General features: G+C 42.1%; 1 long non-coding RNA gene across 2 annotated transcripts; it reads right to left on the bottom strand.

The window, feature by feature from the left end:
• Positions 1-1,122: 1,122 nt before the first annotated feature.
• On the bottom strand, positions 1,123-29,922 carry LOC134358521 (uncharacterized). 2 transcript variants are annotated; one of them, XR_010020887.1, is made up of 3 exons: positions 29,764-29,922; positions 6,922-7,056; positions 1,123-1,582 (listed from the first exon to the last, which is right to left on the bottom strand). It is a non-coding gene; the product is annotated as an uncharacterized LOC134358521 (long non-coding RNA). The 2 variants fall into 2 exon arrangements; XR_010020886.1 differs by having other exon boundaries at positions 6,914-7,056.
• Positions 29,923-72,089: the final 42,167 nt, after the last annotated feature.

Raw genomic sequence — 72,089 nt, forward strand, 5'->3', positions numbered from 1 at the left:
CAACCAATTAACACTACAACCTCTCTGACTCAGTCTGGCAAGATGTGGTTTTCCGCAGCATCCTCCCAACCTGATAGGCCCTTGCACTGTCAGTCAGACAGCTGTAGGCGGGTATCCAGATAGAGTACTGCAGTTAAATTCTATTAAAGTCTCAAAAGAGCATCTTCTGAACAAAACGTGTCTCCACACTAAAATCAGACGTATGTTTTTGAATGGGTTAATTTGTGGACACATAGAAATGGGTGCTAAGCAGTATGTAAGATGGCGGCAGGTTTAGACTCTTTTTTTGTTAAATGGGTATTTTACAATCGCAAGGCAATACTGGACTCCAAGAACTTCAGGTAAGGCAGGTCTAACCCACCAGTGAGCTGCTTGTTGATTGGAATAGATGGACTGGGTGTCAGAGGAACCAGCCTGGGTGTCAGACTGTGTTCGGAGCTGGCCTGGGTGCAGACCGTGTTGCTGCCTACTAATTGAAGACATCGGAGTTAGTGCGCAAAGGCAATGTGCAGTGTCTCCACGGGTGATTGTCTTGGACATTTCTCTTGCGATTGCAAGACTCTGTTGGACATTGACAATGTAAGATGCTGCAGGCCTGTTTCCCTTGCTTAGTGGCATGACAGGCTGTAGGGGAGCTGTGTAGCCTCGTTTGTAGCGAGGACTAAGCCTCAAGCTGCGGGATGTAAGGAGTCTGCTGCTTCTGTCCAGGAGAGGAGACGCCGGAGGTGATGCAATATGGCGTCCATGCTCATTTGGAGACTGGCCTCTCCTGTCAGTGCTGCCCTCCAGTGTTCGAATAGTGGAATGACAGGCTGGATTGCATGCGTATGTTTGACTGTGCACTGCAGAGAATTACACCATCAAATTTCAGCACATGTTACGGAGGGTCCTGAGCTGTATAGGTGTTTTTTGCATGACTATGTTTTTTATCCTTGCTATTTTGAATGTGCTGTGTATGTTTTGCATCTTGGTCCCAGAGGAATGCTGTTTCATTCGGCTGTATGCAAAGGTTAAAAGGTTCATTTATTATTATCATACAACTCAGAAATTCTTCTTCTCCAGATAGCCACAAGACCAATAAAGAAAAGAATGGCAGCACAATTATCAAACCCCAAATCTCTCTTCCCTGCACAAAAAAAACAAACAAAAAAATGCGACAGGCACATTGACCCCCAAATCCCCCTCCCATGCACACACACAAAAAAAACGAGAAAGATTGGGTGAAAAACTTAGAAAACAAAAACAAAACCGTAAGACTGAAAAAAGTGCAAGTCCACATCCAAAATGCAAAAAAAACTTGGGCAATATTCTCCCCTCTCCATGGCAAAGTGATCTCACCAGCAATAAAAAGGCAGTCTCCCTCTTTGGCAGGAGAGTGAACCCCCAGCGATAAAAAGGCAGGCAGCCGGCGTTTCAATCTCCCTCGACACTTTAGTTGGCAAACAACGGAAGCTTTAATCAGCGAAATGGATTTGACCATCAGCTCGCAACCTTCTTGCCTCGAGGTTCTCGCACGTTGCTTCTGACTCCTGGAATCACCTGGGAGACTGCAGAGCGCCGCAACCACCAAACAATCTCCAAGCTGCAAATCACAGGCGCCGACAGTTCCAGAATCACATTCAAGATGTAAAGCAAATGTAAGAGACGTAAAACATGTGAAATATATGGTTTCATGACCTATCCCCAAGATGTTGATCAAAGGAGTGTGGCATGCAGGCACCATCTTGACCAGGAATATGGTTGAATGATAATAAAACTTGAATTTGATTTGATTTAGCTTTAAAACTATGATTTCTACATATATCATTCGTCTTTGCTTTTCATATTATTACCATTGTAAAAGTAAGAAGCTAATTTATTTTAAACATTAAAATGTTTCCAGATGTAAAAAAGATCATTTACTATTCCAGAGAGAAAATTTACGGAGTTTTGTAAAATTTCTTAAAAATAGATAAGCACGAACATATAGTTTGGTTAAATTGGTTGAACGATGTTCTAGCGTGACAGAAAATGTATTATTATATCAAGTTAATTAAAGTAAAAGGCACATTTTCCTTCCTGTACCAAAAGATAACACAGGCTGCCAGATTTCAAAGCAGGATGTTTTCACTTTTCCGCAAAATTTTCCTAGTTTCAAGGGAAAAGCTAGACAGCAGAGCAACCTCTCTATTTTTGTTACGGTTCTGCAACAATGATGTCTTTACTGTTTACAAACATAAAAATGAAGATTGTGCAGATTGAATTAAAATCATGTTTATAATTTGAAAATCAAATTTGGCTGATCCATGTGGAAAATTATCAAAATAAATAATCCATGAAAATGGGAGATCGATGTTATGAATACATTCAATCAAAAAGAAATGTTAGATTATTAATTTTTGATTCATAAGCAAGATTTCATTTTAATGGTACATTAGGCTGGTAAACCAAATTTTGGAAATATATTTCAAAATATTTCATAGCACATTGAAGAATAATAATGGAAATAGATTTATAATAGAATCTCCATTAGATTCCATACTTTGCACTAGAAATCAGAATTTGAAATGATTCTACAAAGAGCAATAAATGAAGAAAGTGTATTTTACAGGTGCTTTAGGCATAAGACTGGTGGGTAATAGATAATTAGTAGCTGGTTCAATATTGGCACATGTACCAAGATACAGTAAAAAACATTGATTTGCATGCCATCCATGCAGATCATTTCACAACATAAGTTCATTAAGGTAGTACAAAGGGAAAAACAATGACTTAATACTATAATAAACAATGACTATAGTGTTATGGTTGCAGAGAAAATGCAGTGTAGGTAGATAATGAGGTGCAATGCCATGCCAAGGTATCACTTTCTGTCAAATAATGGACCAAGCAAAACTGGTAGAACAGGAGAGGGAATGGGAGGTCAAGACTTCATTTTTATGGCGTCAGTGTGGTCAAGAGGATTTTCGGCTCAGGTGCTGCTCTGAGGACAGATAGGACAGTTGTTAAATATTGAAAGGCATAGAGAGAGTGGGTGGAGAGAGGATGTTTCCTATAGTGGAGAAATCTAAGACCAGAGGGCACCGTGTCAGAAAGAGGTTCCTTTAAAACAGAGATGGGAATCTGTGGAATCTGTGGAATTCATTGCTACAGGCGGCTGCAGAGGCTAAGTCATTGCGTATATTTAAAGTGGGGGCTGATAGGTTTTTGATTAGTAAGGGCATCAAAGGTTATAGGGAGAAGGCAGGAGAATGGGAATGAAAGGGATAATAAATCAGCCAAGATGGTGCAGACTTGATGGGTCGAATGGTGTAATTCTGCCCTATGGTCAAAGTTCAAACTATATGTATTATCAAAGCACGTATGTGTCACAATATACAACCCTGAGATTGATTTTCTTGCATTCCTGTAGCCCCATTACCCTTTCCCTTCTCGTCCCTCACCCTCACGACCTACTCATTACCTCCCTCTGGTTCTTCACCTCCTTCCATTTACTCCTTGTTCGACTCTCCTCTCCTGTCAGATTGTTTCTTCTTTAGGCCTTTGCCTCTTCTACCTATCAACTCCCAGCTTCTCACATCATTGTCCATTCCCCCCGCCCCACCTCTCTCCCAGCCACCTACCCCTCTCGGCTGGGCTCATTTATTTCCTGCCATCTTGTGCTGCTCCTCCTCCTCCTTTTATACTGGCTTCTGCCCTCTTCCTTTCCAGTTCTGATCAAGAGTTTCAGCTCAAAACATCTATTGATTTGCCTCCATACACAAAGTGGTGACTTCATTTAGTAACACACATCAAAGTTGCAGGCGAACGCAGCAGGCCAGGCAGCATCTCTAGGAAGAGGTGCAATTGACGTTTCAGGCCGAGACCCTTCATCCTGCATTTGGAGGTGTTCTGCACACCACAGTTGGGGTACTGTCAGCTTCTACCAGTCTGGCCATTCCCTTCTCATTAACAAGGTGTTACTGAGAACTCCCACAGAACTGCTGCACGCTGGATTTTTTTTGTTGTTTTTTTGCACACAGTTCTCTGTAAACACTAGAGACTGTTGTGCATGAAAATCCCAGGAGATCAGCAGTTACCGAGATACCCAAACCACTCGTCTGGCACCAACAATCATTCCATAGTTAAAGTCACTTAGATCACATTTCTTCCACATTCTGATGTTTGGTCTGAACAACTGAACCTACTTTCCCATGTTTGCATTCTTTTATGCATTGATTTGCTGCCACATTATTGGTCGATTTGATATTTGCATTAATGAGCAGGTGTACAAAGAGGAATTGTCTACAGAGTCACTGTGGTGGAAGTTAGGTACAGGAAAGGGTCAATAACTTTACTGGGTGTTTATTATAAGACCGCCCAATAGCAACAGTGACATTGAGGAGCAGATAGAGAGACAGATTCTGGAAGGGTGTAATAATAACAGGGTTGTCATTGTGGGAGATTTTAATTTCCCAAATATCGATTGGCATCTCCCTAGAGCAAGGGGTTTAGATGGGGTGGAGTTTGTTAGGTGTGTTCAGGAAGTTTTCTTGACACAATATATAGATAAGCCTACAAGAGGAGAGATGGTACTTGATCTGGTATTGTGAAATGAACCTGGACAGGTGTCAGATCTCTCAGTGGGAGAGCATTTTGGAGATAGTGATCACAATTCCAAATCCTTTACCAAAGCATTAAAAAGGAATAGGAACAGACAAGTTAGGAAAGCATTTAATTGGAGTAAGGGGAAATATGAGGCTATCAAGCAGGAGCTTGGAAGGATAAATTGGGAACAGATGTTCTCAGGGAAATGTATGGAAGAAATGTGGCAAATGTTCAGGGGATATTTGTGTGGATTTCTGCATAGGTATGTTCCAATGAGACAGGGAAAGGATGGTAGGGTACAGGAACCGTGGTGCACAAAGGCTGTTGTAAATCTAGCCAAGAAGAAAAGAAGAGTTTATGAAAGGTTCAAAGAGCTAGGTAATGATAGAGATCTAGAAGATTATAAGGCTAGCAGGAAGGAGTTTAAGAAAGAAATTAGGAGAGCCGGAAGGGGCCATGAGAAGGCCTAGGTGGACAGGATTAGGGAAAACCTCAAGGCATTCTACAAGTATGTGAAGAGCAAGAGGATAAGATGTGAGAGAATAGGAACAATCAAGCGTAACAGTGGAAAAGTGTGTATGGAACCGGAGGAGATAGCTGAGGTACATAATGAATACTTTGCTTCAGTATTCACTATGGAAAAGGATCTTGGTGATTGTAGAGATGACTTACAGTGGACTGAAAAGCTCAAGCATATAGATATTAAGAAAGAGGATGTCATGGAGCTTTTGGAAAGCATCAAGTTGGGTAAGTCACTGGGACTGGACGAGACGTATCCCAGGATACTGTGGGAGGTGAGGGAGGAGATTGCTGAGCTTCTGGTGATGATCCTTGCATCATTAATTGGGGCGGGAGAGGTTCCAGAGGATTGGAGGGTTACGGATGTTGTTCCCTTATTCAAGAAAGGGAGTAGAGTTAGCTCAAGAAATTATAGACCAATTAGTCTTATTTCAGTGATTGGTAAGTTGATGGAAAAGATCCTGAGAAGCAGGATTTTTGAACAATTGGAGAGGCATAATATGATTAGGAATAGTCAGCATGGCTTTGTCAATGTCAGGTCGTGCCTTATGAGCCTGATTGAATTTTTTGACGATGTGACTAAACACATTGATGAAGGTAGAGCAGTAGATGTATATGGATTTCAGAAAGGCATTTGATAAGGTACCCCATGGCAGGCTTATTGAGAAAGTAAGGAGGCATAGGATCCAAGGGGACTTTGCTTTGTGGATCCAGAACTGGCTTGCCCACAGAAGGCAAACAGTAGTTGTAGATGGGTCATATTCTGCATGGAGGTCGGTCACTAGTGGAGTGCCTCAGGGATCTGTTCTGGGACCCTTACTCTTCGTGATTTTTATAAATGACCTGGATGAGGAAATGGAGGGATAGGTTAGTAAATTTGCTGATGATACAAAGGTTGGAAGTGTTGTGGATAGTGTGAAGGGCTGTCAGAGGTTTACAACGGGACATTGATTGGATGCAGAACTGGGCTGAGATGTGGCAGATGGAGTTCAACCCAGGTAAGTGTGAAGTGGTTCATTTTGGTAGGTCAAATATGATGGCATAATATAGTATTAATGGTAAGACTCTTGGTAGTGTGGACGATCAGAGGGATCTTGGGGTCCGAGTCCATAGGACACTCAAAGCAGCTGTGCAGGTTGACTCTGTGGTTAAGAAGGCATACGATGCATTGGCCTTCATGAATTGTGGGATTGCGTTTAGGAGCCGAGAGGTAATGAGGGTGTTTGGGATTGAGTTTAGAAGCCGAGAGATAATGTTGCAGCTATATAGGACCCTGGTCAGACCCCACTTGGAGTATTGTGTTCAGTTCTGGTTTCCTCACTACAGGAAGGATGTGGAAACCATAGAAAGGGTGTAGAGGAGATTTAGAAGGATGCTGCCTGGATTGGGGAGCATGCCTTATGAGAATAGGTTGAGTAAACTCAGCCTTTTCTCCTTGGAGCGACGGAAGATAAGAGATGACCTGACAGAGGTGTATAAGATGATGAGAGGCATTGATTGTGTCGATAGTCAGAGGCTTTTTCCCAGGGCTGAAATGGCTAACATGAGAGGGCACAGTTTTAAGGTGCTTGGAAGTAGGTACAGAGGAGATGTCAGGGGCAAGTTTTTACACAGAGAGTGGTGAGTGCATGGAATGGGCTGCCAGCGACGGTGGTGGAGGCGGATACGATAGGGTCTTCTAAGAGACTCCTGGATAGGTACATGGAGCTTAGAAAAATAGAGGGCTATGGGTAACCCTAGGTAATTTCTCAGGTAAAGTCATGGTCGGCACAGCTTTGTGGGCCGAAGGGCCTGTATTGTGCTGTAGGTTTTCTATGTTTCTATGTACCGGTGCACCTAATAAAGTGGTCAGCAAGTGTAGATGCTGCCTGACTTGCTGTGTTCTTCCAGCATTTTCTGTGTTGCTCCAGATTTCCAGCACCTGTAGAATCTTGAATTTCCGAGTTTGATTACCACTCTTTCAGCACTTTCCTAAAAACAAGGAGACAACAAAGAAGACAATTCTTACTAAAGGAGACAGTTCCAAAAAAGGAGTTTTTATTAATGCACCACACCAACCATCCTATCTGCATATCTGCTTGATATGGACATTGCTCTGCCCATGACGGCATGAAACTGCAGAGATGTGGACATGGTCCAGCACATCATGGCCACCAACCCTCACTTTGTGGCCTCCGTCTACACTTCGCACTGCCTCGGTGAAACAGCCAGCAGAATCAAAGACCCCACCCACAGCACATGTGCTCTCTTCTTTCCCCTCCCATTGGGCAGGCGTAGAAAAGCCTGAAAACACCTAGACTCAAAATCCAGTTTCTGTCCTGTTGTTACAATTCTACTGAATGGACTCCTTATACGATAAAACACACTCTTGAGCTCACAGTCTACCTTGTTATGGCTTTACTCCTTACCATCTGCCTGCACTGCTCTTTCCCTGACACTGTAACACTTCATTCTGCATTCTGCTATTGCTTTCCCTTGTACTGCCTGAATATACCAATGAGATGAATTGATTTGTAAGGACAGAATGCAAATCAAATTTTTTCCACTGTACTTTGGTGCATGCGACACTAATAAACCATTTTATTAAATATAATCTTGAGATTGTATGCCTAATTTGCTGCTCTGTCTGTATGCCCCATTTATAACTAAGATCAGATGCGTTTAGTACTGTTGCTAAGCAACCTCAGAATCTGGAAGAATCAATAATCGCTCCTTGGGATGACCTTTGAAGAAGAATGACACATCAAAGGTGGTGTTTACAAAAGTCCCTCTATAATCTCTATCAGGATTAATATAATCAATATTTATATTCCTATTTTCACCATCAGTATTCTTAAAACAGAGTGGTGATTGATCAACATTGAGAGCTAAAATCTTTTAATTAAAATCAAACCATCTTCAGAGGTTTGTGTAAGTGAGATCGAGATCAGTCTAGCTGGGCAGAGGAGGGTCAGTCCATAGTAAGCTTTTATTTGGTATTGACTTTAAGCTTATAATTTTAGAAAAAACCCACAAACATTAACAATATAAGGGCTATTAATAATAATTGGGATTTAGTTTCTGAAAGGTCATACATTTTAAAAATTAACGCTCTCATATACAACTGTAGGTGACACTGGATATTAATCACACCAAGGTAATGTAATCATTATTCATTGCAAAGTGTTCAGATATTTAAAGAATGCTCATCGAGCTCTGCAATAAATGGCATGTGCTAGTGCAAAGAACCATTTCTCAGCACCTCCTATCATTGTTGAATATACCCAGAATGAAGTCAAGCCTTATATACTCTTAATAAAGATCCAATATGAAATCTTCTGGGAAATTTTAGCTTGGACTATGCTGTCTATGTGCAGTTATTTTAAAAAAGAATGCTTTTGGATCCCTTGTCTCCGGGGAGGATTTACCATCTACCTTATCTCAGCCTCTCATGAGTTTAAACAGCTTTATAAGGTTGCCCCTCATTCTCCTACACTGGTGGGTAAGATCTGTGTAAAACTTTTCTGCCCTCTTTCCAGTTTAACCACATTACTCCTCTAACAGGGTGACAAAAATTGTTCACAATACTCCAAGCACAGGCACAGTCTTTCCGCCAAGTTATAAAAAAAAGGCATCAGTTAGTCTTGCGAGACCGTGGATCTGCGCCTGGAAAGTCTTCACTCTCCAGGGTGCAGGCCTGGGCAAGGTTGTATGGAAGACCAACAGTTGCCCATGCTGTAAGTCTCCCCTCTCCACGACACCAATGTTGTCCAAGGAAAGGGCATTAGGACCCATACAGCTTGGCACCAGTGTCGTCGCTCAAGGACACAACACATTCCTTCGGCTGGGGCTCGAACTCACGACCTTCTGGTCGCTAGTCCAATGCCTTAACCACTTGGCCACATGCCGACAAGTTATACAATTGCAACATCATGTTCCAACTCCCATACTCATTGTCTGAACATTTTTTCACAGCTCTGTCTACCTATGATTCTTCTTTAATTGAACCACACACTTGTACTCCCAGGTCCCTCTGTTTCATTACAATCTTTCATGCCGTATCATTCATAGTACAAGTCCTGTGCCAATCTGATTTTCTAAAATGCATCACCTCACACTTATCCATAATAAAATCAATTAGTTGTTCCTTAACTGATCATGATGCACCTGTAGTCAACAATAATCTTCCTCTCTAGCAAAAACTAACTTCCTATCATCCACAAACTTACTGATCAAGGCTTGTGCATTTGCATCCAAGTAATTTATATAAATAACAAGTATTACGACCCACCACCGGACGCTGGTGTACATTCTGAGAAACAACCTACAGCCACTACCCTCTGCTTCCAAATCAATTTTGAATCCACCTAAATAGTTCTCTCTAGGTTCTATGGGATGTAACGTGTCAGACCAACCTACCAGAGGGAACTTTGCTAAAGTCCAAATACAGAATATCTACTGCCCTATCCTCATCAACTATATTTTTTACCTATACAAAAAAGACTCAAAAATCATCAAGCACAACTTCCTATGCACAAAGTCATGCTGACACCCCCTAATCAGACTCTGTCTATCTGAATGCAGTAGATCTTGTTCCCCAGAATTCCCTCAAATAACTTCAGATCTGTAGCTTCCTGGCTTGTCCTCATTACCCTTCTAAAACAACAAAACAACATCAGCCATTTTCCTGTCTTCAGAACTTCGCTGGTGGATCGCAATGATGCAAATATCTCCACAGGGGCCTCTGCGATTTCTTCTCTTGCCTCCCACAAAGTCCAAGGATGCACTTAGTCTGGCCCCAGTGATATATCCACCTTAATGCACTGTAAGGCTGCAAATACTTCCTTCTGGGTAATATGAATTTCCTCTAAAACATCTTCACTGGTTTCCCTTATCCCTTTAGCAGCCACGGTTTTCTCCTCAGTAAATACCAAAGAGGAATATCCCCCACATCTCCTACAACTTGAGGGACTGAGGAAACCTAAGGGCAGTGGACACATTGGAAATTATATACTTTGATGTGCTGGTTTAATTCTCACCATGCCTAATTTTCCACTTGCCATTTTTAAGAACTACAGAGAATACATTGAAGTGCATAAAGAGTTAGAGTCTGTTACCATATAAAATTTGTGAATGTTCAACATGTGCTCACAGTAAAATTCTTAATCAGAAATAAGAGGAATCATACTCCGAATCTTAGGAGACCTCTGCTTATTTTGACACATATTCCAGACACAAGCAAATAACTTGGACTGGTATTCCAAAGGTGTGCTGAGCGAGTGTTTGAAGTGCTGTCTTTTATGTGAAGAAATGCGAAGAAATTTTTTTAGCCAGAGGGTGGTGAATCTATGGAATTTGTTGCCCCGGGCGGCAGTGGAGGCCAAGTCATTGGGTGTATTTAAGGGAGAGATTGATAGGTATCTGAGTAGCCAGGGCATCAAAGGTGATGGTGAGAAGGCGGGGGAGTGGGACTAAATGGGAGAATGGATCAGCTCATGATAAAATGGCAGAGCAGACTCGATGGGCCGAATGGCCGACTTCTCCTTTGTCTTATGGTCTTTATGGTCTTTTAGACAAGATTAATAGAACATAGAATAGTACAGCACATTACAGGCCCTTCAGCCCACAATGTTGTGCCGACCCTCAAACCCTACCACCCATATAACCCCCCCACCTTAAATTCTTCCATATACCTGTCTAATAGTCTCTTAAACTTCACTAGTGTATCTGCCTCCACCACTAACTCAGGCAGTGCATTCCACGCACCAACCACTCTCTGAGTAAAAAACCTTCCTTTAATATCCCCCTTGAACTTCCTTAAAGCCATGTCCTCTTGTGTTGAGCAGTGGTGCTCTGGGGAAGAGGCGCTGGCTATCCACTCTATCTATTCCTCTTATTATCTTGTACACCTCTATCATGTCTCCTCTCATCCTCCTTCTCTCCAAAGAGTAAAACCCTAGCTCCCTTAATCTCTGATCATATTCCATACTCTCTAAACCAGGCAGCATCCTGGTAAATCTCCTCTGTACCCTTTCCAAAGCTTCCACATCCTTCCTATAGTGAGACAACCAGAACTGGACACAGTACTCCAAGTGTGGCCTAAACAGAGTTTTATAGAGCTGCATCATTATATCGTGACTCTTAAACTCTGTCCTTCGACTTATGAAAGCTAACACCCCATAAGCTTTCTTAACTACCCTATCTACCTGTGAGGCAACTTTCAGGGATCTGTGGACATGTACCCCCAGATCCCTCTGCTCCTACACACTACCAAGTATCCTACCATTTACTTTGTACTCTGCCTTGGAGTTTGTCCTTCCAAAGTGTACCACCTCACACTTCTCCGGGTTGAACTCCATCTGCTACTTCTCAGCCCACTGCTGCATCCTATCAATGTCTCTCTGCAATCTTCGACAATCCTTTACACTATCTACAACACCACCAACCTTTGTATCGTCTGCAAACTTGCCAACCCACCCTTCTACCCCCTCATCCAGGTTGTTAATAAAAATCACAAAAAGTAGAAGTCCCAGAACAGATCCTTGTGGGACACCACCAGTCACAATCCACCGATCTGAATGTACTCCCTCCACCACCACCCTCTGCCTTCTGCAGGCAAGCCAGTTCTGAATCCACCTGGCCAAACTTCCCTGGATTCCATGCCTTCTGACTTTCTGAATAAGCCTACCGTGTGGAACCTTGTCAAATGCCTTACTAAGATCTATATAGATCACATCCACTGCACTACCTTCATCTATATGCCTGGTCACCTCCTCAAAGAACTCTATCGGACTTGTTAGACACGATCTGCCCTTCACAAAGCCATGTTGACTGTCCCTGATCAGACCATGATTCACTAAATGCCTAGAGATCCTATCTCTAAGAACCTTTTCCAACAGCTTTCCCACCACAGACGTAAGGCTCACTGGTCTATAATTACCCAGACTATCCCTACTTCCTTTTTTGAACAAGGGGACAACATTCGCCTCCCTCCAATCCTCCAGTACCATTCCCGTGGACAACGAGGACATAAAGATCCTAGCCAGAGGCTCAGCAATCTCTTCCCTCGCCTCATGGAGCAGCCTGGGGAATATTCCGTCAGGCCCCAGGGACTTATCCATTCTAATGTATTTTAACAACTCCAACACCTCCTCTCCCTTAATATCAACATGCTCCAGAACATTAACCTCACTCATATTGTCCTCACCATCATCAAGTTCCCTCTCATTGGTGAATACTGAAGAGAAGTATTCACTGAGGACCTCGCTCACTTCCGCAGCCTCCAGGCACATCTTCCCACTTTTATCTCTAATCGGTCCTACCTTTACTCCTGTCATCCTTTTGTTCTTCACATAATTGAAGAATGCCTTGGGGTTTTCCCTTACCCTACTCGCCAAGGCCTTCTCATGCCCCCTTCTTGCTCTTCTCAGCCCCTTCTTAAGCTCCTTTCTTGCTTCCCTATATTCCTCAATAGACCCATCTGATCCTTGCTTCCTAAACCTCATGTATGCTGCCTTCTTCCACCTGACTAGATTTTCCACCTCACTTGTCACCCATGGTTCCTTCACCCTACCATTCTTTCTCTTCCTCACCGGGACAAATTTATCCCTAACATCCCGCAGGAGATCTCTAAACATCGACCACATGTCCATAGTACATTTCCCTGCAAAAACATCATCCCAATTCACATCTGCAAGTTCTAGCCTTATAACCTCATAATTTGCCCTTCCCCAATTAAAAATTTTCCTGTCCTCTCTGATTCTATCCTTTTCCATGATAATGCTAAAGGCCAGGGAATGGTGGTCACTGTCCCCCAGATGCTCACCCACTGAGAGATCTGTGACCTGACCCGGTTCATTGCCTAGTACTAGATCTAGTATGGCATTCCCCCCAGTTGGCCTGTCCACATACTGTGACAGGAATCCATCCTGGACACACTTAACAAACTCTGCCCCATCTAAACCCTTGGAACTAATCAGGTGCCAATCAATATTAGGGAAGTTAAAGTCACCCATGATAACAACCCTGTTATTTTGGCACCTTTCCAAAATCTGCCTCCTAATCTGCTCCTCTGTATCTCTGCTGCTACCAGGGGGCCTATACAATACCCCCAATAGAGCAACTGTTTCCTTCCTGTTCCTGACTTCCACCCATACTGACTCAAAAGAGGATCCTGCTACCCACCCCTCCTCCCCTTTCCCCCCCTCTCTATCCCTTTTAAAGCACTGAAATCCAGGAACATTGAGAATCCACTCCTGCCCTGGTGCCAGCCAAGTCTCTGTAATGGCCATTACATCATAATTCCATTTATGTATCCAAGCTCTCGGTTCATCACCTTTGTTCCTGATGCTTCTTGCATTGAGGTACACACACTTAGCCCTTCTGCCTTACTACCTTTACACCGTTTATTCTGCTTCTCTTTCCTCAAAGCCTCTCTGTATGTTAGATCTGGCTTTACTCCATGCACTTCTTTCACTGCTCTATTGCTCCGGGTCCCATCCCCCTTGCAAATTAGTTTAAACCCTCCCTATCCATGCTAGCAAACCTGCCTGCAAGGATATTGCTCCCCCTCAAGTTCAGGTGCAACCCATCCAATCTGTACAGGTCCCACATTCCCCAGAAGAGATCCCAATGATCCAAAAATCTAAAACCCTGCTCCCTGCACCAACTCCTCAGCCACACATTCAACTGCCATCTCCTCCAGTTCTTACCATCACTGTCACGTAGCACTGGCAGCAATCCTGAGAACGCCACTCTTGAGGTCCTGTTCTTCAGCCTTCTGCCTAGTTCCTGAAACTCACACTTCAGGACCTCATCCCTCTTCCTGCCTATGTTGTTGGTCCCAACATGTATCACGACTTCTGGTTGCTTTCCCTCTCGTACCAGGATGTTGTGCACCCGGTCAGAGACATCCCGGACCCTGGCACCCAGGAGGCAACAAACCATGCGGGTGTCCTTCTCACGTCCACAAAATCTCCTGTCTGCTCTCCCTGACTATAGAGTCTCCAATGGCGACAGCTCTCCTCTTCTCCGTCCCACCCTTCTACACCACCAGGTCAGACTCAGTGCTGGAGGCCCTGCCACCGTGGCTCACACCTGGTCGGTCGTCCCCACCAACAGTATCCAGGACGGTAAACTTATTATTCAGAGGAATGGCTACAGGGGTGTTCTGCACTACCTGTCTGCTCACCTTCGCTTTCCCCCCTCTGACTGTCACCCAACGACCTGCTTCTGACAGCCTGTTCTGTGACTACCTCCCTGTAGCTCTCATCTATGACTGCCTCATTCTCCCTTATGAGTCGAAGGTCATCCAGCTGCTGCTTCAGATTCCTTACATGGTCCTCCAGATCGCCCAGCCGTATGCACTTCTGGCAGACCCTCTTAAGTTAATACTCTCACGTGGAAATGAAAAATTCATTGTACTATTGTGACTAGGTTAAAGGAATTCTGTAAGGTGTCTCAGCAAGTAGTTTTCACAAAAACAACTTCTCTAAAACAAGCAACACACATCAAAGTTGCTGGTGAATGCAACAGGCCAGGCAGCATCTCTAGGAAGAGGTACAGTCGACGTTTTGGGCCGGAACCCTTCGTCAGGACTGTAGAGGGAAGGGGCAGAGGCCCTATAAAGAAGGTGGGGGGAGGGTGGGAAGGAGAAGGCTGGTAGGTGCCAGGTGAAAAACCAGTAAGGGGAAAGATAAAGGGGTGGGGGGAAGGGAAACAGGGAGGTGATAGGCAGGAAAGGTGAAGAAGGAATAGGGGAAAACACAATGGGTAGTAGAAGGAGACGGACTCATGAGGGAGGTGGTAGGCAGCTGGGGGAGGGGGCAGAGTGACATAGGGATAGAGGAAGGGAGGGAGAGGGAATTACCGGAAGTTGGAGAAATCTATGTTCATACCAAGGGGCTGGAGACTACCTAGACGGTATATGAGGTGTTGCTCCTCCAACCTGAGTTTAGCCTCGTCATGGCAGTAGAGGAGGCCATGTATGGACATATCTGAATGGGAATGGGAAGCAGTGTTGAAATGGGTGGCTACCAGGAGATCCTGTCTGTTGTGGCGGACGGAGCAGAGGTGCTTGACGAAGCGGTTCCCCAATCAGCGGAGGCTGAACTCATGTTGGAGGAGCAACACCTCATATACCGTCTAGGTAGTCTCCGGCCGCTTGGTATGAACATAGAATTCTCCAACTTCAGGTAATTCCCTCCCCCTCCCTTCCTCTATCCCTGTCACTCTGCCCCCTCCCTCAGCTGCCTACCACCTCCCTCATGGGTCCGCCTCCTTCTACTACCCATTGTGCTTTCCTCTTTTCCTCTTTCACCTTTCCTGCCTATCCCCTCCCTGCTTCCCCTCCCCCACCCCTTTGTCTTTCCCCTTACTGGTTTTTCACCTGGAACCTACCAGCCTTCTCCTTCCCACCCTCCCCCCACCTTCTTTATAGAGCCTCTGCTCCTTCCTTCTGCAGTACTGACAAAGGGTTCCGGACCGAAACGTCGACTGTACCTCTTCCTAGAGATGCTGCTTGGCCTGCTGTGTTCACCAGCAACTTTGATGTGTGTGTTGCTTGAATTTCCAGCATCTGCAGAATTCCTCGTGTTCACTAAAACAAATTATCTGGTCATTATTGTCTGCTGTGTTTTAATATCTTGGCATGTCCAATTTGTCTGTCGCATTTCCTAGATTATTAGAGTGACAATGCTTCAGAGATCGTTACAACCTGTTTTGAAGCATCTTATGATATTAAAAAGTTCAGTATGAATGGATCCTTCTTTGAGAGTGTGCTTCAAATTAAAACTTTCGATTGGACACTTTACTCAAATTACGCATAATTTTTTTGTGAAGTTGTTTTGTGTTTTCTGGTGCTGCTTTTAAGCACAATTATTGTGATAAAGTGTATTTAAATATACTTCCTGATGCAACAATCCAAGTGTGTGTGTGTTTTGGGAAGATAAAATATCCTGTATTATTTCCCAAAGCCAGTCGAAAATCTCCCGACACGGTTGTTGTGTTGGAAGCTACACGGGCTATTACGTAATTCTTGACTGAGACTATCGATGGCTATGAATATCAGTGCTCAAACAAGCTTATAGGCATCACAACAATCTACCTCGCATCTTGCTGAGGCACCACTTCAACAGAGTGACAATGGGGCAATGGAGTGGTAATCTGCTCTCGCTTCACAGAGTTGTGATCCCAGTCACCAATGCCCATTCTCTGAATGGCCGCTTTGTCAGACCAGAGTGTCCTTCACGAGAAACCTCACCATCCAGGCCATGCCCTCTTCTCATTGATACCATCAGGGAAGCTTGAACAGCATCTGACAGTGTGTTGGGAATAGCTCCTTCCCCTCTGCCATCAGATTTCTGAACAGACCCATGAACAGTGCCTCCCTTTTTGTTCTCTTTTTGCACGTTTTTAAAGTTTCTTATTGTAATTTAGAGTAAATTTGCATATTTTGTACTGTACTCCAGCCACAAAATAACATGACAAATGTTAGTGACATTCAACCTGATTCTGATTGCTGTTTATGCTGAAATAGTGCAGTGAAAAGCTGGATCTTCTCAGCTCAAAACTATTTGACACCTTCCTAGCCCATCTTGGGTCTCTTCCCACTAAGTATGCATCTTATTGATGCATTTAGTCTATAAAGCATATTCTGTGTAGAAGAGCTGGAAGATGAATGTCTAGTCTTCTTGACCAATGCAGAAGAGTTATCTGAGCTTTAGAAATTCCATTTGATCATTGGAAAATAGACTGTCTCATTGAAAATATTTCCCCTGATCAGCATCCAACATGCTTTCCCTTTATTCAGCGACTGTGGCCCAGTTTCTAGATTGCTTATTGTGAGGAAACGTTCTCCTTGTTTCCATTCCACGAGCACTGTAAGAATTTTGTAAATTTCTATATTCAGTTTGCTCAGTCTCTGCTTATAGAGTAAATTTCTATCCCTGGAATCAATTTAGTGTACCTCCATTACATTCCCATTTCCTGAAGGGAAATAGATACCCTAATGCTGTCACATAATCTATTTGCCTTATCATCTGCCTAATTTCTAAGGTAAAGACATGGTCGGCACAGCTTTGTGGGCCGAAGGGCCTGTATTGTGCTGGAGGTTTTCTATGTTTCTCTGTTTCTATGGAGTGGGCACGTAGTCAAATGGTTAAGGCATTCGACTAGCGACCTGAAGGTCGTGAGCTCTAGGCCAGCCGAGGCAGCGTGTTGTGTCCTTGAGCAAGGCACTTAACCACACATTGCTCAGCTTGACACTGGAGTCAAGCTGTATCGGCCCTTGCCCTTCCCTTGGACAACATTGGTGTCATAGAGAGGGGAGACTTGCAGCACGGGCAACTGCCAGTCTTCCATACAACCTTGCCCAGGCCTGCGTCCTGGAGAGTGAAGACTTTCCAGGCGCAGATCCATGGTCTCGCAAGACTAACGGATGCCTTAATGTTAACACCCAGCCAACACACTTCTTTTCATCCCTCTTCCATCCAGGAGAAGGCTCAGGAGCTTGAAGACCCGTACGACCAGATTTGGGAACAGCTTCTTTCCAACTGTGATAAGACTGCTGAACGGATCCTGACCCAGATCTGGGCCAAATATCCGGACCTGCCTCTCGGTTTTTTTGCACTACCTTACTTTCCATTTTTCTATTTTCTATTTATGACTTATAATTTAAATATTAATATTTACTAATTTTTACTATTTTTAATATTTTATATATTTAATATTTGTAAACCAGGGAGTGGGAAGTGCAGAATCAAATATCACTGTGATGATTGTACATTCTAGTATCAATTGTTTGGCGACAATAAAGTATAAAGTATAAAGTATGTTTCTATGCCTGTCCTTCCTCACAGTTTCACAACACACTAGATTTTACAGAACACTTCAATTATAATTTAATGTTTTCTAATGCATCCGTGTGTTACAAAATAAATCATATAGAGTAGTTACATGAAGTGGTGTACTTACGGAACTTAGTGATATTGGACCCACTTTTATCAGCAATTTCTTTAGCATTTCTACGGAGAAAACCTATATTCGATATTTCCTGTTCCAGATCCTGTAGTTTTTGCATTATTGTCCTAGTGCTTCCGTTGACACAGTTTGAGGCTTTTTAAATCCTTTGTCACCTTCCATTATTTTGGAGCACAAAGAACTGAATTCCTTGCACAGTATGATTCATGTTATTGTTTAATCAGATTCTGCCTCTATAGTATTGCAGGTAGTTAATAACATGATAAATTACTGCATAGGCAATGCCCTGTATGCGTGGCCATAATCCTACAGAATGAACAGTACAGTTCGATGCTGTTCCCTAAACTCTGTACTGTTATGTTGAAGTGGTACAACATTCAGGCTCTGTGAACGTATAATTAACCACCTTTGATCTTAAGGCCAGAACAGATCTATATATATTTCTGTTTTACTTAAAGTGCACAATATGCATTTTCCATGCTATGGAAACTGCAAATAACTGCAGAGTGTTAGGAAGAGGTATTACAATGATAATAATTATTCATATGAAGTCGATAATTCTGTATTCCACCTCTGTACATTTGATCTTATCCCTGCCAATAGTTCTGACATTCTGATGGTCTCCTGCAGTGATAACACAAGAGGCAATTTCCCCTGATTTTTTCCAAGTATTTCTGATTTGTTACATGTAAAATTATTCTAAGAGCTAAAGCTTTTTTTTACCTAAGCCTACACAAAGGAAGCATATTTCAGGATATTACAGTTGCAACTTGTAAAATAGGCACATTGTTTAAATGTCAACAACCAAGGATTATCAGGGAGACAAATTGGCCCCAGTTGTACCTTTGTAACTGGCGAATTTCCAGTGGCAATCTTTCATGCTGATTTCTTGGAGTTTACTGCTGTCAGATTAAATTCCAAGGTTCCCACATGAAGCAGATGCACAAGCCAGACAATGAATGCACAAGCTACTGACTGAAAGGTGATCTACTTTTATTTAATGAAGGCGTATGCCTCCCTAAACTGGACAACCACACACTCCCTACTTCAGTTCACTGATTGAGTGCTAGTATAAATCCTGACCAGAAGATGCTTTGAGCTGCACAAAGGATAAACTGGCTTGACCTCTTCCTCACCAGTCCACCTGTGGCAGTTGAAGATAGTATTGGTAGAAGAGACCATCTCTCTGCTCTTGAAGAGATGTAATGTAATGTATTGGTACCAATGACATAGGAAGGAAAAGCAATGAGGTCCTGAAAAGAGAATTTAGAGAGCAAGATAGAAAGCTGAGAAGCAGGACCTCCTGGATAGTAATTTCTGAATTGCTGCCTGTGCCACGTGCCAGTGAGGGTAGAAACAGGATGATTTAGGAGATAAATGTATAGCTGAGAAGCTGGTGCAGGGCTTCAGGTTCCTGGATCATTGGGATCTCTTCTGGGGGAGGTATGATCTGTTCAAAAGTGACGGGTTGCACCTGAACCTGAGGGGAAACAATATTCTCATAGGCAGGTTTGCTAGAACTGTTGGGAGAGTTTAAACTAACTTGGCAGGGGGGCAGGAACCAGACTGAAGGGACTTAGGACAAGACGGATGGTAAAAAAGTAAAGATAGCGTGCACTCAGACTGTCAGGAAGGGCAGGCAGGTGATGGGATTTAGTTTCAGCCAACAGGCTGAGTATCAGAACATTAGGGATGCAGAATCAGAAAGGAGAGCAAATATGGTACTCACGGTGATGTACCCAAGTGCATGTAGGATAAGAAATAAGGTGGATGATGTTGTTGCAATATTACAGATTGCCAGGTATGATGTTGTGGCCATCATTGAATCGTGGTTGAAGGATGGTTGTAGTTGGGAGCTGAATGTCTAAGCTTACACGTTATATTGGAGGGATCAGAAGGTAGGTAGAGGGGGTGGTGTGGTTCTACTGGTAAAGAATGGCATCAAATCAGTAGAAAGATGTGACATAGGATCAGAAAATGTTGAATCCTTGTGGGTTGACTTAAGAAGGTGCAAGGGTAAAAGGACATTTATGGCAGTTATGTACAAGTCTCCCAACAGTGGCTTGGAGGTGGACCACAGGTTACAACAGGAATTAGAAAAGGTGAGTCAAAAAGGCAATGTTATGTTGGTCATGGGAGATTTTAACATATAGGTCGATTGGGAAAATCAGGTTGGTAATGGATCTCAAGAGAGTGAGTTTGTTGAATGCCTAAGAGATGGCTTTTTAGAGCAGTTTGTCATTGAGCCTACTAGGGGATCAGCTATACTGGATTGGGTGTTATGTAATGAACTGGAGCTGATTAGGAAGCTTAAGGTAAAAGAATCCTGAGGAACTAGTGATCACCATATGATTGAGTTCAACTTGAAATTTGATAGGGAGAAAGTAAAGTCTGACATAGCAGTATTTCAGTGGAGTAAGGGAAATTACAGTGGTATGAGAGAGGAGTTGTCCGAAGTAAATTGGAAGGAGCTGCTGGCAGGGATGTCAGCAGAGCAGCAATGGTGTGCGTTTCTGGGAAATATGAGGAAGGTGCAGGATATGTGTATTCCGAAACTGAAGAAATACTCAAATGGTAAAACAGTACAACTGTGGCTGACAAGGGAAGTTAAAGCTATTGAAAAAGCAAAAGAAAGGGCATGCAACAAAACAAAAATTAGTGGGAAGATAGAGGATTGGGAGATTTTTAAAAACCTACAAGGAGCAACAAAACAATCATTAGAAAGGAAAAGTTAAAATATGAAAGCAAGTTAGCAAATAATATCAAAGTGGATAGTAAAAGGTTTTTTTCAAGTACGTTAAAAATAAAAGAGAAAAGCGAGTGGATGTAGGACCACTAGAAAATGAGGCAGGAGAAATAATAACAGGGGACAAGGAGCTAATTCATGAACTAAATGAGTATTTTGCATCAGTCTTCACTATGGAAGACACTAGCAGTATTCCTGATGTTGTAGTGTGTGAAGGAAGAGAAGTGGGTGCAGTTACTATCACAAGAGAGAAGATGCTCAAAAAGCTGAAAGACCTAAAGGTACATAAGGCACTTGGACCAGATGAACTGCACCCTAGGGTTCTGAAAGAGGTAGCGTTAGAGATTGTGGTGGCATTAGAAATGATCTTTCAAGAATCATTGGACTCTGGCTTGGCACCAGAGGGCTGAAAAATTGCAAATGCTACTCTACTCTTTAAGAAAGGAGGAAGGCAACAGAAAGGAAATTATAGACCAACAGCCTGACCTCAGTGGTTGGGAAGATGTTAGAGTCAATTGTTAAGGATGAGGTGATGGAGTACTTGGTGACACAGGACAAGATAATACAAAGTCAGCATGGTTTCCTTCAGAGAAAATCCTGCCTGATGAACCTGTTAGAATTCTTTGAAGAGATTACAAGGAGGATAGATAAACGGGATGCAGAGGATGTTGTATATGTGGACTTTCAGAAGACTTTTGACAAAGTGCCACACATGAGGCCGCTTACCAAGCCCATGGTATTACAAGAAAGTCACTAACATGGCTAGAGCATTGGCTGATTGGTAGGAGGCAGCCAGTGGGAATAAAGGGATTCCTTTCTGGTTGGCTGCCAGTGACGAGTGGTGTTCCGCAGGGGTCAGTGTTGGGATCACTTCTTTTTATGCTGTATATCAATGATTTAGATGATGGAATAGATGGCTTTTTTGCCAAGTTTTCAGATGATACAAAGATTGGTGGAGGGGCAGGTAGTGTTGAGGAAGCAGGTAGGATGCAGAAGGACTTAGACAGATTAGGAGAATGGGCCCGAGAGTGGCAAATGAAATACAATGTTGGAAAATGCATGGTCATGCACTTTGGTAGCAGAAATAAATGTGTGGACTATTTTCTAAACAGGGAGAAAATCCAGGAATCTGAGATGCAGAGGGACTTGGGAGTCCGAAGGCAAATGCCACGTTGACATTCATTTCAAGAGGTCTAGAATACATAAGCAAGGATGTGATGCTGAGGATTTATAAGTCACCGGTGAGGCCTCACCTCATCTTGAGTATTGCGAACAGTTTTGGGCTCCTCATTTTAGAAAGGATGTGCTGGCATTGGAGAGGGTCCAGAGGAGGTTCACAAGGATGATTCCAGGAATGAAAGTGTTATCATGCGAAGAACGTTTGATGGCTCTGGGTCTGTACTTGCTGGAATTCAGAACAATGGGGGGGGGGGGGGAGGCAGAGAGCTCATTGAAGCCGTTCGAAAATTAAAAGGCCTAGACAGAGTAGATGTGGAAAGGATGTTTCCCATGATGGGACAGTCTACGACAAGAGGGCACAGACTCAGGGTAGAGGGGCACCGTTTCAAAACAGAGATGCGGAGAAATTTCTTTAGCCAAAGGGTGGTGAATTTGTAGAATTTGTTACCACAGGCAGCTGTGGAGGCCAGGTCGTTGGGTGTATTTAAGGCATTGTATTTAAGAGATTGATAGGTCCTTGATTGGACATGGCATTAAAGGTTACAGGAAGACCGGGAACTGGGATTATGGAGGAGAAGGAAAAAGGATCAGCCATGTTTGAATGTTGGAGCAGACTAGATGGGCTAGATGGCCTAATTCAGCTCCTGTGTCTTATTGTCTTATGGTAATCTCAAAGGATACAAGCCAAATCTTTAATCATGTTGTATGAGTTAACAATGGTGTTAAATGGGACAGAGAACAGATGCAGCACTTGAACACTACACATCCAAGAGACATTTGCTTTATAGTTTGACAGTTTTATCCAAATGAAGCCCAAAACTTAAGATATACAGAGTCCTGGTGTCTCTTGCATAGGAACAGCTGACCACTTATTTAGCTCCAATCTCATTTTTGGCTGTCTATTGAAGTTGTCTTTATGACATAAAATATATGGCATTGGGGAAACGCAGCATTGCCAACCTTTGAGTGTTGTGTTCAGTTCTAGTCACCTCATTATGGGAAGAATGTGGAAGCTTTAGAAATGGTGCAGATTTTCCTTGATTAGAGAGAATGTATTATGAGGGACAGTTGAGCAAGCTAGCTCTTTTCTCTTTGGAGTGAAGGAGGATGAGAGGTGTCTTGATAGAGGTATATAAGATGATGAGAGGCAATGATAAGAGGTATCGATAGAGAGGACAGCCAGCACCTTTCTCCCAGGGCAGAAATAGCTAATGCAAGAGGACATAATGTTAAGGCGATTGGAGGAAAGTATACAGGGGGATGGCAAAGGGAGGTTTTTTACACAGAGAGTGGGGTGGGAGCATGGATTGTGCTACCAGGGGTGGTGGTAGAGGCAAATATATTAGAAACATTTCAGAGAATCTTAGCAAAAATGGATAGCCATGCAGGAGGGAGGTGTTAGATTTATTTTGGAGTAGGTTATAAGACTGTCACAACATCATGGGCCGAAGAGCCTGTATAGTGCTGACTTGTTCTACGTTCTATGTTCGCTAGCATGTACTGTCTGTTTCTAATTGCTTTTGAGCAGGTGGCGGAGAGCTACTCCGGTGATTCTGCTGCATGTTTCCCACAAGACTGAAGGGGAGATCGCTTCAGGATTCATACCAAGCAAAGGTGTAGAAATAACAATATATTTCCAGGGCAGGGTATTGCGCGACTTGAATGGAAGCCTGCAGATTGTGGAGTTCAAATGTGCCTTCTGCTGTAGTTTTTCTAGGTGGTGGATGTCGTAGGTTCTAGGGATTCTGTTGGAGTGAACGTGATGAGATAGGCCAGTGCATTTTGTAGATAATACACACTGCTGGCACTTTACACTGGTGGTGCAGAAAATGAATACTTAGGATGGCTTATATGACATCAGTCAAGCAGGCTGCTTTATCCTCAATATCTTCAAGGTTTTAAGAGTTGTTAGAGCTGCATTCCAGGAAGGTGGAGATCTTGTAGAAAGTGAACAGGCTTTGTAGTTTTGGGAGGAGAGTCAATCAGTACCGTACACCCTGCCACTGATGTGGTACCTGTGTCATTTATGTGGTTGGACCACTTGAGTTTCAGGTCTGTGGTGCTCCCTTGGGCTTTAATGGCAGAGACGTGGTGATAGTAATGCCACTGTAAATCAAAACCAACTTGTCAGTCCTTTCTCTTGTTTTAATGAACAGGCAATGCAGAATACAATGCAAATGGAGAACAGATCCAAGGCTCCTACTTTACATCCCCTAATCATTATACTAGAATAATTACAACTGCATGCCATCAGGACACAGGAGACATGAAATCTCAATGTTTACCCTCTTTTGGTAAGCAGTCTACCCTGGATTGCAATCTTCTCTTGTCAAGCCAGATTGTTCCTCTTGACTGCATTCAGGAGAATCTGTCTTGAAATGTCGCTGCCAAAGCTCATCCAAGCTCAAAACAGGAGACTCATTAACTGTCAGCTCTGGCTGAGTGTAGTCTCTTCCACAGCCATGGTCTCCTTTCAACGGTCCTGTGGTAAACCATATATGTAGGTTGTAACTGGGTTACCTGTCTGGACATGCCTGGACATGCCCCTCTGCTGACTGCTCCTGTGGCTCCTCCCACAGACCCCTGAATAAAGGAGATTGTGTCACTGCTCCTCCCTCAGTCCAGGACAGATATTCAGCATGGACGTTGGACCATTTACTGTTAATAAAAGCCTTTCAGTATTTACTCTACTTCCAGTCTTCTGGAGTAATTGATAGTGCATCAAGTCCATTAGCAGTCCAAACCAGCATTGTTCTGATTGCAAGGGCCCATCATTAACAACGGCTCCAATGTCTTAGGCACATTCACCCCTATCAACAGTTCCATTTCTGACTCAATTTCCGGCAAATGAATAAGCTTCATGTGAGACCATTCCTGAAGATCTCCCTGATGACATATGTTCTCTGTGTAGTTAGGCAGTTCACAATAGTTTTCACTATCTAAGCCAACCACTTCCATCCTGAAACAACTTATCTACACCTGAGCTTCTCTTGACCCCTCCTGCGTAAGAGGATACATGTTTCGTTTTCTGTCAGGTCAAGTTTGTTCATGAGGCTCAAGGCTGTACTTCCTTGATCTAGGAAAGCAGAAGTAAGTACTGTCTTGTTACTTTTCTTGGTCTTTACCTGAACTGGAATTACAGGAAGTTTACAATCATGATCACAAGCCCCCATAAAGCCATTAGGTACCAAGGCGGTACTTGCTGCAGTGTTTGCGTCATTCACACTTTGTTTGGAACCTCCATCCTTTTCGTCAGTTCCAGGCTCATTTGTAGTTTCACTTTCCACAATACCCACAGCAGTGGCAAAGCTGCTTCCTTTAGCTTAAGAATTAATTTGTGATCCAGTTTTGTTCACACCTTTGATTACTTCTGGCAATTAGCAAACATACAATCTTGAAGCAATGAAATTTAAGCATACCCAAGTGTAAACTAAGCATAACTGAGTGTTATTAAGCATTCAGCAAAAGATACGACCTTCGCTGGTCTCCAGCTACTCCAGACTGCAGTGAACAAAGCATGAAGATGTAACTTACTCCCTTCGCTTCTATCAAGCCCCCTACTCATGTGACTAGTTACCATAATAAACACGCAACACAGAATATAATGCAGATAGAGACCAGATGCATGCCTCCTACATATGCTGTATGTGTTCAGTGCTGTGTATGACTGTGGATACTGTGTTTTGTACCTTGGCCCCGGAGCAACGCTGTTTCATTTGGCTGTATTCGCAGGTATTCATGTATGGTTGAATGCCAATTAAACATGAATTGAATTGAATTGAAGTAATTGCCTGAATGTTGCCTTGACCTAGCTCTGTGGAAGCGTGGACTAACTCAGTCGACGAGAAGTTGTAGAAAAAAAATTGAACTAAAAGGAAAATTGGCAAGTGGTACTGTGTTCATTTCTGGTCGCTTCATTATAGGAAGGAGGTACAAGCTTTGGAGAGGGTGTGGAGATTTACCAGGGTGCTGCCTGGACTAGAGAGGTCGAGTGAGCTAGGGCCTTTCTCCTTGGAGTGAAGGAGGATGAGAGGTGAGTTGATAGAGGTATACAAGATGATAAGAGGATTAGATCGAGTGGGTGGCCAGAGACGTTTTCCCAGGATGGAAATGGCTAATGAAGGGAGCATAGTTTTAAGGTGATTGGAGAAAAGCATAAGGGGATATCAGAGATCAGTGTTTTTATACAGAATGGTGGGTACATGGAACATCCTGCTAGGGGTGGTGCATGAGACGGGCACATTAGGGATGTTTAAGAACCTTCTAGATAGGTACATGGATGATAGGAAAAATGGAAAGCTGTGTAGAAGGGAAGGATTAGATCGGTCTTAGAATATCTTATGAAGTCGGCATATCGTGGGCTGAAGGGCCTGTACTGCGCTGTAGTGTTCTGTTCTATGTCAATAAATGCCAGTCTTACTACCAATGCTTACAATTTTAAAAGAACTGCAATTAATTTGGAGTCACTACAATGAGTAGAGAATGTATTTGTTCTATGTAAAGAACATGTGTTCAATAAGCTGCCTAACATAATGGGAGCTTTGAAGTTTGAATCCTCTACAGAAGATACCATAGGATAGAAATCAATCAAGGAGTCCCTGGAATGCTCAAAGGCAGAGGAAAATGTATTTTTGTGTATCATGCTGAGATGTGGAAATCTGTCGTATCTGAAAAGTGTGGTGGAAGGTGGGAACAAAGGGTATCCAAAATAGTTGTGGGGTGAAGGTGCTTGTCATAACATAGAAGTTGGACAAATCTTGCCAAGAGTCTTGTCAAGCACAGCACAGAGGGGATTCCTGCTCTGAGTGAAATGGACAGTGTGGCCTATCAGTTATGCAACTGGTGCAGCAAGAGCTGGGGAAACCAGACGGGATGAATGAAGATTGTACTGGATGTCTGTGGAAAGTCTATTCCAAAGACAGAGCAGGAAGTTTCAGAAGGGGAGGGTAGAGACAAACTGCAGAAAGATAAGATATGAATGGAAATTTCAGGCAAATTCAATGGAATTCTCAGTTAATGGTAAAAGCAGGAAGCAGCACTGGAAGAGTCATTAGTACAGCGGAAAGGAGATTAGGGAGGTAACAGGAGTCAGGTCAAAACAAAGACTGATTTGGCATCGATAAGAGGAAGTGAGTAGATTTTAGGGGTTAAAGAATTAAATGCCAGATTGACTTCAGACAGAAAAGTTCAGAAGAATGTTGTAGATGATGGGGGTCATTCAACACACAAACAAGAAGACCTGTAGGCCATCCAGGTGATGGATGAGGTACAGGCAAACTGTATCAAATACCATCTCATTGTATCTATTTTCAAGCACAAAGGAGGTGCAAAGACAGACAAATTTAATTGTCCAATGGCTTGTTTTTGATTGGTGCAATGCACTCAAGTCAGTGCTCTTTCTAAAGTAACCCTGAAAACTCTATACAATGTTATCTTAAATATTGAATTGTGCACTATGGACCTCCATAAAGATGTGTTGAAAAAATTAGTCCATAGTAGTTCCTGATTAGTGGGTGTTAACCCTGGGAAGGAAGTTATTGCATTAATAGTTGGAAATATGCTGTGTGAATGCTATTTAAAGGGGTATTCGTTTCCATTGAGGTAAGTTTCTATTTGGTTGATTTAGTGACTGGTGTTTATTGTTAGCTGACAATATTTAGGACTACAAGAAAGTCAGCAGGTGCTGGAAATCCAGAGCAACACACACAAAATGCTGGAGGAACAGGTCAGGCAGCATCTATGGAAATGCATTAACAGTCGACGTTTTGGGCTGAGACACTTTTCAGGACTGAAAAAGAAGGAGAAGTATTTCTGACTTGAGTTTTCCAGATGTAAACGAGAAGGTGACTTTGTGAGCTATTGCATTTTAAGGATCGGCTTCACAAAATTTAAAGGTTTATTTTATTTTTGATTCACTTTTGCGGTTGTGAAATGAATGAGAGCAAGAGCAGATCTAAAGGGGTCTTTCGTCATGAGGAGGCACTGCTTCATCAAAAGGGTAGTGTGCCTGCTTCTTCAGGGACAGCAGGACTGAGCTTTGGCCAGTTACTACCCGTCACCTTCTCCGACAAGAGTCATAATCCTGCTTCAGAATGTCATAACATTGTGGATTATTCTGGGAAATCCCTCAAATCCTTGACAACAGACACAGCATCAATTCAGGCCAATCACTGCCACCCAATTCCCAACAGAACTTCTTATTGTTTTGTTGCAAAAAGAAGGTATTTGGGATCATAAAGTCAGGGAACATGAGGAGAGCCATTTGCGCAGAACTAGATGAAGAGAAAGAGAGGAGTCAAACTGAAATCTGAGGGAGACAGGAGCAGGCTGAAATAACTCTTCTGTCAGAATATTCCTGTTTGTAGTTTAGGCAGAGGAGTTTGAAGGGAGATGTCTGGAGAACACTGAGCTTGGATTAACAACTAATTAACAATTGAAGAGCAGATGGTGGGGAATGGGAATGGTAGTCAGACAGTTAGCATTTATCCTCAGCAAGTTATTCATTCTCCTAAAGCAATTTATTGTTTTCTTTGCATCATAGGAACCAAATGACCCGCTAAGTGTTTCCACTATCTTCCCCCATTATTGTTCCGGCTTAAGTTTTGTCAACTAACAGTACATTATATATTCTAAAGCCTATTTGATATTACTCTTTCCGGGCAGGACCCTTCAGTTAGTAAATCGGTTTATTCATTGTCACATGTACTGAAGTGCAGTGAAAACTTGTCTAGAATATAATTTACTGCATTACAACAGTGCATTGTGGAAATATGGGTGCTAGTGAGCTTTCTTGGCTGTGGCATCATGGTGATTACACCACAACAAGCTATTGGTGCTGTTTCCTCCTAGGAAATTGAAATTCTCAACCTCTTGACCTCAGCACCATTGAGATAAACAAGAGCACGTATACTACCACCCTCCTTCCTGAAGTCAATGACCAGCTCTGTTGCTTTAATGACATTGAGAGAAAGGTTATTGTCGTGATGCCATATCATTAGGCTCTCTATGTCCTCCCTTTATTGTTATTTGAGATACAGCTCACTGTAGTGGTGCCGCCTGCAAGCTTTTCAATAGTGTTGGTGCAGAACCTGGCCCTGCAGTCTTCAGTTTATAGGGTGTAGAGTAGGGGACTGAGGATATAGCCTCTTGGGGCATCTGTGCTGAGAATAATCGTGGGGAGGTGTTGCTGCTTAACCATAGATATTGCAGTCTTTTGGTCAGGAAGTCGAGATTCCAGTTGCAAAGGGAGGTGTTGAGTCGCAGCTCTAGGAGTTTGAGATGAATTTGCTTGGAATGATAGCATTGAAGGTGGAGATGTAGTTATTAAGTCATATTGTTACATAGGTGTATTTTCTGTCCAGATGCTGCAGAGATGAGAGTAGGGCCAGGGCAATGGCCTGTTTCAGTGGTAGACGAATTGCAGTGGGTCAAGTGCTCTGAAAGGCGAGAGTTAATGCATGCCATGATCAGCCTCATGATATTGCATGTCAGAGGCACCAAGCAGTAATCACTAAGCCACATTACCTTGTTTTTCTTAGATACTGGAATGAGCAGGTGTGAACTTCAGGATCAAACAGGGAGAGATTAAAATGTCTCCAAATACCCATGCCAGCTGATTTGTACAGGACCTAAGGATACAACCAAGGACACTATCCAGGCCAGTTACTTTCCATGGGATGAAGGGTTCCGGCCCGAAATGTCAACTGATCTTTTCCACGGATGCTGCCTGACCTGCTGAGTTCCTCCAGCGTGTTGTGAGTGTTACTTTCCATGGGATCACTTTCCGGAAGACTTACCTTACATCTGCATTGGTGACTGTGGGATCAGGTGCACTGGAAACTCTCGGGGTGGGTGGTGACATTCCAATACCCTTCTGTTGAAAACATACATAGAATGTGTTACGCACATCGGGAAGGACGTACTGTTGTCAGCAATGCTGCCTGACTTTGTTTTGCGGCCTGTTTTAGCACTTAAGCCCGGCCACAACTGACAGCTGGTCTAATACTGATTTTGGACTTGTATTGTCTCCTGGCAACGCTGATAGCTTTACAGAGGTCAGGGTTGCCTGATTTGAACACAGCAGTCTGACGTTATGGTTATTAAGACTTTATCTTAATATCATGTATGTTTTTGAATTTTAAATGAGGAATCCCTGTAGTAGAAAGTGTTGTGGGTGGATCATAATATTTTCTTGTTCTATCTCTCCTCTGCAGTGTACTTCTACCCTGATATATGCAAACCGAGATAACGCAGAAATACCACAGTACGTGCGAGATAATGGAGCACTTAAGAAAAGTGCGGCTGCTCAAATAAGTTACGCAAACAACATGAAATATGATTTTAATATTTATACCCAAAAGAATCCCCAATATCAAATATTCAAGAGTGACATTATTAAAGGCGTAAAAGCAGCAGGAGATTTTGGAGGGATCTATTAATACCATTGCGTGAGTCAGTGCATCAGAGGCAGCGCTGGCAGGAAAAGTAAAGAGTATAGTCTATTACTAACTCTTTGAAAATTCTTCACAGACTGCAATAAACATAACTCATCAATGATGGGAAAAACTTTACAGGAAATGGCAACAATACAGATTTAATGGAAAAATCTTCACAGCAACTTTCATAGGCATGATGGACTTTCAGTAGTCCTCCAAAATCCAATGATTCTATGCCTAAACAAGAACAATTTAGCCCAAGAAAAGCAGATTAATTTCTCTGATAAAATGCAGTGAAAGGGGGATGATTTCAAATTGAGAGATACATTGAGCTCAGGGTAATTGAATAAAACAAATTCTGTGTGTGAAATTAATCCCTGTCATTTGCATTTGACTGAATCCGAAACACGAATGATAAGGAATTACGGAATCATCCCCTTTCTGCCCAGGAGTACTGTTGCTACCTCCAGAGACCCTGGACTTCCCAGTGCTCTGCTGCGGTTAGTTTGTGAGGAGGGTGGTAAGGGTGAGTGTCTGAATAAACAGAGGACACAGATGGAGGTGAAAGTGGCGAAAATCCCTTGGTGTCGTAGGAGGTTGCCGTAAGGCAGGGAGAGATTGATGAGGTCACAGAGTAGATTAGCGAATCATGAAGGAGGTGATCCCTTTGAAAGACTCAAAGGGGAAGGGAAGGAAATTTGAGTTGGCTGGGGGAATCTGCTTGGGGCTGGCAGAGAACATGGAGAATGATTTGTTAAATATGGCGGATATTGGGATGGATGGGAGGAACTGGGGAGCTCAATTCTTGCTCTGTTGAGGAGAAGGGGTGAAAGCAGGAATGCAGAGAATAGGATGTTTGGAAAACAATTGTAACTCGCTTTAAGCTTACTAGTGAATGGTGGGCTGGCGTGCAGCACAAAATCTCGAGCAGTGGCTCTCCATCCGGTCCGGGTCCAGTCAGGATCCAGCTAAGATTATATGTCAAGGTTGCATGATCTTTATTCTTGATGATATTAAAAAAGGCTGATAGATTAGTCCAAGAAAATTATTTCTTATAGGTGAAGTTGTGGTGATCACCCGATTCTGGTGGCACATGTAAATTGTGATTCATAAGAGTCCTAGAGATGTGGAATTTCATTCACAATTAATCTAATTCTTATTTTAATCCCATATGTTTTTACCTTTGGATTGTTATGATAAGAAAATGGGGGAGACCATGAGACACTTACTGCCTCCGGGCATTGCGTGCACTTCTAGTAGGCTTTGGTAGTCAGAGGAAATTCCTGTTTAAAACAAGAGGGAAGTACATTGTGATCTTGCATCAAGCAAGATCAGGGTCCAACACCTGCTGCCTTTTCCCAACATGAATATAGTGCACAAAATAACTACAATCACCTCTCAATAAACTGCAGTAGACAAAATTGCTCTGTAGCACAGATAAATCACTTAATGTTTCAAAAAATATATATATATTGCAGTTTATTGGTCATTAGTGATAGTTTTCATCAATATTTTGAGTTTATTGTATTTCCTAACATTTAAACTTCTATGAGTGTGGGTGCTGTTTCAATTTGTTTCTATGTGTTATCAGTTCTGTTATAAATACTTTTCACTGCGACAGTGGTGAAAAGTGTAAGCAGCGTTATATACCTGTGCGTCAACATGGGAGAGGAGCTATCCTGCCCCCAACACATTGATGCAATTAAAAGAAAGCATGCCAGATAGATGTTTGCAGAGACCTGGTATGTCACCAAAGGCTCTTGCAAATTCCTATAGCTGTAGGTGGAGAGTATTCTGACTGGTTGCATCACAGCCTGGTACCAAGGCTCCAATGCACAGGATTGCAAGAGGTTGTAGCTCCACCATGAGCACGATCATCACCAACATCAAGGACATCCTCCAGAGGCAGTGGCTCAAGAATGCGACATCAAACTCTAAGGACCTTCATCATCTGCTCACTGATGCCGTCGGGGAGGAGGTGTAGCGCCTGAAGCCCCACACCCAATCATTCATCAGTATATTTCTGAATAGTCCATGAACCCAACCTCATTATTCCTTTTCGTTTACTATACTTATTTATTTTGTAATTTATAGTAATTTTATGTCGTTGCATTATACCGCTGCCACAAAACAACAAATTTCATGTTGTCTAAGTCAGTGATAATATACCTGATTCTGACTCATGGAGACACTTTCACAATTAGTACCACAAAGATGTGAATATGCATGGACGTATCTCCAAATAGAGTGAGATGCATTAAAGGAAATTTGAAAGATAAATACAGTGACTGGTGAGACACTGATAGAGTTGGTTAATGCAGATGCAGATATCTGGGGCATGAGTAGGTCATTTGGTCCTCAAGCCTCCTCCATTAAAGATAAAAATTAAGGATCAGGTTTATTATCACACACACACACACATATATATATGTGTGTGTGTGTGTGTGTGTGTGTGTGTGTGCGCGTGTGTGTGTGTGTGTGTGTGTGTGTGTCTGTGTGTGTGTATATATGCCTAAAACTTTTATACAGTACTATATTTTAGTGACTTTTTCACAGTACTATACTTGTTCACACGGACTGAAGAGCGAGTTTGTAAATCTGGTAGGAACAAAGAATGTTGGCAATGGTGAGGGTGGAGTGCTGCTTGAGGTGTGTGGGACAGGTAGCAGTGCAGGAGTGGCAGAGGTGGGGGCTGGCACGGGTACAGACACACCCAGCCCTGAGATACCAGGCAAGGTCATTTGATTCCAAACAATTGATCATTACAGAATGTTTCTTTGGTACTTCCCGCTCCCTGCCCTCTCTCTGCCCCCTATGCCACTTAATTGGGACAGGAGAATGTTGCCGAACATTTTCCAAGTAGTGTCATTGCATGCACATCAAGTTCCCATTAGACTCCACACTGTGATTATCAACTTAGCTATATATACAATTTTTAAAAGCTTCATTTGCATGTTTGCGTAGAAAGAGCAGTAATTTCAGAACTGTTTTGCTCACTGCAGTTTTAAGCATTTATGCTTGGAAATCCCTGAAACAGCCAAGAGTGAAAATGAAACAATTTCATGACTTCAACAAATTAGGAACTATGAAGGTATCGACAGCAATCTGGAATGTCACAATAAAAAGGAATATTTGGACGATGCAATAGTCAAAGGCATTGTATAAAGGCAGTTCGCTATCTGCACTAGGTACTTGCACTGATTTTGTTCATTTACAGTCAATGAAAAGGACACGAATAAATTTCCATGTCAATAACTATTAGGAACTAATACACAGTTTTATAGTACTGTAGTAGTTTTGGTAGTGTTCTAATTTATTCTGTATTTTATTTCAATCCATAATTTGTTAGCTTGTCTTTTTTATACCTTTTTAACTATTTCCATAAAACTTTGGTTAATCAGGGTAGCCATTTAATTGGGCCAAATATACTGGTCCTGATGTATCCCAATTAACCATAATCCACAGTATATTTAAATAAGTAAGCAGTGGAAAGAGAGAGCAAAGATAGTGAAGTTGTATTCATGGGTTCATTCTCTGTTTGTCTGTGAGGAGAGGAAGAAGCAGTTTCTAAAATGTTGAGTGTGTGTCTTCAGGCTCCTGACCCCCTCTCTGATGGTAGTAATGAGAAGTTTAGCAAGACCTTTGACAAGGCTCTGCATGGGAGGTTGTTCAAGAAAGTTCAGTCGCTCAGCATTCGAGATGAGGTAGTAAATTGGATTAGACATTGGCTTTGCGGTAGAAGCCGGGGGTGGTGGTAGATGATTGCTTCTGTGATTGGAGGCCTGTGACACCTGGTATGCTGTGTGGGTCCGTTGTTGCTTGTCACCTATGTATACCAATGATCTGGATGATAATGTACGAAACTGGATCAGCAAATTTGCGGATGACACCAAGATTGGGGGCCTAACAGACAGTGAGGAAGGCTATCAAAGCTTGCAGTGGGATCTGGATCAGCTGGAAAAATGGTGTGGAAAATGGCAGATGGAACTTAATGTGGAGAAGTGTGAGGTGTTACACTTTGGGAGGACAAATCAGGACGACTTCTATGGTCAGTGGCAGGGCACTGAGGAGTGCGGTAGAGCAGAGGGATCTTTGAATACAGATTCCTTGTGAGTGGTATCACAGGTAGAAGCATAGAAAGCCTGCAGCACAATACAGGCCCTTCGGCCCACAAAGCTGCGCCGAACCTGTCCCTGCCTTAGAACTACCTAGGCTTTACCCTTAGACCTCTATTTTTCTAAGCTCCATGTAGCCATCCAGGAGTCCCTTAAAAGACCCTATCGTTTCCATCTCCACCACTGCTGCCGGCAGCCCATCCCACGTACTCACTACTCTCGGTGTAAAAAACTTACCCCTGACATCTCCTCTGTACCTACTTCCAAGCACCTTACAACTATGCCCTCTCATGCTAGCCATTTCAGCCCTGGGAAAAAGCCTCTGACTATCCACATGATCAATGCCTCTCATTATTTTGTACACCTCTATCAGGTCACTTCTCATCCTCCGTCGCTCCAAGGAGAAAAGGTCGAGTTCACTCAACCTATTCTCATAAGGCATGCTCCCCAATCCAGGCAACATCTTTGTAAATCTCCTCTGCACCCTTTCTATGGTTTCCACATCCTTCCTGTAGTGAGGCGACCAGAACTGAGCACAGTACTCCGAGTGGGGTCTGACCATGGTCCTATATAACTGCAACATTACCTCTCAGCTCTTAAACTCAATTCCACCATTGATAAAGGCTAATGCATCGTATGCCTTCTTAACCACAGTGTCAACCTGCATATCAGGTTTGAGTGTCCTATGGGCTCGGACCCCAAGATCCCTCTGAACCTCCACACTGCCAAGAGTCTTATCTAGGTAGATAGGATTATAAAGGAAGCTGTTGGCATACAGTGGCATGCAAATGTTTGGGAACCCCTGGTCAAAATTTCTGTTACTGTGAATAGCTAAGTGAGTAAAAGATGAACTGACTTCCAAAAAGGCATCAAGTTAGGGATGACACCTTTCTTTAATATTTTAAGCAAGAAAACTTTTTTATTTCCATCTTTTACAGTTTCAAAATAACAAAAAAGGGAAAGGGCCTGAAGCAAAAATTTCGGCACCCTGCATGGCAGTACTTAGTAACACCCTCTTTGGCAAGTATCACAGCTTGTAAATGCTTTTTGTAGCCGGCTAAGAGTCTTTCAATTCTTGTTTGGGGGATTTTCACCCATTCTTCCTTGCAAAAGGCTTCTAGTTCTGTGAGATTCTTGGGCCGTCTTGCATGCACTGCTCTTTTGAGGTCTATCCACTGATTTTTGATGATGTTTAGGTCAGGGGACTGTGAGGGCCATGGCAAAACCTTCAGCTTGCCAATGTGGATTTTGAGGTGTACTTAGGTTCGTTATCCTGTTGTAGAAGCCATCCTCTTTTCATTTTTGGCTTTTTTACAGACGGTGTGATGATCGCTTCCAGAATTTGCTGGTATTTAATTGAATTCATTCGTCCCTCTACCAGTAAATGTTCCCCGTGCCACTGGCTGCAACACAAGCCCAAAGCATGATCGATCCACCCCCATGCTTAACAGTTGGAGAGGGGATCTTTTCATGAGATTCTGCACCCTTTTTTCTCCAAACATACATTTGCTTATTGCAACCAAAAAGTTCTATTTTAACTTCATCAGTCCACAGGACTTGTTTCCAAAATGCATCAGGCTTGTTAAGATGTTCCTTTGAACCTCTTGAATAGAACTTTTTGGCCGCATTTATTCATTGGATTAAATTACTTTACTTATCTCCCTCCGCTCGGGTCCTTACTAACTTTCAGAATTCTAAACTAATTAAACTCCAACGTGGAACCAGACAAGGATGTCCGTTGAGCCCTTTGCTTTTTGACTTGGTATTAGAACCTTTAGCAATTGCCTTTCGAGAGTCTAAAGATATCACCTGTATCCTAAGGAAAGGTACTATTCATAAAGTCTCGCGTTATGCTGATGACCTATTGCTTTTCATACCTAAAGTTACAACTTCTTTACCCTCTATGTTTCTATTACTGACTAATTTTAGTCAGTTTTCAGGATATAAATTGAATTTACATAAGGGTGAATTGTTTCCTTTAAATAATTTGGTACCAACAGATATTAACCTTCCTTTTAAAATTGTAAGAAAACAATTTACATATTTGGGTGTAACAATCACTAAGAATTATAAAGATCTATTCAAAGAAAATTTTCTAATCTTAATGAATTATGTGAAAAAGACACTTTCTAATTGGTCGCCTCTCTCTTTATCATTTATTGGTCGAATTATTTCTATTAAAATGAATATTTTACCTAAATTTATATACCTTTTTCCAAGCCGTACCTGCTTTTATTCCTAAGTCTTTTTTTGATTCTTTAGGTTCGATTCTTTCTTCCTATATATGGAAGAACAGAAAACCCCGGTTAAATAAAGCCCATCTTCAAAAAATTAAAAAGAATGGAGGCCTTGCTCTACGCAGTTTTAGGTTATATTATTGGGCAATTAACGTTCTAGTTATATTATATTAATCGTGAGGATTGGCCAATATGGGTCTTTTTGTAAGCCAACTCTGTTACAAAATTTTCTATTATTTCTCTTCTTGGATCCTCACTTCTTTTATCTTTAAATAAATTAACTGACAGTTTGGTGGTTATACACACTTTGAGGATATGGCTACAGTTTAGAATACATTTTGGTTTTCCTTTTCTAGTCCTATTTTTTCTAATTTTTTTAAAACCATCTATGACCGATCTGTTTTTTAGAGAATGGGATAGATTAGGCATTGAATGATTTCAGGATCTGTTTGTTGGAGGGATCCTTTCTTCTTCTGAGCAGCTCTCAGTGAAATATAACCTATCAAATACCCACTTTTTTCGATATCTACAGATTAGAGATTTTTTAAGATCTAAACGACATATATTTCCTACCAGCCCGGATAAGAACATAATAGATGTAATTTTTAATTTGAAACCTTTTGATAATGGCTCAATATCTTATACTTATGGTCTGTTGTTGGGACTGAGAATGGCCCCTTTAGACAAAATGAAAGAAGATTGGGAAAAGGATTTACAGACTTCATTATCTGATGAGACCTGGAGGGCTATTTTCAAAATGGTTAATTCTTCATCATTATGTGCTTGTCGTTCCCTCCTACAATTTAAAGTGGTACAGAGGGCTCATATATCTAAAGACAAGCGCTCTCATTTTATTTGCAGATATATCTCCTTATTGTGACAGATGTAATAATGGAGAGGATTCATTAATTCATATGTTTTGGTCATGTTCGAGCCTTGAAAAATATTGGAAAGATGTATTCCAAACTTTTTATGTACTTTTTAAAGTTAATTTAAGCCCAATCCTTTGACTGCCTTATTTGGTATTGTTGAGGAAAGAGCTATAATTTTGGAGCCTTCTCATTTGCGGGCACTGGCTTTTATTTATCTTATGGCTAGGAGGGCGATCTTGCTTAAATGGAAGGAGGCTGCCCCCCCCCCCCACACATGCTCACTGGTTATGCGATGTTATGTCATGTTTAAATTTAGAGAAGATTCATTGTTCGATTTCTGATTCTAATCAAGATTTTCAAACACTATGGGGAACCTTTCTGAAATATTTTGAAAATCTTTGAATTGTTATTGTTATTAAAATATAGATCTGGGCTATTATTATAAAACACTATATGGTAAAGTACTCTTTTTTTCTTTTGTTTTTTTACCAACCAGCTTTGTTTTGGTAGTGGGTGTAGATTTTTTAAATTATATATTTAACCATATTATTGTATTTCATAATTCAATTTATTTTATTTGATTGATCATGAATATGGGAAATCGTGTTTGTATCAGTGTGATTTATATATAGTGCATTTTGTGCTACCTTATTTTGATTTATAATAAGTATCCTTATAAATTCTGTATTTGTGTATATGAAATTTAATAAAAATATTGGAAAAAGAAAGGAAGTGTTATATTTGATTGCGCGCAGTATACAGAATAAGGTAGATGAACTTACAGCACAGTTGCTAATTGGAAGGTATGATGTTGTAGGCACCACTGAATCATGGCTGAAAGATTATAGCTGGGAGTTTAATGTCCAAGGACAGTCATTGTATTGAAAGAACAGGCAGGAAAGCAGAGGCGGTGGCATTGCTCTGTTGGTAAAAGATGAAATTTAATCATTAGAAAGAGATGATATAGGGTTGGAAAGTGTTGAAGTATTGTGGATAGAACTAAGGAACTACAAGGGCAAAAAGATCCTGATGGGAGTTGTATACAGACACACAAACAGTAGTAAAGATGTGGCCTACAAATTACAATGGACCTAGAAAATGCATTCTAAAAGGGCAATGTTACCCTAGTCATGGGAGATTTCAACATTCAGGTAGATTGGGAAAATCAGGTTGGTGCTGGATTCCAGGAGGGGGACTTTCTAGAGTGTCTATGAGATGGCATTTTAGAACAGCTCATGTTTGAGCCCACTAGGGGATCAGCTATTCTGGATTGGGTATTGTGCAATGCACCAGAATTGATTCGAGAACCCTTTTACCTTAAATTTGAGAAGGCAAAACTAAAGTCAGATGTATCAGTATTGCAGTAGAGTACAGGGAGTTACAGAGGCATGGGAGACGAACTGAATAAGTATTTTGTGTCAGTCTTCACTGTGGATGACACCAGCAGTATGGTGGAAGTTCTAGGTGTCAGGGGTCATGAAGAGTCTGAAGTTATCATAACTAGAGAGAAAGTTCTCAGGAAATTGAGAAGTCTAAAGGTAGGTAAGTCACTTGGACCAGATGGTGTACACCCCAGAGTTCTGAAAGAGGTGGCTGATTAGATTGTGGCGGCATTAGTAATGATCTATCAAGAATATTGAATTCTGGAATGGTTCCAGAAAACTGGAAAATTGCAAATGTCACTCCATTCTTCAAGAAGGGTGAGAGGCAGAAGGAAATATGCTATAGGTCAATTAGTCTGACCACAATGGTTGGGAAGATGTTGGAGTTGATTATTAAGGATGAGGGCTCAGGAGACTTGGAGGCCCATGATAAAATGGGCTATTGTCCTCAAGGGAAAATCTTGCCTGGCAAATCTGTTGGAATTCTTTGAAGAAATAACAAGCAGGATAGACAAAGGAGAATTGGTTGATGCTGTGTACCTGGATTTTCAGAAGGCCTTTGACAAGGTGCCACACATGAGGCCGCTGAACAAGCTATGAGTCCATGGTATTACAGAAAGGATTCTAACATGGATAAAGCAGTAGCTGATTGGCAGGAGGCAACGGGTGGGAAGAAAGGGAGCCTTTTCTAGTTGGCTGCCTGTGACTAGTGGTGTTCCACAGGGGTCTGTGTTAGGACCAATTCTTTTTACGTTGTACGTCAATGATTTGGATGATGGAATTGATGGTTTTGTTGCAACGTTTGCAGATGATATGAAGATAGGTAGAGGAGCAGGTAGTTTTGAGGAAGTAGAGAGGCCACAGAAGGACATAGACAGATTCGGAGAATGAGCAAAGAAATAGCAGATGGAATACAGTGTGGGGAAGTGTATGACCATGCAGTTTGGTAGAAGAAATTAAAAGGTTAACTATTATCTAAATGGAGAGAAAATACAAAAATCTGAGGCACAAAGAAGCTTGGGAGTCCTCGTGCAGGATTCCCTGAAGGTTAATTTGCAGGCTGAGTCTGCGGTGAGGAAGGCAAATACAATGTTATCATTCATTTCAAGAGGGAAAAAGGAAATTGCCTTTTAAACTCTCAAGAGAGCATAGGCCATCAACTTTTTGCTGTTGGTGGTTCTGTAGCAGGCAATTTCTTTTTTACAAGGTTGAGTTGCTAGCTCAATGCTCAACCCAGCACGGATGGAAAGCGTGCCTGGGGAACCAGCTGTGTTCAAACTTGGGAGCCTTCACTCCGAAGTCCGGCGCTGATGCCACTACTCTACCAGCCAGCCGATTTCAAGAGGAGTAGAATATAAAAGCAAGGATGTGATGTTGAGACTTTATAAAGCACTGGTGAGGCCAAACTTGGAGTATTGTGAGCAGTTTTCGACTTCTTATCTTAGAAAGGATGGGCTGAAACTGGAAAGGGTTCAAAGGAGGCTCATGTAAATGGTTCCAGGATTGAATGGCTTGTCATATGAAGAGCATCTGATGGCTCCGAGTCTGTATTCACTAGAATTCAGAAAAATGACAGGTACCCTTATTGAAGCCTATTGAATGGTGAAAGGCCTTGATAGAGCAGATGTGCAGAGGATGTTTCCTATGGTGGGAGAGACTTAGACTAGAGGACACAGCTTCAGAATAGAGGGGTGTCATTTTAGAATGGAGATGAGGAGGAATTTAGCCGCAGAGTGGTGAATTTATGGAATTCTTAGCCATAGGCAGCCGTGATGGCCAAGTCTTTATGTATATTTAAGGTAGAGATTGATAGATTCTGGATTGGTCAGGTCATGAAGGGATATGGGGAGAAGGCAGGAGGTTGGGGCTGAGAGGAAAATTGGATCAGCCATGATGACTCAATAAATGGCCTAATTCTGCTCCTATATCTTATGGTCTTATGCTCTTATGAGAGAGCTGATTGAGTTTATAACCCTCTGCAGCTGTTTCTGATCCTGTGCAGTGACCCCCTTCCACACTAGATGGTGATGCAACTGTGGAGTCTTTTTGACATGACAAAGCTGTTGATGTTTCTAATTTGTAATTGTATCAATATGTTTGGCCCAGAATAGATTTTCAGAGATGTTTTTCACCCAGGAATTTGAAACTGCTCACTCTTTCCACTGCTGCCCCTTGATGAGGACTGGTATGTGTTCCCTCAGCTACCACTTCCTGAAGTCCGCAATCAATTCTTTAGTCTTAATGATATCACACAACCAAAAAGTTTTTAATAAGTTCAAAAGTACATTTATTATCAAAGTACATAAATGTCACCATATACAATCCCAAAATTCATTTCGTTGCAGGCATTTACAGTAAATACGAAGAAACAATAAAATCAATGAAAAACTGCACATAACAGGATGGATGAACAATCAATGTGCAAAAAACAACAAACTGTTCAAATACAAAAAAACTAATAATAATAATGTATAAATAAGGAATGAATATGATGAACATGAGGTGAATAGTTCTTGAAAGTAATCCATAAGTTGTGGAAACAGTTCAGTGATGGGGCAAGTGAAGTTGAGTGAAGTTATGCCATCTGGTTCAAGAGCCTGGTGGTTGAGGGATAATAGCTGTTCCTGAACTTTGTGGTGTGGGTCCTGAGGCTCCTGTACCTTTTTTCTGATGGCAGCAGCGAGAAGAAAACGTGGCCCAAATTGTGGGGTCGTTGATCCAGCCCTTCCATCTCATGCCTGTATGTCTCCTCATTATCATCTGAAAGTCTGCCAACAACGTTCACATTTATAGATAGTGTTTGCATTGTGACTAGCCACACAGTCGTGGGTGTAGAGAGAGTAGTGCATCAGACTAAGCACTCATCCTTAACGTGCACCGGGGTTATTTGTAAGTGAGGAGGAGATATTATTTTCTATCTGCACTTACTGAGATCTCCCAATGCGGAAACCAAGGATCCAGTTGCAGAAGACAGAACAGAGTCCCAGGATTTGAAGTTTATTGAGTAGTAATAAGGGGTGGTCCTTACGGTAGCCTCAACTCTACATTTCCAACAATCCTCAATATTATTTCACCCACTGCCAACCAAATTGCAGAACTGAACTACTCCCATTAGCCCACATTTGTCCCATATCCCTCTAAACCTTTCCTATTCATGCAACTGTCCAAATGTTTTTTAATGTCATATTTGTACCTTTCTCTATCACTTCTATTGACAGCTGGTTCCATTGGTAGACCACATTCTGAGAGAAAGAAGTTACCCCTAGATCCCTTTTAAATCTTGTCTTGCTCACTTTAGGTCTATGTTCCCTGGTTCTGGAAGGTTCTGCCCTAGGGAAAAGACTGTCAATCCACCTTATCTATGCCCCTCATGATTTTGTAAATCTCCACCTATAATCTTTCACAAACTGGAGAAAATCTGCAGATGCTGGAAATCCAAGTGACACACTCAAAATGCTGGAGAAATTCAGCAGGCCAGGCAGTACCTATGGAAAAGAGTATGGTTGATGTTTCAGGCCAAGACCCTTCAGCTGGACGGTACAGTCGACGTTTTGGGTCCATAGTTCATAAATTGTGGATGATCTATTGTGAAGGACTTACCCACACAGTATTTATTTAATATGGCTGCAATGGATTGGAAAAGTTTAGCGATATGTGAGCCAAACATGGATAAGTGATACCAGCTGGGATGTGTATCTTGGTGGGTATAGATGGGATGACCCAAAGAGCCCGTTTCCATCCTGCATTACCCTGTCACTCTCTGGTAGAAACCAAGGCTGAGGAACTAGGCAAATGTTTAACAGCAAGGTCAGTTATAATTAGATTGACCTTTAGACATAAATGGTTCAAAGGATATAGGGTTATTGCAGGAAAGTGATGAGGTAAAAGATTAGACACAATCTTAATGAATGGTGGAGCAGACATAAGGGGCCAAAACACCTTCACCTGTTTTTGATTCAGTCAAACAACCTTTCTAGTCTTGAGATTTTAATCATATACACGTGAAGTCTCATTCTTTCATAATTTAACTGGTTACACAAATAATGAGACAACCACTTATTTACGGTATTCTAAATTTACCTTTAATTTCCTGCCACTGTGAATAACCGTTCATCAGACGACAGAGAGAAAATTCATGAAAGGAATGGTTTAAAACATTCCTTTCAACACATAAACAAGGTTCATTTGTTGCAGCAACAAAATTATGTATCTAAAAATTATAACAAAACTATCTCTGGATTTGATTGAATCAGCGATTACTGTCAACAGTTATTTCCCAAGGGCAATCATTATCTCCAGCATTTTCTGATAATCATAAAATAATTATCTTTACAATAAGTAACCACTGCACATCTTTGGAAAATGTTAAGATTTTTTTTATTAGATCTAGTATTTTTATTAGATTACCTACTTTTATTTGGTTTGCTGAAACACAATTCAAATTGAATGGAAAACTAATTGTAATACAGAATATTGAGTGTGACGTTTCCTTCCAGGTCTTCTGTAAGATCGACCTCCTAATGCCCCATTCTTTAAAATGGTGTCTATTGGCATAGTACAGGCTCAGGCCCTCTTTTGAGAATCTTCTACCAGTCCATTCACTGTAGAGGTGGTCCTCACAATGTATGCGAGGTCTGTTTAAATATTATATAAAGAAGACTGTCTGAGCAGACCCAGATCTGGCCCTGGAAACCTACAGCTGATGACTGCTGGGTCATAGTCATAGTCATAGTCATACTTTATTGATCCCGGGGGTATCTTAAAGGGTGAGCTTGGTAGTCAGGTGGGTCAGATACTGGTAATGGGGGTAACCATCTGATAGTGAGTGGGAGTGGGTGGGGAGGAAACAGAGACTGGGAATCAGGATGTCCACAGTGGTGTGGTCAGTGTGATAGAGCGACTGATAAGTGTTGGGAATCAGTAATGTTGATTGGGGGATTGGTAGATGTTTGGAAATAGGTTAGTTGAGAATAGCTGGAAGATTCAGAGATAGGAATAGAAGGATCAGTTAGTAGCAGGACTGGAGGATTGGTGGTTGTTGAGAGAGTCATTTGAGGGGACACAAGTGTTTGTAGGTGTTGAGCAAGTCAAAAATGGAGAGAGAGAAATCAATGGCTGTATGGCCAGGCAGTAGTGGGGAAGGAGGGATCAGTAGATGTGTGGACAATCAGTTATTAGTATACAAGAATTGTAGCTGTTCAGGGTGTCTGAAGTGGGAATAGTCAGATCAGTAGTTGTTTGTTTGGAAGTCAGGAAGGCAGTGCTTAATGATGAAGAGACAGTGGTGGTTCAGATGTGCAAGGAACAACAGCACTGAGCTGTTCGTTACGTCAGATGGGTCAGACAAGATTTGCCAGCTTTGGGAGATGGCATTTGCTGTTGAGATTGGGGGAGGTACTGTGGACCCTTAAAGAGAACCAGTATTCAAGGCCAGGAGACTGGATCCAGGATGGTAAAAGACCCATGATCATGCAGTCTCAGTCAAGAACAGGGCTGCCATTTTCAGGGGCTACCCTAGTCCTAATGCACCACTCATCTTATACTCCCCTCACTCACCAGGTAACAATCTCTATCAGCCACCAGTATTTGAAAGTTCAAAAGGATTCTGTTAGTTGTGTCCTGAAGAAGGGCCTTGGCCTGAAAAGTCAACAGCTGGTTCTTTTCCATTGATACTGCCTGACCTGCTGAGTTTCTCCAGAATTTTGTATTTGTTGCTTCTGTTAGTTGGGATGTGCTACTATTGTAAATATGTAATTCTGCAAAGTTACCTGTCTATATTCAAAATGCTAAAGTTAAGTTGATGATTATAGCCATTAAATCTGTATAAAATCATATTTTTCAAACAAGAGAAAAACTGCAGGTGCTGGAAATCTGAGTAACACACACAAAATATTGGAGGAACTCAGCAGGCCAGTCAGCATCTATGGAAACGAGTACAGTGGACGTTTCGGGCCGAGGCCCTTCGGCAGGACTGGAGAAAAAGATGAGGGGTCAGTGTAAGAAGGTGGGGGGGGAGGGGAGGAAGAAACACAAGGTATTGGTGAAACTGGGAAGGGGTGAGGGATGAAGTAAAGAGCTGGGAAGCTGTTTGGTGAAAGAGACAGTGGGCTGGAGAAGGGGGAATCTGATAAGAGAGGACAGAAGGCCATGGAAGAAAGAAAAGGAGGCGGAGCATCAAGGGAGGGCAGGCAAGGAGATAAAGTGAGAGAGGGAAAAGGGAATGGGGATTGTTGAAGATGGAGGGGGAAGGCACTATTGGGAGATTGAGAAATCAATGTTCATGCCATCAGGTTGGAGGCTACCCAGACGGAATATGAGGTGTTGTTCCTCCAGCCTGAGTGTGATCTCATCGCAACAGTATAGGAGGCTATGGACTGACATGTCAGAATGGGAATGGGAAGTGGAATTAAAATGGGTGGCCACTGGGAGATCCCACTTTTTCTGGTAGATGGAGCGTGGGTGTCTTCCAATCTATATCAGGTCTCATGGATATACAGGAGGCCACACTGGGAGCACCAGATACAGTAGATGACCCCAATAGACTCACAGGTGAAGTGTCTGGAAGGACTGTTTGGGGCCCTGAATTGTAGTGAGGGAGGAGGTGTAGGGGCAAGTGTAACACTTGTTCAGCTTGCAAGAGTAAGTGCCAAGAGGGAGATCAGTCTGGAGGGACGAATGGACAAGGGAGTTGCATAGGGAGTGATCCCTGTGGAAAGCAGAAAGCGGGGGAAGGGAAAGATGTGCTTGGTGGTGGGATGTCGTTGGTGATGAAGTTATGGAGAATTATGTGCTGGACACGGAGGCTGGTGGGGTGATAGGTGAGGTCAAGAGGAACCCTAGCCCTGATGGGATGGTGGGAGAATGGGATGAGGGCAGACGTGAGTGAAATAGAAGAGTTGTGGTTGAGTGCAGCATTGATGAAGGAAGGGAAGCCCCTTTCTTTGAAGAAGGAGGGCATCTCCTTCGTTCTGGACTGAAAAACCTCATCCTGAGAGCAGATGTGGTGGAGAGGAGGAAGTGAGAGAAGATAATGGCATTTTAAAAACTAACATGGTGGGAAGAGGTATAGTCTAGGTAGCTGTGAGAGTCAGTGGGTTTATGATGGACATCAGTAGATAAACTGTCTCCAGAGATAGAGACAGAGAGATCGAAAAAGGAAGGGAAGTGTTGGAAATGGACAAGGTAAATTTGAGGGTGGGGTGGAAGTTGGAGGTAAAGTTGATGAAGTCGATGAGCTCCATATGGTTGCAGGAAGCAGCACTGATGCAGTCGTCGATGTAGCGTAGGAGAAGTTGGGGAGTGATACCAGTGTAGACTGCTCCACATAGCCAACAAAAAGGCAGGCATAGCTGGCACCCATGCGAGTGCCCATGGTTACTCATTTTGTTTGAAGGAAATGGGAAGAACTGAAGGAAAAATTATTGAGAGTAAGGACAAGTTCCACCAGACTGAGGAGAGTGGTGGTGGAGGGGAACTGGTTGGGCCTGGTGTCCAGAAAGAAAAGGAAAGTTTTGAGGCCTTCTTGGTGGGGGATGGAGGTGATGCACTATCAATTACTCCAAAAGACTGGAAGTGGAGTAAATACTGAAAGGCTTTTATTAGCAGTAAAATGTGACCTTGACCATGCTGAGTACTTGCCCTGGACTGAAGGAGGAGCAGTGGCGCACTCACCTTTATTCAGGGGTCTGTGGGAGGAGCCACAGGAGCAGTCAGCAGAGGAGCGTGTCCAGGCATGTCCAGACAGGTAACCCAGTTACAACATATATATATGGTTTACCACAGGAGGTATGTAGGGATTGGACATTCATAGTGAAAATAAGATGATCGGGGCCAGCGAACTTGAATCATTGACAAGATCAAGAGTGTATATTATTGTCTTTGAGCTTAAAAAAAGTATAAAACATTGTGTTGGTAGAGAAGAACAAGATTCTCTGCAGAAGATCTGCTGTTTTGAATAAAGCCTTTTGTATTTCCGAGTGACAGCTTTTGTATGGCTCAGTTTTAGACAATCACAATAGCCATTACAGGACAAGGTGGGTGTACCGAGAGGCAGTGCAGTTAGCTGTTGGTAGCCACGTGTGACTGCAGGACCACATTTTTATGCTACAATGGATGACAACTGGTGAAATATTGTGAATATCTCCAGCTTCATTTAAACAGGTTTCAAGATCTGCTGTTAATTGTTTCCTTACTCTGTTTTGGAACTTGGGACAGTTTACACTAAGAATATTCGCTCTAGCATCTCATACATGGTTCCTTTCTAAAGTTCAGGGAGAAGTTGTTCTCCTGTGACCACTCAGGGTAGATACGTAGAATCGTTCTTCCCTTCCTCCTCCTCCTCCCTCTGCACGCAGCATGCCCTGCCCTGTACTCCAGAGCGTGCTCCCCCAGTCACATTTAATTGCAAGCAAAATATCGTTTGGTGTATTGCTGTGCAACAACAACTAGTTTGATCAGGCACTTTGTTATCAGAATATTAGGATCTTTCACCCAGTTCCCTGCAGACTTGTGTATTAGAATGCGGTTTTTAGATTCATTGCAATAGCCAGTAGAAATCAATAAGACAGTTAAATTAAAATTAACTGATGATCTGCTTCACAATACTGATAGAATTTCCTTTTGGCTTGCAAGTATCTGTTCCAACCCTTCTTGATTGGGGGAGGATATTAGCTGCATTAAAACTTCGGAGCTAGAGAACTGAGTATTGTGTTTACTGTGTTTTACACCGGTCACAAATTTTGCTTTCTAACCATTGACTCAACATTCCTCACTAATTTTACCTCAGAGTGAAACAGGTAATTTGAAATCATTCCTATCTGACCTTGAGATAGTTTCCAGATCCCGATATTCTCCACTATGAAGTCTGCCTACTTGTCTGTAAACTTCAGTAGCCACACAACGATCTGTGTTTTCCCAATTCTGATCTCCTTTTGGAGAATTTCCTTCACTCTTCTATTGCCACCCATGCCTTCAGTGGAGTAACAGCTATGTAATGGAATTCCTGTGGACCTGTAAGTTGTTGTACAATACTATTCAGAAGATTATAGCATACCTGTGTCAAAGAGGAGAAAATCTGCGGATGCTGGAAATCCAAGCAACACACACAAAATGCAAGATTTGTCTTGCAGGCATACTCAGTAAATCCAAGAAACATGGTAGAATTAATGTCAGACAAACTGACAAGACTGATGAACAACCAATGTGCAAAAGACAACAAACTACAAGTACAAAAGGAAAAAAATAAATAATAATAAATAAATAAGCAATAATAACTAAGCAATAAATATTGGAGAACATGTTCAATGGGACTAGTGGAATAAAGTTTCGGCACAGACTAGAAGGGCCGAATGGCCTGTTTTCTATGCCGTAGTGTTCTATGGTTCTATGGTTCTATGAGATGAAAAGTCCCAAAAATTTTGTGGAAACAGCTCAGCGATAAAGTGAGTGAAGGTATCCCATTGGTTCTAGATGGTTGAGGGGGAATAATTTATTTAATTTATTTAGCCATACAGCGGGGAGTAGGCCTTTCCGGCCCTTTGACCTACGCCACCCCAACAACCCCACAGCCCTGATTAACTCTAAACTAATCATGAAGCGATTTACAATGGCCAATTAACCTACCCGGTATGTCTTTGGACTGCGGGAGGAAACTGGAGCACCCAGTGACCCCAGCATTCCACGGGGAGGAAGTACAGAATGGTGCCGGGACTCTGAACTCTGAATTCCCCGAACTGTGATCATGTCGTGCCCTAATAACTGTTCCTGAACCTGGTGGTGTGGGTCCTGAGGCACCTGCACCTTCTTCCTGATGGCAGCAGTGAGACGAGAGCATGGCTTAGGTGGTGGGGGTCCTTAATGATGGATGCTGCTTTCCTGGGACATCACTCCATATAGATGTGCTCACTGGTGGGGAAGGCTATACCCGTGATGGACTGGGCATTCTGGGATTAAAAATGAAAGCTAAATTGCAAAGAAAACCAGTTGCATTTTCTGTGATGACATGGTTTGGCTATGAAGGCTGTAAGATTTATCCCATGACACCAACATCTCAATTGAAATTCTAAACTTTCTAGTTGGCAACTTTTCATGGTTTTGAATTAAGTACTAATGCAATTTTAATATCGCAACTCCATTACTGTAATGTCAGTACAAAAACATACATCGAGGGCATATAAGAATAAAAATATGCTTCCATTTAATGGTTTATAACTAAAAATGTTAACGATATTCAGCATGTCAGGTAGCTGGCGTGGAGAGAACTGTCTGTTCTGAAACACATTTGTTTTCTCTCTACACGCTCTACTTGATCTGCTGAATATCCTCAGTATTTTTAGTTATAGTTCAGATTTGCAGCACCTGCAAATAATTTACTCCTTTTGATATTATACAGTATATTGCTTCAACATATTTTAAATTCTCTACATTTGCTCTTCATGATGGAAACTGATTTGTGAGAGACCTTGCATTATTGTGATAAATTATGGTATTTTCACCCTATTTTAATCATTTCTCCACACACATTATCAATAAAGGGTCAAGTTAAGTTCCACTCTCTAATAATTTTCTTTTTACCTTTCCTTTTGTATTTCATTTTCAGTGCATCATGGGAATTAAATAAAATTAAGAAATATTACCAGTGATATTTTATTTAACTTTTTTACTTATTTTAGTTTAACTACTATTTTATTTTAAATTCAATCTACTTATTTTAAATTAACTATTTAATAAAGATACATATACTTACCGTAATTCAGTTTTTTCTATATTTATTATGTATTGCATTGTACTGCTGCTGCAAAGTTAAGAAATTTCACTACATCTGTTGGTGATATTAAACCTGATTTTGATTCTGATAATTCTAAGCAAGAATTATTCATAAATTAAGTTTCGAAATGGTAAAACATCAGTTGACAGACAAAAAACTGTCAATTATAATGAAATGAAAGAATGATAGGCAATTTTACAGAATCTGTCTAATTTCAAAATGGTTTTGTTACATGAAAACAAAACCTTAATACAATTTCAGGAAAATAAAATAACTATTCTTTCCCAGTTGCTCCCCATTTTTAATGAAATGAAGAATTAAAAGTATAGATGTGTTATTTTATTTGCTAAACTAAACATAGCCGGTATTGCCTGGGGCAATATTATTTGATAAAATTAGAGAACCAACAAGAAATACAAATTCCAGAGACTTTACATTAATCACTTTTAATACTTTTCAAATAACAAGTTCAAGTTTATGTTCCGTTTGTTGTCGTTCAACCGTACACATGCATACCACCAAATGAAACAACGTTCCTCTGGAGCAAGGTGCACAACACAGTACATATAACTACACACACAACACATAAAGTAATATTACCACAAATAATGATAAATAATATGGTTCTTATACAATACAAGTTAAAAAGTAAGCAGTATAATGCTTCATATGAGATGAGAGCTGGCACGTTACAGGGAGATCAGCAGTCTTATGGCCTCGGTGAAGATACTCAGCCACTCTAATCTTGTAGTTTGATTGTCCTGTTTTGGAGTGAAAAATAGAACTGCCAATGAAGTTCTCTGAAAATGGATCCAATTATGGGCAAACTTAAACTATTTTGTTTGGGAAATATATGAATGTAGAAATCATGGGAGAATAGTGACTTCTGAGATAAGGACCCCAATGAGTAAAAGGAATAAAAATTTCCAAGTTAGATTATAGTAATATTCAATGTTAAAGGGTAATTTAAAACCCCTTAATGACAGAAGTCTTCCCTTTTGGTAGCAGTGAATCACTACCTCTTGGTTCACTGCAGATGATTTATATGGAAATCTGCAGGTGTTCAGTTCTCCTATATGTACCAAGTGGTAGTACAAATTTCTAAAATTATTTCTGTAGCTATAAATACCGCAGAGTGAATCTTTGTAAGTAAATATTATGCGATATTTCATTTGATTATGTTTCTAGCTTGGCCCTACGTACATTTGTGGTAAAGATAAGGATTTTTTCCCAACTAACTCATCCAATTCAAACAAACAACTGGCCTACTTTATTGATTGAAAAGATATGCACTCCATGTGAGAGCTATCAGCTGCTAGACGTATCAGACCAAATAGAACAAAATGCTGCAGCTGCTGAAATTGGAAAAATTACAACCCTTCATTTAATCATGTGATGGTTTATGTATCAGAAAATGTGTAAGATGTCTTCTACAGTATAACAGTGACTTCATGTAAACAAAAATACTTCATTGGCGGAGAGCTCTTTCAGCCGCTGTGAAGTAGGCATTAGGTAGAAGCGTGTCTGTCATCAGATCAGGAAGACGAGAACACTGGCTGTACACAAGGGTTGCAGCTGGAAGAAGGGCTAACAATCCATGACTGAAATGGCATATATATTAATTTAAAAAATAATATTAATGCTTTAAATTAATTTACATTCTAAATGTTTTTAATTTTAGAAATTTTGACAAATTCATTATTTAAATGTACTTCAACTGTTTTAATGGCTCTATTTAGGAAATAAATGATAAGGACTTTATGTTACCAGGGCAGTCTGGAGGTGAGGCCTCCATTTAGAGGAAAGGCTCTGGCAACAGAGCTTTAAGGTCGAATGGACCCGTGGAGCTGCTAAGGGTTACTGTAACTGTGAGGCTTGAACAAGGAGAGGTGGACAAATGGTGCAGAGAAGTTAAGCTTGATCTGGCCCAAAGCATTTTGAACAATGTGGTCCTTCAACGTGTGTGGAATTGGGAAACTGTGCATCGAACGGGAGTTAGACCCAGGTGCTTGTGGATGCTGAAGAAATTACTTGCTGTAGCTCTTAAGGAGGAAAAATACAGAAGTGATTAATTTTAGATGCATCTGCTGCAGCCTGACTAGACAATCACATCTTCAGTTTATATGGTTTATTTATTGTGTCTGTGATTAATTACACAGGCTCTCTGCTAAGAACAATGCGAATAATAGCTGCTTTCTTTATAGTCATACCTGAGATAGCGGCACACACACACACAAAGTGTTCTTAAAAAGCAAATGCTTTAATATAGCATGAGTATGACTTATTCAGAGGACACAGCCTCAGAATAGAGGGGTGTACTTTTAGAATGGAGATGAGGAGGAATTTCTTTAGTCAGAGAGTGGTGAACCTGTGGAATTTGTTTCCACAGGCGGCTATGGAGACCAAGACATCAGGTATATTTAAGACAGAAGTTGATGAATTCTTGATTAATCAGGGCATGAAGGGATACAGGGAGAAGGCAGAAGATTGGGGCTGAGAAGGAAATTGGATCAGTCACGATGAAATGGCAGAGCAGACTCAATGGGCCAAATGGCCTAATTCTGCTCCTATGTCTTATGGTCTTATAATATAACATCTAACCCCAGTTAATTTATAGAAATATTCTGGTTTTCTTATTCTCATTTTTACAAATTCTTTCCAATATCATAGAAATTCCAACTTGCGTGATTAATAACAGTGACTTCTGGATGTGAGAATTTTGGCTGTTATGTCAAAGTAGGTAGCAGACTTCTTGAATTCATTGATGTGGAATGGAAGTTAATTTTTTTAAGCTTGTTGTTTACTGAATACCAAAAACAGACATCAAATGATGGGATGATGGTTTTTGCAGGAGTCGAGCTGACAGTTTCTATACCAGAGAATCTACTATAATCAGTGAGATTTGGAAAGAAATGAATCCAAGCTGTGGATTTATAAAATCAATACTATTGTTGTTCATTGGTTTACAGATATGACACAATTGATCCTCCACCCCTTAGATAGTTGTTGATTTTGTATTTCTTCCTTAATACTTGTTCTCAAAATGTTTGAATGACTTCTAGAACAACCTCTGCAATGCATTCCATTCGTGATTACCTGAAAGAATAAGGGTTGTGGGAAATGCAATTGTTGGTTCAGCACAGAATTTGGGCAAACCTTAAAATGCTCTTCAGTGATTGTATGGTTGTCACAGACATAAATATAACAATGTCTTGCTTTGTCAGCTTTAATCTTACGCAGAGTCATTGTACTATATTCACAATCTTATATCTGACCTGCTGCTCTATGATTTACTTTTTGTTACTGGAGATAAAGACAGGTGATCTCTACAAGATAATGAGTTAACACTATACTGGAAGTTGGAAAAGTATTGTGGTTTCTTGAGATTACATGAAGTTTCATGTATCAACATGGATTTGGAATATCTTTCATGATGAAAGAGTTTGAGAATTGTCAGAGGTAATATTATTATAAAGAAATACATTAGCATTTCTTCATCCTAATCATAATAGGGCCAGCTCCATCATAGGCATTAACCTCCCTACTGCTGAGGACATCTTCAAAAGATGATGCCTTGAAAAGGTGGCACCCATCATTAAGGACCCCCACCATGCCCTCTTCTCATTGCTATCATCAGAGTGGAGGTACAAGAGCCTGAAGACACATATTCATCGTTTCAAGACAACTTCTTCCCATTCACTATCAGATTTCTGAACGGACAATGAACACTACCTCACTATTTTTTCTCTCTTTTTGCATTATTTATTTGTTATTTCAAAATATATATTTCTTGGTGTGATTTAGAGTAAGATAGAAGGTTTGCTGACTGACAGAGCTCTTTTTCTGGTCAACTGACGGTGACTGCTTCTTTTTACATTATATGTCAATGACTTGGATTACTGGAATTGATGGCTTTGTGGCCAAGTTTGCCGCCGATACAAAGATAGGTGAAGGGGGTGATCGTGTTATGGAAGCAGTGAGTCTGTAGAAGGACTTTGATAGATTGGGAGAATGGGCATAGAGGTGGCAGATGGAATATAGTGTAGGGAAGTGTAAGGTCATACACTTTGGTAGAAGAAATAAAGGCATAGACTATTTTCTAAATGGAAAGAATGTACAAAAGTCAGGTGAAAAGCAATTTGGGAGTCCTTTTTACAGGATTCCCTTAACGTCAACTTAGAGCTAGTAAGAAAGACAAATGTAATGTCAACATTCATTTCCAGACCATAAAATCAAGGATGTAATGCTGCAGCTTGAAGGAATTGGTCAGGCCACACTTGGAGTTCTGGGACTCTTATCTATGAAAAGATATGCTAGCATAGAAGAGGGTTCAGAGGAGGTTCACGAGAATGATTCTGGGAACGACAGGGTTAATACATATTTGATGACTCTAGGCCTGTATTTGTTGGAGTTTAGAAGAATGAGAAACCCATTGAATATTGGAAAGCCTAGATAATTTGGATGTAGGGAGGATGTTTCTTATAGTAGGAGAGTATAGGAGCAGTGTACACAACCTCGGAATAGAGAGATATCCATTTAGAACAGAGATGAGGAAGGTGGTGATTCCATGGAATTCAAAGTTTAAAGTAAATTTATTATCAAAGTACGTATACTTTATACAACCTTGAGATGTATCTTCTGACAGGCAGCTACAGAATAAAGAAACCCAATAGAACCCATTAAGATAAAAGAAGACCGTCAAACACCCAACATGCTGAGCAAAAATACAGGCAAACAATAGAAGTAAGCAAATAGCATTCAGAACTGAAGTTTACAAAAGTGACTCCACACTGTGATAGACGCAGGCCTAGCCACAGTTCGGTGCAGAGATGAGGAAACCTCGTGGAACAATGAGCTGAAGTTCAGTGCAGAGTCGAGGAAATGATTCGAGAAATGATTCGAACCACCCCATCTCTTGCCTCTGGCCCTGACACTCTGACCTTTTCAATCTGGCCCAACACTTAAATTATTCAAACCTACTGGTCACTCCTTGCTCTGGGACCTGGGGTCTGCTGCCTCGATATGCTCTTGGGCCAGTCCCCTGCCCCCTCAGTTCAGCCTGTACCCAACTTTTCCAATTCGACTGGGCGCTGAAATCTATCAAACGTAGGGCCTTTCCTCATTCTCAGGCCTGGGTCTGGGCCCCACCACCTTGACTCTACATTGCCTCCACTCTCCACGCCTTTGTTCTGCTGAACCGAACTGCTTCCAAGTCTGTACCAGCCAAACATCGGCTCAATTCCCTGCTCTCCAGTCCAGAATCTGCTGCTTTCATTCCCTGCTCTCCAGTCCAGAATCTGCTGCTTTCATTCAGCCCCTACACATCCTCCTTGCATTTCCGAGACTTCAGTTCCCACTCCAAAACTGCTGGGTTGTGCAGGCAGGTCAAAAGCTCAGCTTCGGCAAGGAAGTTACAGTCTATTGTTTGCTGTGATCGTCTACCAGAAGAAGTGTGACTAATAAAGAACTTAGTTGTTGTCTTTGTTTAACTTACCAGCAGCAAGTAGTCACTGTGCTTTACCGGCACCAACTTAAACTGGAATTCATTGCCACAGACTGCTGTGGAGGCCAAGTCATTGGGTATATTTAAAACAGAGGTTGATAGGTTCTTGATGAGTCAGGGCATCAAAGGTCACGCGGAGAAGGCAGAAGAATACGGTTGACAGGGATAATACAATCATTGCTGGGCAGACTCAATGGGCCAAATGGCTTAAATCTCATGGTCTTAAAGTATATTCTATGTATTGCATTGTACTGCTGTCAAAAACAAATTCCATGACATATGGTCTGTCAGTGATGATAAACCATATTCTGATTTCTTCTCAAGCTACGGTTAGATGGCAGTGAAGATGGGTGAAATATTTTCCACACATCATATTGAAAGCTGCACATCTATTTACCAGTAAATTGATTTCCGTGAGTTGCAAATGTTCACATTTACCCATAACCGAGTGCTCTGATAAACATGATGAAGGACAACTATGTAATTGGAGCCATCAGAGTTGTTTTTGATCTCTGCTTTCATTTCAGCACTCAATGACATTTTCACAAAATGGTTGTTTCTCATACAGCTCACATTTTTTTCCTTTAGACACTTCATGGAGATTGTTGCGACCACAATAATAGAATTCTCTTAAGTTCTATCCATCTCATTGACATTCATGATTGACCTCTTTTCATGAGATAGAGTGAATATATTTCCTGATCTTGATATTCTCCTCTGTTTCTACTCACAGCTGTATCTTCTTCTGCCTGCTGCTTTATTCTCTGAAGGTGACACTGGTCTTGCCAATTCAAGCAGCTCACGTGCTTTGACACCCTTTCCTAAAACATACCTTTGAAATGGCTTTGCTATGCTTTCTTCAATCTATATTTTCATTTCCTAAGATCAGAAAATTCACATTTAGCTTCATTGTCACTGACGGGAAATATTGTTCTTTTTTTTTAATTGCCCTGTGAGACAGTATACAATGATCTCATCTTCTGCTTTCTATGGAGTAAACTACGTATTTCAGTGCAACCTTTCTTCCTGGTGGGTGATAATGTTTGGTAAGTATCCTGCAATTCTTTACCATCACACAAAAATATGAATTTTTTTGTCTTATGTCATTGATATAACTTGACATTCTGTCATTGCTCTTGGAAACCTGCAAAGCCACTTCTTCAGTAGGATAGGACTAAGAATGGCCAGGAATATACATTCAGTTGTCACTTTATTAGGAACCTCCTATAACTAGTAAAGTGGCTATTAGACGTATGTCCATGGACTTCTGCTGCTGTAGCCCATCCACTGCAAGATTGGATAGGTTGTGCATTCAGAGAAGCTCTGTTATGCGTGTCTATTTGAGTTACTGTCACCTTTCTGTCATCTTGAACCAGTCTGGCCATTCTCCTCTGAAATCTCATTAACAAAGCAGAACTGCTACTCACTGGGTGTTTTTTTTTTGTTTTGTTTTTCACACCACTCTCTATAAATTCTAGAGACTTGTGTGTGAAAATCCCAAGAGATCAGCATTTTCCGAGATACTCAAACTGCTCCATCTGGCACCAACAATCAATCCATGCCTGAAGTAATTTAGATAACATTTCTTCCCCATTCTGATGTTTGGTCTGAACCTCCTGGCCATTTCTGCACGTTTTTATGCATTGAGTTGCTGCCACATGTTTGGCTGATTAGATATTTGCAGGTGTACCTAATAATTTGGCCGCTGAGTCTATACCCAGTGGCATGAGGTTAAACATGAATATCTCTATTTTAATTGCATAAGAATGGAGTATAAGTGCAACAAATTCACAATTCATTTAAGATTTATTTAGAAGCATATTTTGATATTGGTTGATTTGTACAGAGTTGGGTTATTTAGGTTAGGTCTGAAAATGTATTCTCTTCAGCAGCTGCAGTTTGCAGCATTGGTTGACTTAGCAGCAGACAGAACTGTAAGGGATCTTACATGTAAGATTAATCATTGCACTGAGTTTGCAAAACACCTTCCAGAGTTTGTACTGAAGTTGAACATTGGCTATACCTTAATGGGTATCTTTCCTCCTTTCTACCTGCCAAAATCTCCAGACTGTGGGTAAGTGCCTGAATCCAATCAGAGTGCCAATTCAGGTACCCTCTCATTCTCTTTGAGTCATCCATAGCATCGTTGACTTATGTAACAGCCGTAGAAGCAAGGCTGCTTAATGTACTTCTGCACAGCCAACTATAAAATTGCTGCAGATGTCACTGGTAGATTGCAGGAATGATACATCAGCAGCCATAAGCAGTAAATGTCCCTAGGTTCAATTGCCATTAGATCTTGTTTAATAAGTCTACCTGCAGAGATCTGCTGCAGCCAAGAGAGTTACCCTCAGCTCCTGAGACATTGTTATACTTGCATATCAAGGATTCTAATCCCTGGTGTGCAGGACATTGCAACTCCTCCAATACGAGCCTTTTTCTCCAGTTCCACCACATGCTGGATGCACAGGAGCTTGGCGCTGAGCTGGAAACGAGCTCACAGCTTTAAGTTTGAAGGCACTGAACAGCAACGTTAGCACTGAGCTCCCTGAGCTACCTTCAAATTTTGCAGAGAGAATTAACAGAATGGCTGTGAAGAAAATCTTTCACAGAGTTACTCAGGAAGGTGACCATGAAGTTACAGTATATATTGTGAGATTACACTGTAAATTCCTTGTTTCCTGTCCATATTCTCCCTAATGAATACAGGAAAACCAAGTACCCTGGGTTGACTCCCACAATTAAAGCAGTCTTAATGAGTATTAGCATTTTTCATTACCGGACCAACTCTCCCATGGAGCTTTCCTGTGTTTCCTGAACTCTTACCATGTGTTTTTGAGTTAAATTTAGGAGTCAGCTGGTCTGCTTCTTGGTTACTGCCCATCAACTGCTTTGGCAGGTTTAAGACATCATACCTGACTACAAATCCAGCCATTCTCAAAAGTTAAAATCCACCTCCCCCTATGTACCAAGAGGTGGAAACTTCAAGGGCTCCTTCTCTTGCTGATCCTTTTACTTGCCTAACTTTGATCTGCTATTCAACATGGGAGAAATGCAGATGCTGTACAAGATATGAGTGGGCTGGGACTGGAAATCTTTATCACATAAAACAGGGATCTGTTTTCTGCTGCAAATTAGGAAGTAAGGTCACACCCTCTTATTTGAAGGTTAAAATGATACATGAGTGTTTTTTAGACTCTAGAGTGCATGAAGAAAAAATTGTTTGTATGTTAACATAAATTATGTGAACTCTGTGTCACACTTTGACCTCTGTAGTTCAGCATATCCTTTGATAATATCAAAGGCACAATTAGTTCATGCTCCTTAGGAGCAAACAAATCACCATATGAAGTCTTTGCGCTCATTACTCAAAACATTTTGTTTATCACTCCTCACATGTTTTCAGATCAGTTTTATGACATAATCAAGCCTCTTAATTTAGCAAGAAGAACAAGGTAAACATCAAACCTAAATTTTCAATGTCTAGCTAAAAAATATTTCACCAGTTTCTTTCTTTTTCTGCAAAGTCACAGAATTGTGCAACGGAGTGGAAAATTTAAGAAAATAGGAGTAGGACGCTTGGCCCCTCTAGTGGAAGCTACAGCCAAGGAAAAGCTCACTAACTCCTCTACTTTCTCAGAAGGGTAAGGAAATTGAGCATGTTCCCAATGACTTTTACCAACTGCTATAGATGCAGCATAGAAAGCACTCTATCCAGATGCATTTGACTTGGTATGTCAACTACTCTGCCCAAGATCATGAGGAATTGCCAAGAGTTATGAACACAGCCCAGTCCATCATACAAATCAATCTTCCCTCCATTGACTCCATCAATTGACCTATCACCACAGAAAAGGTCTGCAGCCAATACAATCTCACAGGCTTTCTATTCCACTTTGGTGCACCTAGCCAAGAGCAGCATAAATCAGGCTGCTCTTTATGGATTGCACAAGCAGTGACTGTGCCTCCCTCTGCAACTGAATCCCTCATCGGGAGTCCACAGTCAATACAGATGAGCTATAGAATCTTGTCTTCATTGACAATCACCACAGGTGCACCACCTCAAGGATGTGTGTTTAGTCCATTACTCTGCCCTCTCTATACTCATGGCTGTGTGGCTAAGCACAGATCAAAAGCAATTTATCATTTGCAAAAGACAGCATGGTTGTCGGTAAAATCTCAGATGACGACAAGGAGATGTAGAGTATAGGTGCGAGCTAGATTGGCTGGTTGGGTGGTGTCATGACAACAAGCTCACACTCAATGTCAGCAATACCAGGAAGTGATTGTGGACTTCGGGAAAGGGAATTTGAGGAGAGAACATGCACTCAGTCTTCAACAAGGGGTCAGCAGTGGAAAGGGTGATTCAGAAACAGCTTCTTGTCCTCTCCCATCAACATTTCCTCATGATTCCATTTTTGCACTATTTATTTATTTTGTAAATAATAGTAATTTTTGTTTCTGTGCTTTACTGCTGTTTCAAAGCAACAAACTTCACATCATATATAAAACAGTGATAACAAAACCTGATTCTGATTCCGACTCCATCTGTACTTCACACAACCTCAGGAAAGCAGCTAACATAATCAGTACCCCTCCCACCCTGGTCAGCCCACCTCCACTGGGCAGAAGATACAGTAGCCTGAGGATGCAAACCACCAGAGTCAAGGACAGCTTCTATCCCACAGTATCAGACTCTTGAATGGACCTCTTATATGCTAAAAGGCGCGTGGCCAAGTGGTTAAGGCGTCGGTCTAGTGATCTGAAGGTCGCCAGTTCGAGACTCAGCTGAGGCAGCGTGTTGTGTCCTTGAGCAAGGCACTTAACCACACATTGCTCTGTGATGACACCAGTGCCAAGCTGTATTGGCCCTAGTGCCCTTCCCTTGGACAACATTGGTGGTGTGGAGAGGGGAGACTTGCAGCATGGGCAACTGCTGGTCTTCCATACAACCTTGCCCAGACCTGCGCCCTGGAAACCTTCTAAGGCGCAAATCTATGGTCTCACAAGACTAACGGATGCCTATAAAAAAATGATAAAAGACAAACTTTTGATCACCCACTTTACCTCATCAGAGCCATTGTACTTTAGTTGTCTGCACCCTCTCTGTAACTGCAACACTATATTCTGCACTTTCCTATTTTTCACTAGCTTGATGTAATCATGCATGGCACAATCTATGTGGATGATCCACACAATAAACAATTTTCATTCTATCTCAGTACATGTGACCACAATAAACCAATACCAATATGATCATGGCGTATTTACCCCAGGCCTTGTCTCCTTTTCAGTGTCAGTTGCTCATAGTCCTCAATTTCCTGATCTTTCAAAAATGTATCTATCCCTTCTTTAGGTACCTCCAGATGATCTAGGATACAGAGGAATTCAGAGATTCACAACCCTCATCAAGAAGTCCATTTCCACTCCTGTTTAAATGACTACCCCTTTATCATAGTAATTGTGTCCCTGTTCAAAATTCTACTGTCAGTGGACACAAAGTGCTGAGAGCAGTTTAAATGGCGTTTTAAACATCCTGACTGCTTAGCAAGCTGGACTGTGCATTTGTCTGGGTGGGAGGGAGGGAGCTGCTGGGCTTGTTTCACTGCTCTTGCCTGATGTGTTCTGTTCTATTATGTTTGGAGCTGTTCCGCCACCATGTTGGTGCCAGGATGAGTGGTGACACTTACAGGTTTCGCCCAGTGCATCCTTCGGTGTTTTGTTTATTAACACAAGTAACACGTTTCACTGTAGTTTTAATGTACATGTGATAAATAAATCTAAATCCAATTCTATATATGTAAAATAATGTTGCTAACGGTGTTGTGACTGTGAATGAAGTCACGAGAGAGACAAGGAAGTTGGTGGATATAGAAGTCTTTATTCAGCCAAACAATCAGACATCATACTGGAGACACTCTTGGAAGAAGGGGTCTCCTAACCCAACATTACATGACATAGAACATAGAACATAGAATAGTACAGTACAGTACAGGCCCTTTGGTCCATAATGTTGTGCCGACCCTCAAACCCTGCCTCCCACATAAGCCCCCACTTTAAATTCCTCCATATACCTGTCCAGTAGTCTCTTAAACTTCACTAGTGTATCTGCCTCCACCACTGACTCAGGCAGTGCATTCCACGCACCAACCACTCTCTGAGTAAAAAACCTTCCGCTAATATCCTCCTTGAACTTCCCGCCCCTTGCCTTAAAGCCATGTCCTCTTGTAGTGAGCAGTGGCGCCCTGGGGAAGAGGCGCTGGCTATCCACTCGATCTATTCCTCTTATTATCTTGTACACCTCTATCATGTCTCCTCTCATCCTCCTTCTCTCCAAAGAGTAAAACCCTAGCTCCCTTAATCTCTGATCAAAATGCATACTCTCTAAACCAGGCAGCATCCTGGTAAATCTCCTCTGTACCCTTTCCAATGCTTCCACATCCTTCCTATAGTGAGGCGACCAGAACTGGACACAGCACTCCAAGTGTGGCCTAACCGGAGTTTTATAGAGCTGCATCATTACATCGCGACTCTTAAACTCTATCCCTTGACTTATGAAAGCTAACACCCCATAAGCTTTCTTAACTACCTTATCCACCTGTGAGGCAACTTTCAGGGGTCTGTGGACATGTACCCCCAGATCTCTCTGCTCCTCCACACTACCAAGCATCCTGCCATTTACTTTGTACTCTGCCTTGGAGTTTGTCCTTCCAAAGTGTACCACCTCACACTTCTCCGGGTTGAAATCCATCTGCTACTTCTCAGCCCACTTCTGCATCCTATCAGTGTCTCTCTGCAATCTTTGACAATCCTCTACACTATCTACAACACCACCAACCTTTGTGTCATCTGCAAACTTGCCAAACCACCCTTCTACCCCCACATCTAGGTCGTTAATAAAGATCACGAAAAGTAGAGGTCCCAGAACAGATCCTTGTGGGACACCACCAGTCACAATCCTCCAATCTGAATGTACTTCCTCCACCACGACCCTCTGCCTTCTGCAGGCAAGTCAATTCTGAATCCACCTGGTCAAACTTCCCTGGATCCCATGCCTTCTGACTTTCTGAATAAGCTTACCATGTGGAACCTTGTCAAATGCCTTACTAAAATCCACATAGATCACATCCACTGCACTACCCTCATCTATAGGCCTGGTCACCTCTTCAAAGAACTCTATCAGACTTGTTAGACACGATCTGCCCTTCACAAAGCCATGCTGACTGTCCCTGATCAGACCATGATTCTCTAAATGCCCAGAGATCCTACCTCTAAGAATCTTTTCCAACAGCTTTCCCACCACAGGTGTAAGGCTCACTGGTCTATAATTACCCGGACTATCCCCACTACCTTTTTTGAACAAGGGGACAAAATTCGCCTCCCTCAAATCCTCCGGTACCATTCCCATGGACAACGAAGACATAAAGATCCTAGCCAGAGGCTCAGCAATCTCTTCCCTCGCCTCATGGAGCAGCCTGGGGAATATTCCGTCAGGCCCCGGGGACTTGTCCGTCCTAATGTGTGCTAACACATTAACGTGCTAACATTTAACACATTAAATGTGTACGAAACACGTTTCCCACCTTTTTGTGCTCAGGCACCGGTCGTGCATGCAGCCTGTTACAGTTGCTCCATAGTGTCTTACTTTTAAACTTTTTAACTTAGTTATTTGTTGTATTTTTTTTCTCACGGTAACACGTTGAAGCTGCACCCTCTCTAACATGCTGGTGGAGAGAGTTTTACTTGTTTTTTTAGCGCTGGAATTAGTTACATTCGGACACGTCTCGTTAGCGTGGCTGCAGGATGGTCGCATTGTTTATTCCAGGGACCAATCTATTATAATAACCAATTTCCCCTGGGGTCAATAAAGTATGACTATGACTAATGTATTTTAACAATTCTAACACCTCCTCTCCTTTAATATCAACATGCTCCAGAACATCAACTTCACTCATATTGTCCTCACCATCATCAAGTTCCCTCTCATTGGTGAGGACCTTGCTCACTTCCACAGCCTCCAGGCACATCTTCCCACCTTTATCTCTAATTGGTCCTACCTTCACTCCTGTCATCCTTTTGTTCTTCACATAATTGGAAGAATGCCTTGGGGTTTTCCTTTACCCAACTCGCCAAGGCCTTCTCATGCCCCCCTCTTGCTCTTCTCAGCCCCTTCTTAAGCTCCTTTCTTGCTTCCCTATATTCCTCAATAGACCCATCTGATCCTTGCTTCCTAAATCTCATGTACGCTGCCTTCTTCCACCTGACTAGATTTTCCACCTCCCTTGTCATCCATGGTTCTTCACCCTACCATTCTTTATCTTCCTCACCAGGACAAATTTATCCCTAACATTCTGCAAGAGATCTCTAAACATCGACCACATGTCCATAGTATTTCCCTGCAAAAACATCATCCCAATTCACACCTGCAAGTTCTAGCCTTATAGCCTCATAATTTGCCCTTCCCCAATTAAAAATTTTCCTGCCTCTCTGATTCTATCCTTTTCCATGATAATCCTAAAGGCCAGGGAGCGGTGGTCACTGTCCTCCAGATGCTCACCCACTGAGCGATCTGTGACCTGACCCGGTTCATTACCTAGTACTAGATCTAGTATGGCATTCCCTCTAGTTGGCCTGTCCACATACTGTGACAGGAATCCATCCTGGACACACTTAACAAACTCTGCCCCATCTAAACTCTTGGAACTAATCAGGTGCCAATCAATATTAGGGAAGTTAAAGTCACCCATGATAACAACCCTGTTATTTTTGCACCTTTCCAAAATCTGCCTCCCAATCTGCTCCTCTGTATCTCTGCTGCTACCAGGGGACCTATAGACTACCCCAAATAGAGTAACTGTTCCCTTCCTGTTCCTGACTTCCACCCATACTGACTCAAAAGAGGATCCTGCTACATTACCCACCCTTTCTGTAGCTGTAATAGTATCCCTGACCAGTAATGCCACCCCTCCTCCCCTTTCCCCCCTCTCTATCCCTTTTAAAACACTGAAATCCAGGAATATTGAGAATCCATTCCTGCCCTGGTGCCAGCCAAGTCTCTGTAATGGCCACTGCATCATAATTCCATGTATGTATCCAAGCTCTCAGTTCATCACCTTTGTTCCTGATGCTTCTTGCATTGAGGTACACACACTTCAGCCCTTCTACCTTACTGTCTTTACACCGTTTATTCTGCTTCTCTTTCCTCAAAGCCTCTCTATATGTTAGATCTGTCTTTACTCCATGCACTTCTTTCACTGCTCTATCGCTCTGGGTCCCATCCCCCTTTCAAATTAGTTTAAACCCTCCCGAACCATGCTAGCAAACCTACCTGCAAGGATATTGCTCCCCCTCGAGTTCAGGTGCAACCCATCCAATCTGTACAGGTCTCACCTTCCCCGGAAGAGATCCCAATGATCCAAAAATCTAAAACCCTGCTCCCTGCACCATCTCCTCAGCCACGCATTCAACTGCCATCTCCTCCAATTCTTACCATCACTGTCACGTAGCACTGGCAGCAATCCTGAGAACGCCACTCTTGAGGTCCTGTTCTTCAGCCTTCAGCCTAGTTCCTGAAACTCACACTTCAGGACCTCATCCCTTTTCCTGCCTATGTCGTTGGTACCAACATGTATCACGACCTCTGGTTGCTTTTCCTCTTGTACCAGGATGTCGTGCACCTGGTCAGAGACATCCCGGACCCTGGCACCCGGGAAGCAACAAACCATGCGGGTATCCTTCTCACGTCCACAAAATCTCCTGTCCTCCCCTGACTATAGAGTCTCCAATGACGACAGCTCTCCTCTTCTCCGTCCCACCCTTTTACACCATCGGGTCAGACTCAGTGCCGGAGGCCCTGCCACCGTGGCTCATACCTGGTCAGTTGTCCCCGCCAACAGTATGCTGGACGGTAAACTTATTATTCAGGGGAATGGCTACAGGAGTGCTCTGCACTACCTGTCTGCTCACCTTCGCTTTCCCCCCTCTGACTGTCACCCAATGTCCTGCTTCCGACAGCCTGTTGTGTGCCTACCTCCCTGTAGCTCTCATCTATGACTGCCTCATTCTCTCTTATGAGTCGAAGGTCATCCAGCTGCTGCTCCAGATTCCTTACATGATCTTCCAGATCGCCCAGTCATATGCACTTCTGGCAGATGTGACTCTGCGGGAGAGGAGAGATCCCCCAGGACAGCCACATCTCATATGAGAGGCACATCACCATCTCAGGAGGCATTGTAAAGACTAACTGCAAGCAAGCTTGTCCTCCGCTTCTTCTCGTCGAAGCCTCAAAGCTCCACTCCTTCACTGGCCCACTCACTCAATGGCCGCTTTCCACAGGCCGCTTCGCTTGAGCTATCCCTCTATTTATCTGTTTGAGCTTTTCAAAATGCTTGGTCACCTGACCTCGATTGCCCAATCAGCCGCTTTCTGCTGAGTCTGAGCTACTCAAATCTTGATTGTCTAATCAACGGCTTTCTGCTGATCTATTCAAATCTTGATTGACTTGATTGCACAGACCAACTGCCAAAACTGCCAGAATCTCTCGAGTCAATGCTTCAAAGCTCCACTCCTTCACTGGCCGCTTTCCACAGGCCAGACATGTTTATATGCTAAAGATTAAAGGTAACAGCGGGAGAAATCTGTAGTTACAATGTATCCACACTGCTTCCTTTGAATTACGTATAATTTTCAAACACCTCCATTTTCACACCATCACCCCAGACACCAAAAATGAATGTTATTCACCACTGACTGAGCTGCATTCATACGTATGCAGACATCTCAAGTCGAAGAGCCATTTCTTGGTTTGCAATCGACCCCACTCTGTAGTTCCAAGGACACCGTTGTTCTGAGCAGTGTTTTAAATTCCACATTCAGGTCTGAAGACTGGTTGCTGTCGTATTTAATCATTGCTATATACCATAACTTCAGAATACGCCCTAACAAAGGATGCTTGTTACTACTAATTACCATATATCTTTAGTTCATTCAAGTAACATTTGAGTTAAAATACCACGGAAGGAGATCACCATCTGCAAGTTCAGAAGACAAGAAATGAAACTAAAATGAAGATTGCTGGAGCAAGAGGTACCCATTGCATTATATATGTCTCACCCTCTTGGCTTCTACCAATGGGAAAGAGATTGGAAGGGCAGGACAAGAGCTGCGGGGTGGATAAATCAGTGTCTGTATCTTCCAAATCGAAACGCCAAGATATACCACTAACTTGCTCAAGTGGAGCAGGACTGTAGCCAAAATTTCAGAAACTGCAAGTCATTATTTGGGTGGGTAAGCAGCTAACCTGTTGTGAGTGGCTTATGGCATGTGCTTCCTTTCACAATTTTCTCTAATTCTAAATAGTTTTTGTAATTAACTTCTCACCACAGAATTAAGTAGAGATTTATTTGCTGATTATTTTCATTATTTCCAAGCTTTCTTCCTTCTATACTCTGTATACAGATTTAATAAAGGAACAATTTGAAGATTAATTTATTTCATTAGAAGCCAAGCTTTGAAATAGTTTGAGACAAGAAATGGGAGCAGTGAATCAGAGTGATAGTTTTTTTGAGGGAGAGACAGACGCAGAACTGGGAATAGTGAGAGTTAAAAGCAGAAAATATTGGAAATGGTCAGTGCATCCAGCAGCATCTGTGCAGAGAGAAATGGAGTTGATTTTTCAGGTTTAAGGGCTTTCACCACAGTGAGCAAGCGTTAGAAAGCAAAGATGTAATACACTGCAGAGCTGTGGAAGGGCGAAATGAGAGAACAAAGGGTATTTGTCTAATGGAGTGGAGACCAAAAGCAATTGAGTGACACAGTTAAGAATGGGCACTGAAAACCTGTTGCAGCTGATTTGCCTGAAGACACTGCAAATAAATGGAGGCAGTGAAGAGAGGGAAAAAGTATACTGGAGATATGAGATAGAAAACTGCTGGGAATTTTCAATAAAGGAAATGCTCAAAATACACAGCAAATTAGACTACATTGATGAATTAATATTACAGTTTGCTGGCCACATAATGAGATACTATTATTACCTTGAACTTATGTCAGGGTTTGTTGGAACAATGTAAGAGACCAAAGTCTGAGAAATCACTGAAGAACAGGATGGACCATTGTGGAGCAGCTTCTTGTTCATTGATCCTGTTTACGGTTACTGTTCTATAGGTTTGCCAGGTATACCTGCAGGATAATGAATCTCAGAGTTGTATGCGGTGACATGAATGTACTCTGATAATGAATTTTACTTTGAACTTTGAACATTTGAACTTGGGAAAACCTAAATGACAAGCATTTTGGAAAATTCGGTGGACTGAACAGAGGTGTTCTGCAAAGTGGTCACCCAATCTGTATTTGGTTTCTCCAATGTCGTGATGTCCACATTCTGAACACTGAATATATTTAATTATATGGCCTTCCAGTCCTTTAAGCCACTCCACCCCGAGACCCCACAACCCTGATTAACCCGAGCCTAACCATGGAACAATTTACAATGGCCAATTTACCTACCCGGAACATCTTTGGACTTTGGGAGAAAACCGGTACACCCAGGGAAAACCCACGCATTCCACGGGGAGGACATACAGAAACTTCTTACAGAGTGGTGGCGGGAATGAACTCTGGATCACCCTGAGCTGTAATAGCATTGTGCTAACTGCTACACGAGTGCAGCACCTATTTGGGACCAATAGAAATAGTTCGCCACTTCACCTTAAAGGAACGCTTGGATCACTAAATTATGGAAAAGGTGAAAGGGCACGGGTTAGGAATCCAAGCTTGCAGATGATACCGATGTAAATGGGAGGACATGCAAGTAGGATATTTGACCAATACAACTGACCTGGGCAGGTAGAGTGAGTGGTGAAAACTTGGCAAATGGTGTTTAAAGAAGTAAAGTACAAGGTCATGCACTTCAATAGAAGTCATATCGGATACTCAAAGACTCAAACACAGGATTACCTTACTTTTCTTTCACATTACTGAGGTGTTTATCATATCAAAATCTTAGAGACTCACGTGTGTGTTCATAAGTATTGTTGCAATACAACGTGTTGAAACATTGCAAGAAATTAAAAGGGGGTAACAACACTCTTCTTTTCTCTTTCCCTATCACTCTGACCCTGGTAGCCACCGTACTGTCATCCGAATCTCAGATTTTCCATACCGTCTGTCACATTCCTTTGGATTTCACTGTGATTCAAACTGCTACATAAAATAGTTGGATTTTGCTGAATGTGTTGGTTTTCAAATGCTGGGAATGAAGTTAAGTCAGATCCTTCAGGGAAGAACTCAGCTTCTCATTTCAAATAACATTCTCACTCTGCTTAAGGACTTTCCAATCCATATTTGCATTCTAAAAGGTGCCTGCAGATTACCAATCCTGTAGCTAGAAGTTATTTACATATTTAAAATACAGTAAATGGGCAAACGTAGCCATATCACTATGTATCCTTCTTTCTTGAAAGCAGTGGCCAGGTCCTGACACATTAGCAAACATTCTATTGAGCCGTATGAATGTAACGCTGTAATACCACCTGCTGGCGACACTCGTTTACTGCTAGGGTATCTTGGACGGAATGCAGACTAAAATTTTAGTTTGTTGTATGGCCCATGCAGAAGCAGAATGGATGCAAAACTTTAGATACTATTTCAATACAATTATTTCAATTCGTTGTTTTCTGTCCTGTTGTATCTAATGTGTTAGGTCTATTTTGTGATAGTTTCTTTTCTTCTTTTGCCTTGAATTCTTCAGACAGGAATTGTGGGCCACTGTCACTGTCATCATGGCAACTTCAGGTCATCCACTACGACTAAGCTTTGTAGTATAGCATCCAAGTCTTGTATGTGCTCACGTTGTTTTCCCGGTAATGAGAAGGTCATCCAAAAAGCATTGCACCTCTATCAACCTGCTCAGGATCTGGTCCATTACTCACTGAAAAAGTGCGAGAGCTGAGCTGATGTCAAATGGAGTCCTTCAGTTCCTTTGTGAGTCACTATGGTCAACAGTCCCCGTGACTCTGACTCCACATGCATCTGCAAGTACACCATACAAGTCACTCTTGCTAGATGTCTGTCCTTTTAGCCAATCCTGCAAGGAAGGTTATCAATGAAAGGGAAGGGGTGTTATTCAACTGTAGGAACCGGGTTAATGGTTACCTTGAAGTCTTCTCAAAAGCTTCAAGACCTGTCAAGACCTAGGGTCATCAGCAGAGTGTTCTGAAGGCTCTGAGTTTTGAGCTTTTGCTCTTGTATTCTCCACATTTTATTAATTATAATTATCTGTAATGTTGCACTTTGGGATTTGAACTGTTATTGTTAGGTTATAGTTTACATTTAAGTTGCAATTGTCCTTGGAGGGGAGGAGAAGATGGCGGCGCACGCAGCGCGCATGGGGCCGCTCCGAAATGATATCGGTATTTGTTAAGTAGGTACTGTGCACAATCCTGATTTGATGGAGACAGCCGTGAGAAGCACAGAGGAACATCTGGAGAAACTTCTGAAATGTCCACCTCGCTACCGCTGCTACTGTGTGATGGAGAATCTCCGGAGGGGAAGGTCCCATATCCTTGGCTTTGCCTATTGCCTGTTGCCGGGGCTGGGGTCGAAGCGCTCGGCAGAGATGGTGCTCAGTGCTTGGTGTCAGAGGGCTGGTCAGAGGCTCGAAGTTTTCGGATGGACTCAAGAGTTGGCTGTGGTTGGGTGCTTCCAGGATGCTGAATCGGCAAGTTTGAGGCGCTGGAAGCTCATGGCAGGGGGAGTTTCTCCTTTCTACCGTCTGCGTGAGATGATGGGACTTTCGAGAGAGTTTGAGACTTTTTTTTACCGCGCCCATGGTCTGTTCTTTATCAAATTATGGTATTGCTTTGCACTGTTGTAACTATATGTTATAATTATGTGGTTTTTGTCAGTTTTTTAGCCTTGGTTTGTCTTGTGTTTCTGTGATATCATTCTGGAGGAACATTGTATCATTTCTTAATGCATGCATTATTAAATGACAATAAAAGAGGACTCCGTGTCCTCATAATCTAATCTAATACTTCCAATTAATTCTCTGGGTTTTGGTAGGTGTCAAAAGTTCTTGGAATTTTGTCTCTATTAGAATGGTTACTTGTAAGCTTGTTATGAGTCTGAGGTTTTATCAGCTGGGCACTGACTCCTTTGTTCCCTGGAGTGTACGTAAAGGGGTAGTGCTAACCCCTCAGTATCTCGGTCATCCTAATCCTCGCCTAGTGAAGTTCTGGCTGAGTTATTCCAAATTATCCAAGGCCTTGTAAGTTCTACTGATTCGTTTTGTCTCTTTTGTTAATAAAGCTCCTGGTTTTGATTAGGCCTTCCAGGTCTCTGTGTGATCCTGTGCTTGGGCACAGCGGAGTAAGAGGAATTACAGAAGTATGAGCAGTGGCCAATTGGAGATCCGAAGCGTGAGAAGATGTAGCTCACTGAGGTTCACCAACTGAGTACATAAGGTGAACTTGTGTATAAGATGATGAGAGGCATTGATCGTGTGGATAGTCAGAAGCTTTGTCCCAGGCCTGAAATGGCTAACATGAGAGGGGACAGCTTTAAGGTGCTTGGAAGTAGGTACAGAGGAGATGTCAGGGGTAGGTTTTTTATGCAGAGAGTGATAAGTGCATAGAATGGGCTGCCGGCGACGGTGGTGGAGGCGGATACAACTGGGTCTTTTAAGAGACTCCTGGATAGGTACATGGAGCTTAGAAAAATAGAGAGCTATGGGTAACCCTAGGTAATTTCTAAGGTAAGTACATGTTCGGTACAGCATTGTGGGCCGAAGGGCCTGTATTGTGCTGTAGGTTTTTTATGTTTCTATGTTTTAAGGCATCGAATCGTGGAAGTTTGGTCTTTTGAGTAGCAGCCAATCAGTGACCGGGACTGATTGGGAAGAGCAAATTAAAATAAGACTGCAGTAAGTGGAGCAGTCATTCTTGGAGTGGATAATGTTAGAACGGGAATTTTGAGGCTTTAGCTCTTTAAAGCTTCAGCGAGGGGAGGCTTGAGGGAGAGAAAGTGAAAGGCTGGAAGTAGATTCATTTTTCTTATGGTTTATTTATTGTTTTCCTTATTTATGTTTGCTCAGTTAGAAGACTAGGCCTGCCAGCTAGGATAGTTGAATGCTCCTTTTGCAGGATGTGGGAACACAGGGGGACCTCAGGTGTCCCTGGCAACTACACCTGCAAGAAGTGCATCCATCTGCAGCTTCGAACGCTCCATTTTAAAGAGTTGGAGCTGGAACTGGATGAACTTTGGATCATTCAGGAGGCTAAGTGGGTGATTGATAGGACATATAGAGAGGTAGATACACACAAAACACAGGACCTGAGAAACTGGGTGACAGTCTGAAAGGCTAAGGTGCTTAAACAACTGGTGCAGAGTACCCTTGTGGCCCTCCCCCTCAACAACAGGTATACCACTTTGGATACTGTTGGAGGGAGGATAACCTATCAGTGGAAAGTCACAGCAGTGAGTCTGGCTCTGTGAGTCAGAAGGGAAGGGGGGAGAAGAGGCACGCTGTGGTGATAGGGGATTTACTAGTTACAAGAACAGTAAGGAGGCTCTGTGAATGAGGATGAGATTCCCGGATGGCGTGTTGCCTCCTGGGTGCCAGGGTCCAGGATATCTTGGGCAGAGTCCTCAGCGTTCTTAAGTGAGAGCATGGACAGTCAGAGGTTGTCATTCATGTGGGTACCAATGACACAGGTAGGAAAAGATCAGGTTCTGCAAAGGGAATTCAGGGAGTTTGGTGCTAAGTTAAAGGGCACGATCTCCGGGATTGTGATCTTGGGATTGCTATCTGTGC

Source organism: Mobula hypostoma, chromosome 2 (genome assembly GCF_963921235.1).
Source record: "Mobula hypostoma chromosome 2, sMobHyp1.1, whole genome shotgun sequence".
NCBI lineage: Eukaryota > Metazoa > Chordata > Chondrichthyes > Myliobatiformes > Myliobatidae > Mobula > Mobula hypostoma.